This window comes from Ixodes scapularis, unplaced genomic scaffold (assembly GCF_016920785.2).
Source record: "Ixodes scapularis isolate PalLabHiFi unplaced genomic scaffold, ASM1692078v2 PGA_scaffold9__187_contigs__length_104089568, whole genome shotgun sequence".
In the NCBI taxonomy this organism is placed as follows: domain Eukaryota; kingdom Metazoa; phylum Arthropoda; class Arachnida; order Ixodida; family Ixodidae; genus Ixodes; species Ixodes scapularis.
The window spans coordinates 40,475,624-40,547,712 of record NW_024609884.1 but is presented as its reverse complement, the minus strand read 5'-3'; the positions used below and the strand labels follow the sequence as shown (position 1 = coordinate 40,547,712).

Below are 72,089 nucleotides of genomic sequence, written 5' to 3'. Positions count from 1 at the left end.
TCCACGGAGCTCGTCTTCCTTGTGCAGTGACCGGTTACACCAATTATGCACACAGAGGAGAAGAGCAGGATCATTCACTGTGCCTGATTGGTTGAATTAACCCTTAATAGCAAAAGCAAAGACAAGAGCGCTGTGACAAGGCTAGCAGTCGTACTGGCGAGACACGCCCATTGAAACTGGTTAGCTCACGCTGTCTAAACACACAATTACTTAAAATAAAAAAAGACGAATTAAAGAGTCAGTTCTCCTTTCCACTTTTCTCTTGCGCGTCTTCTCCTAGAGCACGCACGGAAATTTTTATTTTATTTTTTATTTATGCATAGTTGTATTAACGCGGTACGCGAGAACGGCCATACCTCTCCTGTTCTCCTTCACGTCAACGGGAGCAGGTACCAAGGAGGAGAACTGACGTAACCGTTCGAACTCCGAAGTAACTGTTACGTTATAGCTCCCAGATAGGAACCAATTTTGAGCCAGAGCGTTCGAGAGGACAATTTCGCGCAAAATAAATATTTCCTTCTTTTCTTTAGTATTGAGGGGAAGATTTTTTTAGAGGGTGCCCTCAGGCAAACAAAGGGGGGTTTACGGAAATCACTGTTCGCAAAAGTGGTCGAGCTCCTCCTCGCTTACCCCCCCCCCCCCCCCCCCCTGGTCACACGACCTCCCCCCGTTAACCAGTCAGCGTCGAGCACCTCACTCCTCGTCTTCCTCCCGTCAACCAACCAGTGTCGGGCCTCGCGGTCACGGTTTTATCTGGGCTTCATGAAATGCCAAACACCTAGCCAAAGAACGTTTCACGTTAAAATTCTTCTTCGAGTCATCACGTGGTGAATTTGGGTGCGAAAGTAAGACAAAAACGTCAAAAAGCACCAAACGCCCGAAGAACACCGCCCCCGAAGGCGGAGCAGTGTGGCACACTGCATGGTCGGTCTTCGGGGGGTCTCTTCGGGTGTTTTGCGCTCTTTGCTCTCGCACTGAAACTCGAAGAATTTTTTTTCTACTGAAATCGAAGACAAATCTCCAATTGAAATATGCCAACTAAAAAGAATCTATAAAAAGTTAGCGAATGTAAGTAACATAATCCTTGGACGGTCATCGCCGCACATCTACGGCGGCGATTACACATTTGAAATGTCTCGCCTAAACGCCAAGCCGCGCACCCCGAGAGGTGATGCTTTTTGTTCTTTGGGAAACTATAGACGTCATATTCGCTGCGTTTCGCATTACTGTGGCGTGGCATGGGACAATGAAGGCAATTTCGGATATTTTTGGGGCGATTGAACTAGATTCCAGGCACGTCTCAGGCAACGTTGCCCAAATTTCAGTCGAAACCGGCGCTTGTGTGCCGCGCAAATCAATAGACCGATCTCACTAAGCGTTCGGCGCAGGGCCGTAACCAGGGGGGGGTTAGGGGGTTCTGATTCCCCCCCCCCCCCCCCCGAAATTTTTTTCTGGGTACGGCCCTGGTCGGTGCACTGGCAGCCAGCCGATTTTAATCTCCACCTCTGCGCACGCGCAGTGGCGCCGGTCGGCTACCGGGTACCAAACCGGGACCGCTTCTCCGTTTTGCTGTAACTCTCCATTATATGCCACCGATGCACATGATTCATAGGCGAAAATAAGACAATAGACACTTTCAAAATGGCCGCCGTTGTCCCCGAACCCCCCCCCCCCCCCCCCCGAAATTTTTTTCTGGGTACGGCCCTGATTCGGCGCATGCGTGACGCCGCCATAACTTTAGTTCTCAGGAGGCAGACGGCCGTGCACGCGAGGGCTCGTGCCTTCTCGTGCTTTACACGCGCAGTGCTCCAGCGAGGTTATCGCACGTGCAAAAAGACTAAAGCTCCCTCGATGCATTGCGGCACCGGTGGTGTAAGTCAAACTGGCTGGTGAGATCGTTCTATTAAACAGTCGCGGTGATAATCGTACCGGGATCGACTGGGGCGATGCCCCGAGAGTTGCGAGAGAAGTCCGCAGAATTGGAGCTCACGTGACCGTGACAAGAGACGCGTCAGCGATTGGTCGAAACGAGAGACGTGCCCTCGGTCACGTTTTGGTTCGCGATTTTTAGAAATACTGTTCCAATTTCCGCTTGAATGACCATGAAAAGTATAAATCGGACCGCAAATGATTACTAAACCGTAGATAAAACAGCATAATTGTTTTTCTCTTTGCTACGCTGGGACAATGAAGGCATGGCCATGCAACGATCTTTTGACCGGTTTTTAATTTGCACCGTACCTGAGCGCACTGAACGCAGTAACTTAGTGAAACTTTTATTTTCTCGAATTCCGCTTTATTTTAGAAGTTATAGACAAATTAAAATTACAAAAACAAACAAAAAATAACCTCCTTCATGACGTCCGTGGTCGCTTGAGTGGCCGTAAACCAGAGGAGGTGTAGTGAGCTCAGCGAGCGCTCACGGCTAACGCACCCCGTGTCGACGGCTCGAGAGATTTGTGTTCGTCCTTTGTCCCACTTGTTCCCCTTCTCTAGGGATTATTATCGTCATTCTTGTCCAGCTTGCTTGCACATTTGCATTAACTGAATTATCCCCATAACCTCCAAAATGCAGGCCGTTCACCCTTGTTGCTGTTTGACTGGTGGCAGCAAAACCGGTTTGCTCTACTGACGTCTAACTCCTGGTTAGCTTAGTTGCTAGAGCGCTCCTCTAAATGGATGGAGAGGTTCCTGGTTCGTTACCAGGACCAGGCGAATTTTTTCAGTCACGCACCTGTCACCTAGTTGTGTTTGGGGATTTGTGTTTGTCCTTTGCCCAGCTTGTTCCCCTTCTTCAGCGATTATTATCGGGGCGGCGGAGAAAAGTTCACCGGAGAAAAGCTCACCGCAAAACAGGCAGATGTGGAGACAAGCTCACCGATATTTTTTTTATGTTTTATTAGCTTAGCGGATTCTGCGTCACACGCGGCAATTTAACAGAATTCAAATTCATAACTTCATTAAAAATGTGTCCTCTTTTTTGTAATATTCTTGTAGTTAATTGGGCATATTTATTAATTTCTCAGAAATTAGTGATCACACATTACGTATGTATATTAATGAAGCCGCAAGTATAAATTCAGAACATCGGACACCGGTAAAAAGAGACGATTGGCAGCTGACAGTGCGCCGTCGGTAGCTCTGTCAGATAAAGAGGTTTGTTCTTTGCGAGCTAATATGAATAGTGGTATGTGAACCGCTTCATTTGCAGATTGTGTAGTGCCTGATAGATAAGAAGGTGTCTGTTAACGTAATCAGTGTCTTCTACGCTGTTTTCTTTCTCTTAATTTCACTAAAAAAATTTTAGTTGCGAGAACAGCGTTGCCCTGTCGTGTTCGTTGTCTTCACTGTCGTCGTCGTTTGAGCGGTTTTCATCATGTACAACGTTTACCGACTCGCTCTTGCAGAAGGCTATAGTTCTTATATAGGTCACGAGTAACAACGGCGACAGTGTGCAGCTCTAAAGGTCATGGGCGGCTCACCGTAGAAGGGCACTATGCACAAAGGCAACGTGTAGAAACACCAGCACGAACGGCTAGAAAATGTGCATGTCCGTGGAAGAAAGAAACCTCGATATCCTATTGACTCTTTTATCCTGTTTTCAAAAGGTTAACAAAAGCTTCAAAGAGAATTTCCGGCACCGCGTTGTTGCACATGCACTTTCGGATTTTCGGCATTTACAGTTTTGATTTTTAGGTTCTAGGCAGATATTATTAAGTTTTCGAACTTTTTCCTGTTCCTCAAGTTCATAAAGTTTTCAGTTAGGCTTTCGTTGCCTAGAGAGTAAACCACAGAAAACACTTGCCCGCAATCACTAATTTGGAAGCAATATACCCAATAAGCTTAACAAAAAATTTTTTTACATATTTTTTTTTTTACGATGCTGACGAATTTGAATGATAATAAATGCATATATGTTACGCATGATCCAACAGCCTCCATATAAAAACAAGAAAAAAAAAACTTTCCGCCTTTCCACTCTGGTGAAGAAAGAAGGCCAGCGAAGCTCTACTACGGTGGGAATGAAGCAATGGCCGGCCGCAAGTCGGCAAGCCAGAGTGGAAAGGCTGGAAAGGTTACCGCCCTCTATGAGCGACGGCGGCAACCAGCGGTAAGCCGGTTGTCTGGTTGCCGCCGTCGCTCATAGATGGAGGTAGCTGTCCAGAGTTTTGTGTCATCATTTGTTTGCTGGCGGACACGACACTGGGGAAACTTAAAGGGATTGTCCGGTTGAAACCGGAAGTACTTAAGTTTTTGCGCTCGTTACGTCGAGGGAGCCTTCATATAGACAAACGTCATTTTTATTTTGATATATGATCTCCCGTTATTAATTAAACATTTCATGATCCTATGTACGAAACTGCACCCCGAATTTCGCCAGTGTCAATGGCTGACATCCGTAGGTGCTGCGTGACGTCACAAAACGCAAAGGTTTGTCGGATGGTCGGGATAACAAGCGTTGGTCGATGGATGTCTTGTATTTTGTTTCAAATTATATAGTCTCCTAGGCAGTACCCTACTGAAATACGGTTCTTTTAATGCAGTTCCCAAGCAGGTGCAAAAAAATGCACGCCTTTTAGCAGGATATTACTCGCAGACAGCCATAAGCTTCGAGCAAACGTATGCCGTTTCGCGCAAACACAACTGCGACGGACGCTGATCGAACTAGGGGCGCCTGCAAAGCAAAGGATGCAGATTTTGCCTCTGAAGCGGCACTTAGGTACACGAAGCGGCATCTGGGTACACATTTCGGCGGATCCACTGGATCGGTGATGAGGCTGTGGGTCATTCCCTCAGAGGCGACGTCCGCGGGTCGAAGGCAAACGGCGAACCGTTCAAATGCATGTCGTCACTTGACTTCTACGAGTTTGGTGAATCGTAGCTACGCTCCATTTTCACACGCGAGTCAAACAGATATCGGGCTGCACGCGTGCTGAATACAACTTCTGGTATCATTTCGAGATGGCCAAGCTGTTGGTTTCGGTTTGCTGCATAATCAAGGTCTGTTCGATTCGGCCAGGAAGTTCTGAACTATAGTCGGTTAGAAGTCAAGAAGGTAGCGGCAAATGCCCCTCAAAGGGAATCCTTGCATTTCGAAGATAGGTTCGCGGCATCAGGATCATTTTGCGTCGGGGGAGTCACTGGCGGCAGCGCGCGGTCGGTATACCGGTCACCTTGAAGACGAAGGCATGACGATAGCGTCTTGGCCAAGACAATTATCGACCGTAACTTTGGCGTCAAATTGAAGCGAGAATCGGCAAAAAAAAAATGCCGATTCTCGGTGTTTTTCTCAGGCCCGTTAGTGGGCGCCCACAGATACCAGCGGACAAGGCATGCAGTATTATGCTCAGCTACGGCGACATGCAAGTGCCAACGCACTAAATCCCAGACCTCTGCAATGTATCGGAGTCGTCAATATGCATCCAAGAGCAACTGAAGGCGGAGACCATCAAGAAGGCAATACCTTTCCCCTGTCTGTAAGTAAGAATATCAACACTGTGGATCCCCGCATAGCATCAAAATGAAACAATTTACGTGAGCGAATATTTCAACACTCACCACAGGGAGCCAAATCTACGCGAGCAGGTGCCTAAAACGCTTTTAGAATGTCATAATCAAGCAAATTCCTACTCTCGGTTATGATCCCAATTCCGCGTCCACCGCGGGTACGTTATTATCATAAATGAAAGGAAATGCAACCTCCGTATCGGCGTTATTGTTAAACATCGCAGACATTTGAGCAATCGCTGCGAAAAATGGCACCGCGAGCAGAGACGGAAGAGGAGTTCTGCTATCGCCGTCTGCTCTTGTCGTCTGCTTCTGCACGGACGCCGAACCGAGTCCGGAGCCGGTGCAAGATTTTAAGGAACTGGGTCTGAACTCTTTCGGAACTGGGATGAATCGAACGCGCCAGTGCAGCGGTCGTGCAACTTCCGGTTGAATCGAATGCACCAGTTCCTGCACTGCCGAACTAGTTCAGCCAGTTCAGGCGAATCGAACAGACCTAAATTGACTGATCCGATTTGGGCGAGGAGTGGGTGGACGTAGTTTAATAGGGAGTTTTAGAATAGCGCACGCTAAAGCTTTGCGTACGCAAAGAATAGCGTCGTCGCCACTGCGCATGCTCCGAACGCAAACCAGGTTTTGCGCTTTGCGTGCGCAATTTTAGCGTGCGCTATTTCTTGGAAATAGCGTGCGTACGCAAATAGTCTTTGCGCTTCTCCAAGGAGGATTCGTGATGAGAAGTTGGCTGAAGCCAAGACGAGCAGAGTTAAAAAAATGGAGGCTTCCAGGATTATGTCAGCGGTTGTTTTGACGGCGTCGTGAGTGCGACGTCGACGGCACTCACGACGTCGCACTCGCGACTGCGATTTTCAATAGGGACGACATTGTACTCGGTTTGGCAACGATCACCGACAGCTTGATGCTTGTGACGCGCGAACATTTCTCGACGAAGGTGCGATGTGCGAAGGTCAGTACGCGAGACCTCTCTTGCCGAGGCGACACAAGCGGACACGACCGGTCAACCGCTCGCGTCGTATTCTCACGTTTAAACAAATCTAAAATAATACTCTGGACCAAAAAACTTGTTTTTTTCTCAAGTTACAGCATTTCATGTGTGAAATAAAAATTGTTACTCTATCTTGGTGGCGTTGCAAGCGCGAGATGCTTGGGCTTTTGCGTCGCGACGTAGAAACGCTATTCTAAAACTCTCTTGCGTCGCGTGCGCTAATACAAGCGCTAAATTTAGCGCTAGCGTGCGCTAAAATTGCGTACGTTATTCTAAAACTCCCTAATATCGTTGGCACAGCATCACACCTCAGCTTACAAGCCTTCTGTCCGCTGAGAGCTCAGCTCGTAGCTTTCTTCTGTGAGATGATAGCTGCATAAGCAGGATCTCGATCTGGATGGGAACCCAGTCCCTACGCACGACGGCGATCCACTTTGCTCGTCACTGCACGTCTCGCGGAAAAGTGTGGAACGTCAGGGGTGCTATGTTGCGCTTTTTGCACTCCCAGGAGACTTGGAAGAGGGAAGTGACGTCAACGACACAGCAGATGCAGATTGGATGTTGACAGAAGAAAACGAAATCAACACAATCTGCGTTTGCTGTGTCGTTGACGTCACTTCCCTTTCCCTAGTCTTCTGGGAGTGCAAAAAGCGCAACATAGCCCCCAGGTCTTAGCTCGCATGTGCTGCCCGGTGGTTGTGGCACCCAATTGCGCAACAAAAATCTCACCCAACCACGAAACAAGTCGCGCACAGCAACAAAAACGAAGCACGCTCTGGCGTTCACTCGCAGGCAAACAACGAGACAAAAATGCTCGCTTTGTGTTTTGTGACGTCAGAGCTTCAATGTTGCCTACGAAAGCAGCGTTTACGCTAGAATGCGATTGGAGCAGTATAAATTCAATTACTCACGAAGAGGGGAATATAAAATTCGGATATTGCACGTACGATGCTTCTCGAGGCAATAACAATGATATTCAATTGTTTTCTCGAATACAAAATTTGACCGGACAATCCCTTTAACAGCTCCGCTGTAAAAATCGACGAGCTTTCCTCCGCATACGCCGGTTTTGTGGTGAGCTTTTCTCCGGGATTTTATTATCACCATTAATAAGTAACTTTTAGAGCCCATAGGAAACTCCTGAAAGAGCGCAGGCACCACCGCGACTCTAGTAGGCACTTTTCCGCGGGCTCCAGCGGGCGCCAACTACAAAGTCGTTTCGCACCGTAAATATAGTTCCAATTTCTTTTTTTCTTTGGAAATTTTTTTAAGACAACCATTTTCCATCTACATTGTTAAAAAAAAAAAAAAATTCTTTTTGTTTGACTTTTAACAAAAGTTATTGTCTAGGTTGGTTTTGCTTGTCCCCAATGTTGTAAAAAGCGTGTTACCTTAGGTACAGTCAAACCGGCACTGCAACATTTGTTTCCCGATAGCAAAATATATTTTGTAATATCTTGCTTCAAACATGATCACAAACGGAAACCAAAACCGGCCCCAGCGGGCAACGTTGGACATGATCAGACACTGAAATCAATACTCCAGCTGCAGCGGGGAACAGTAAACGAAAAAATAGTCATGGTGCAGGCGAGCTGCTGTGGTTGAACATGGTTGTAAACTTGAGACTGGGGTAGGAAATAGCTAACGCAAAAGAAGACAAAAAGAAAAAAAAAAGAAAAGAAGAAAAGCTCCTCACACTTCGTTCATCCCGCTTAGTTCAGAGTTGAATGGAAAGTTGTCGTTTTAGAGAAGTTTCCTCATACCCCGCGCCCTCCAACCTTCCCCATCGCCTTTCTAACGCTTGACTCATGAAATGCGCACAAGGCCTTTTCAACGTATTACCATTCAATGATTTCGCAACTCCCACTTTAACAATCTGAGTGACAACTTTGTTTAGGAAGCCCCGATTTCGCCATTTTCTTACCACTTTCCTAACACAAACCATTTTTCACCTCAATACGCAAGTCCAAAACTGCAACATGTTCTCCTCTGGTTCTTCTACTGTGAATTGCAACTCCGGGGTCGTTGAGACTATCAATTACTCAAGATAGTCCGACTTCCCATCTTAAAACGTGCAGACAAAATTACCATCGACATATTTTCTGATGAAGTCCACGACCGGCGTCAACTCAATCATCTTGTCAAACAACACATCTAAAGTGTTGATGTATATCTCGGCTAACAACGGTGCGACTGACGAGCCTACGCAGACACCTTCTTTTTGGATGTATTTTCGATTGTCGTATTCAAGGACTGTTGAGTTTAAATAGAGATCGAACACGCAAAGGAAGCTTTCTACTGACACGCCCAATTCTGATTGAAACTTTACCAAATTCAACTTTAGCATCTCGTTCACTGCGCTCAGCAACCTTTTCTTTTCCAGAGAATAATATAAATCTTTTATATCCATGGAAAACACCGAACTCTAACTCCCATGGTTGCTTTCCAAGATTCGAATAAGCTCTTCTGTATTTTTCAACGATCAAGACAGACCAGACCTAACCCATGCTGTAGAAACTTATACACAACTTTTTGTCACATTCCATTTTCGTTCACAACCACTCTAAGGGGCATCTCTGCTTTATGGTCCTTTAGAAAAAATTTGAAAACAAAGGTGCATCTTGGACCGACTCATTATGCTTTTGTCAACTGGCTCCTTGTCTTCTTCATTTAACACTGTGCATATGTCTCTTCTCAACTTTGCCGAATTTCCGTTCCTGTCCTTGAACAGCACACTCATAGCATGTTTTGTTTTGTTCTGGAATTCCTGCATGGGAGGATACAAAACCTCCCCGATTTATCTGTGACGAAAATAATCCCTGGAAAAGGGAAACAAGGGACAAAGGACAAACAAATCTCCAAACACAGCTAGGTGACTGTTTGGAGTGTTTGTGTTTGGAGATTTGTTTGTCCTTTGTCCCCCTTGTTCGTCTTCTCCAGGGATTATTTTCATCATTTTTGTCCAGCTCGCTTGCACCTTTGCATTTAATTCCATTATCATCATAGCAGATTTATCTGTTTGAAGTAATTTCAACGATTGTGATTCTAGGTCTTTCTTAACCATGTTTACATCCTTGAAATTCCTCATTCCTTTCGGGTATGTGTCTCCCATTATTTTATCTAATCTTTCCGCTTTCTGATCCACAAAAGCGCTTTTCATCATGACCAACCGAACGCGCAACGTTCTGAACAGCGGAAAACACATGAAGTCTAGATGGCCTCACATTAAGGCAAAACTTAGGTCATTTGAATAAAAAAAAAAAACTTCCCGTTCTTTCAGAAATCAAAATTTTACATGGGTTCACTACACCTAAACGGGATTCCAGGAATTCCAGCACAAAACAAAAAATGCTAAGAGCGTGTTGTTCAAGGACTGAAACGGAAATTTGGCAAAGTTGAGAAGAGACATATGCACAGTTAAAGGAAGAAGACAAGGAGCAAGTTGCCAAAAGCATAATGAGTCAGTCCAAGATGCATCTTTGTTTAAACATTTTTCTAAAGGACAATAAAGTGGAGATCCCCTTAACACTCACACTGGAAGCGAATCCCCGTTCGCAAAGCGGTTGCGAACGCAGTTGTATCTCGATGACATCAAGTGCGCGTGCAATGGTACTGGATCTTTATAAAACGGCATTCGCAACCGCTTTGCGAACGCGGATCCGCTTCCAATGTGGATGAGCGGTTACCGCTCATTCACCCTGGAAGCGGATCCGCGTTCGCAAAGCGGATGCGAACGCGGTTGTATAAAGATCCAGTACAATTGCACTGAATCTTTATACAGCCGCGTTCGCAACCGCTTTGCGAACGCGGATCCGCTTCCAGTGTGAATGAGCGGTTAGAGTGGTTGTAAATGGAAAACAGCATCTCCACGTGGTGAATGATGTTGATTGGGGCGAAGCTCTGGTGGTGCTTGTCTGCGTAGACGCTGAGCCGCAACATGCCGAGCCTTTCGTTAGTTCTCATCCATGTCACGCTGCGGTCAAATGCTCAAACGCGTATATAACCACGTTCCATGCCACACGTTCTCTTTCTGACATGGATGAAAACGAACGAAAGGCCCGGCATGCTGCGGCTCATCGTCTACGCAGACAAGCCCCACCAGAGCTTCGCCCCAATCAACATCACTCACCACGTAAAGATGCGGTTTTTTTTGTTTTTGTTTTTTCCTACACGAGCTCGGGAGCACGTGCTCACGTGCTCGTGAGCTCACGAGCAGGAGCACCCCACGGCTAAAGTCACTGCATCCTGGGAAAGTAACGCCAAGCTCCCCGTGTGGTCGCCATCTTGGTCCGTGAAATGAGCAATTTCTAGATCCGCTGGTGACGGGTAGCTTTATGTAGTGGATTTTTGTATACCGAGATTATGCTAACCAATCACCGGTGAAACAAGCGTGACCGTCGTACCACCTCCAGATGCTGTGTCGGTGCTTGGAGGCACTGAAAAATAAGTTTAATGTTTTAAAATACGCAAGAACAATATAATTGTAAGAGATCTATGGAGATGGGCATGAATAATAAGTTGACCGCATAGAGTGCCAAAGACTCTTATATTGGCGAGGAACGCCTCCAGTACGGTGATGCTTCATGGTAATCTTGGCGCGACTGGTTTAGAACGACCCCCTGGAAGCTTCGAAGATTTAAATGGACCAAGATGGCGATTTCCATGGCAACGTATACCGATTAGCCAATCGCCTTGCTAGGTTTGGGTCGTCTGTATGTTAGTACCCGTTTGTGTCCGGCTAGCTGGTAGGGAAGGCAATGGCGCTACTTTCCCAGGATCCAGTGACTTTACCCACGGCGGACAGACATACGGACATGACTAGCCCCTAAGGAGCTTCGCCCCTAAAACGGAACAAGGCAAAAAGCTGTGTCTTTTCTACAGCATGGGTTAGGTCTGGTCTGTCTTGATAACTCTTTAACGTTGAAAACTACATTAGAGTTTATTCGGATCTTGAAAAGCAACTATGGGAGAAAGGGTTCGGTGTTCATTATGGATATAAAAGATTTATATTGTTCTCTAGAAAAGATTGATGAGCGCAGTGAAGCAGGTGCTAGAGTTGAATTTGGTAAAGTTTCAATCAGAATCGGGCGTGTCAGTGGAATGCTTCCGCTTCGTGTTGGATCTCTTTTTCAAATCAACAGTCCCCGAATACAATAATCGAAAATACACACAAAAGAAGGTATCTGCAGGCTCATGGGTTGCACTGTTGTTAGCCGAGATATACCTGAACAGCCTAGATAGAGTGTTGTTTGACAAGATGATTGAGTTGACGCGGGATGTGGGCTTCATCAGATTTGTCGATAAGCTTGTCTGCACGTTTGAGCATGGGAAGTTGGGAAGTCAGACTATCCTGAAAAGCTGATAAGGTCAATGGCCCTAGAGTTGCAATTCACAGTAGAAGAAGCCGCCTCGGTGGCTCCGAGGCGAGAGCACTAGCCTACGGATCCCCATGTGGCGGGTTCGAATCCCGGCCGAGGTGCCCGCAATCTGACGGAGGCTGATTGCGGAGGAGGTGCCGTGTAACAGAGCTTTCGGTTGCACGTCAAAAGATCCCCGGGTGGTCCAAATTAATCCTCAGTCCTCCGCTGGGGCGTGCCAGATGCCCGTCGTTGGTTTGGCACGTAAAACTCCAATTTGACTTCTCACAATAAAAAAAACAGAGAACATGTTGCAGTTTTTGGGCTTAAGCATTCAGGTGAAAAATGGTTGATGTTGGTAACATGGTAAGAAAATGGCTAAACCGGTGCTTCCGAAACAAAGTTGTCACTCTAAGGATGCTAAAGCGGGAGTTGCAAGATCATTGATTGGTAATGCAATGAAAAGGTCTTATAAGCATTTCATCAGTCAAGCACTAGAAAGGCACTGGGGAAGGTTAGAGGGTGCGGGGTTTGAGGAAACTTTTCTAAAACGACAACTTTCCATTCAACTCAGGATGAACAAAGTGCGAGGAGCCGATGAGCTGCTATCCCACAATATTTCTTATAACATAAAAGCATCTGCAATGAAGTTTGGAGTGGAGAGTGTTCACATCCGATTTCAAGTTATGCAAACTTACGCTTTCTGAATTAGGACAGAAAGAATGACAGAAGGGACATCGCGAAAGGTCTGTTACGTGTGAGAAATCTGTGGTTTACGAGATCCATTAGGAGTGCGGGTTTAAATATGTATGTCAGACTTCGAGGTGTATAAACGAGACTGATTGAACACAAACAAAATGTGAGAAACAACGCTTCCAACTCCGAGTTAGCCAGGTACCTTCAGGAATGGCATGCATGTAAAGCGAACTGGTCCGAAACGAAAGTAATTCACGAAGAACGTAATATGAAGCGTGTAGTTCAAGAAACAGTTCGCATAAAGACATCTGATAACTGTATAAGTCAGGCGTCATTGCAGTTTGGGAACGAGTGTAAACAATTTCTGCGTTTGTAAAGTTTTTTTTTTTTTTTTTAGGAAGGTAGTAGGTTGTTACAAGTTCGCGGATTCGAGTAGGCAGTTCTGAAGTGTTAGCAGTGTCTATGTGTGTATCTTTAACTGTGTGGTTTGTTAGAGAAAGCAGTTTTAGTCACTTTTGGTTCGTTCTTGGAGGGCAAGATGTTGGTTGTGCTGAACTGTAACCCTTTGTGTAAACGTTTTGTAGCCAAAATTAAGAACTATGCATTTTTTTTACTTGTTCTAATGTGTTTTGTTGTTGCAGGGTTTTGCTGCTTCTGGTGATTGTAGTGACGGCGTTGGAGACGTGGTATAAAAGCGTGTACGAAACAAACTTTGTGGCCGAGTTTGAGACGTTGCCTGTTCTTTTTTTGTCTTCCTTTGTGTTTTCTTTTTCCTACCCCAGTCTCAGGTTTACAACCATGTTCAGGAAAACCATAGCCTCGCACCCCAATTAGGGTGACCAGATGTCCCATTTCGGCGGGAACAGTCCTGTTTTAGGGGGTCACTTCTGCCGTCCCATCATTTTGTCTCAATGAAGCCTCATGTCCCGTTTTTGTGGGAACGCATATAATTAAAAGGAAGGAAACAGAAGAAAATAAAAAATTGTTTACTTGTTACTGACACTATTTTATTAAAAAGTATTATAAATATGATACCTTCAAAAGGATATACAATTTTGAGCTCCCTGCGATTACGTCTGAAAACCTATTTTGTTCGCATAGAGCTAGCCGAAACATTTTTTTATGACTGAACTTGGCATGCTGTAGTTGACATTACTACCTCATTGTTTAAAACGGGGGAAGAAAGGCAGTTGCGTTTTTACACTGAGCTGAATTGTACGCAGCAAAGCTCCTCCCTCCCTCCCTCCCTCCCCTCCCCTCCCCCCCCCCCCTTCTTTGTGTATCATTTTCTACCCCGAAGTTTATGGCCAGCCTACCCTTGATGAATCTAAACAGACTATATTCAGAGATCCAGCGAGCTTAGATACGCCCAATGTCAACACTGCCGAAAGTCTGGCAAAATATAGGTATATAAAAAATGCAATGTACGTGACATAGTTAGCATCATTGATAGTTGCGCCTCTTATTTCGCGCTAAGGTAACAGCTTCGGCTGGCTCGCAGTTTGAGACTTTGAGACCCAATCTAAGAAACAGCGTAGATGCACTTGAACAATCATTTTTTTTAGCTGTGGTTTTAGATGACCCTGAACCACAGAATTTGTTTTTGTCACCAACAAAAATTAAGTACAGTTGCCCTTTAAAATACCATCTTGAAGCTTTTAAACTGTTTATCACATACAAACTTAATTTGTTAGCTGATTTTCAGGGGTATCATCAGTGTACAGACACCCCAATTTTCACAGCACTTTTTGATGCTTGCACAGTGATGCCGGAAGTATATTTTGAATAGGGGGAGTGGGATGGGGGAGGGGGGGCCAAAACCAAGTGTTCCTTCTTGTTTTTTATTGTTTATGAACTAAATTTTATCTTTCGCAGATATTACGATCAGTTTTGTTTACTATCCTCGCGTGAGCACCTAGCGTCTCCCTTCCAAGCATTCTTATGAGGGGACTGATCTCCCCCGCCATAAGAATATGCACTTGGGGGTGCTCTGGCCCCCCCCTCCTGCACACCCGATTCCGGCGTCCCTGGGCTTGCATCATGACCATTGCACATGGCAGAGCCAGAACATTTTCCCCCAACCACTTTATTCACAGAGGCAATATTTTCGGATGATTGCCATAACATTGAGTGATTTGTAACACAGGCGTTCGAACTTCGTTCAAGAGAAGCCCTTCTTTTAAAATGGAGTTATGTACAAAACAATACATGGCCATGTTGGACGACGGTCCACAAAAAAGATTCTGTTTGACAATGCGGCACAGACACAAAACTAGACTCATGTCTTCATACGAGATGTTCCACATGCGCAGCAAGCCCGAAAGCGAACCAGCCAACCAGGTTGTCCACACGAAGCAGTTCGAAACTGCAACACTTGTCCTGCACACCATTCACACTGCACACTTATGTAATCTCCAAGAAGGAATGGTGTCTTTCTTCAAAATCGGTGGTGCCCCGTTCTATGCGGCATAGCACATATTTGAAGCTTGTTTGCAACAGCTACCGAAATACAGCCCTTCTCCCGAAAAAATAAATAAATAAGAAAAACAATATACCAAAGCAAATTTTAAAGCAACTGCAAGACTTTAAACTACTGAGAAATGTCTTGAACACTACAGTCTCCAGCAGCAATCAAGAAAACCGATAAGAAATACCATATTTACTCGAGTAATAGCCGCACTATTTATGAACAAGGCCCTTGCGTCTGCTTTACCGCAGAGCACATATACAGCCAATCATCGCCTTGCACATAAATAACATAGCGAATAACTAGATCGAGAATACGATTCTCCAAACAAATGCAATCTTCATAAGGGGTATCTTCGCGCAAAGACGTTATCTCTGTCCTGTAAACCGTTGGAATCATGCTGCCGATCACGGTGATTGGCAAGCCACATGCTCCGCAGGAAAGCGAACCCTCAGGTTTTCTTCATATACAGCACGGCTATTACTCGAGTAAATAAGGTATGTCAGAGAAAGGGCTACGAGCAGTATTCCCCGAAAATTTACATTTACTTCTCATTTTTTAACTCTGCAGTTAAACTTTAACCCAACAAAGTGTCCTTGGCAGGTATTGAAAGCAAGCTCTAACTATCACATGTGAAGCAGGTGCGAAACACAGACACTCAGGAGTGGGAAATGCTGTGGGCCTGCACGCCGTGTCACTCAGAAGCACAGGAAGAACCATTGATGTCCAGACTGCACCCAGAGCTCTCCACTATTGGTCTGAACTGCACCACTTGGCTCGCTCCAAGACACAGGGCTTCCAGCATATGATGACCCTCAGTTTCCATGTTTGTCGCCAACAAAGTGCACCTGCATTGGAATGTAGGGGTGATTAAAGGACAACTTCAACATAAGCAAATCAAGCAAAATAATGCGATGGAAATTGATTAGTTTAGAGCACCTAAAAGACAGTTGTAATGCTGTAAAAAAAGGCAACTAAATTAAAATAGAGAATGTGAATATATAATAATACAAAAAACATAAAAAACCATACAAATCAGTGGATCCTTTCACCCATGCTTTTTACACCCAAAATTCCGAAATTACGGCAGCTGGAGTGACTTGTTACAGTATGCTGTTGAATACAAAGCCTACTTTTAGCAATTTAAACTGGCTACAATTGTTTCTTTTTTTCTACATGCACGAAAGCAGTAACCTCTAAATTTGGTATCTTTTTTTTTTTTTCTGAAATCATGACAAAATATACTTTGCAAGGAAATTCTTCCATCGTATCTTTAAAGTATAGTGGCCAATAAGACTTTATAATTCCCTAAATGGACCATCTCTCCACTACCTTCATGTATTTTCTTTCCATCTCCCTGAATGATGTAGGCAAACATTGCATGATTTAAATTGTGCTTTCATTGTTTAAAGGAGTTTTGTCCTATCCTTATTCTGACTGGTAGTCCTCACTAATAAAAGATTTGCGACAGTTTTGAAATGGAGGAAATACATCATTTAACTCTGAAAGTAAACGCTAAGGCAATGTAAACAGTAGTTTGAATCAAATAGCAATGCATCATTCGTAGCCTCCAGAGTGCAAGAGAAAGCAAAAACAGGCCAGTCTCCTTTGCAGTGTTGAAGCGAGAGATGGCATTGTGCTATTCAATTCAAAGGATTGTTCGCACACCCCTAGTAAATATAGGGTGGCCCCAGTGGATGCTAGCACCGTAAGACTAACTGTAAAAGTCGGCGCCTGTACATAGAAGGCTCAAACTTCCACTGAATGTGCCTTTAGGTGGTGGATCTTACCTTGCGAAATTTCAAGGCGTATAGCTCCCTTCCCATCAGAAATTATAGCAACAAACTTGCCAGGGTCAACGGTGGACATGTTCACAGGTTAGCGAGTAAGTGACACTTGTGATAGTTGGCTCAATCTCCCGATACACACAGCGAGCAGATGACACACTCTCGCCTTTCCTCGCTGTAACTCTAGGGAGATAGTGCCACAAGTTACAAGTGTCGCTAACTCGGTTGTCTGCGAACATGTCCGCCGCTGACCCTATAAAGTCTGCTGCTCTCCTTTTCGCAGGAAGGGAGTTATGCCCTCAAATTTCACAAGGTAAAATCCACTACTTTGATGCAGATTCGGTGAAAGTTTGAGCTTTTTAAGTGCAAGCGCAGATTTTTTTCGGTTTGTTTCAGTCCTAGGATTTACTGTGGCCACCCTTTACTTTGACGAGCATTCACCTGATTAGGAGTGTAAATAATACAAGGAGACTAAGAAACTCGAGCCAAACTGCTTTTACCAAAGGAAACCAAAAACCTTCCAACTTTGTGGAGCTGACTCGGCTCATTATCACAGGCAACTGCTTTATTCAAGAAGATTCACTCACTTAACCCACTGCATACTAATTTGTTTTCATAAAACATACCACAACACTTTATTTAAAATCAGCGATATACACAAAAAAAAGGAAACATTCAATTGGACTCCAGGTGTTGTTTGTTGCTCTCACTATTATTTATTGGCCATCTAATGTCTCCATTTAGTAGCTCTTCACTGTGCAGTACTGTTAGAAATATTGAGGAGGGTAGAGAGCAGTAAACAACATCCGGAGGTCAAGTGAATGTTTCCTTTAATTTTTGAGAAAATTGCCGATTTTAAATAAAGCTTTGGAGTCGTAAGAGAGGTGGTGGAAATGGTAGGGCAATTATCACTTTCGAATATAAGTTATCGTTTTCCCTCATCAGCTAAAGTAGACATCTCTGTTGAGGCCATCTCGCCTTTCTCTCCTGGTGAAAATTTGAAACAAACAACAAGACAAGCTGAAGGGGGCAGAGCAATAGTGGTGGTGTAGCTGTCTGCCATCAAGTGCATAAAACAAGCTTCGAAACATGAGCCAGATTCGCGGCCAGGCTTTCTGAACCGTTGGACAGCACGGGCGACAGTCGTGATTAATAGCCAAGGCGATGACCCTTTGACGGCCGCCCCTGTCAATGTACGGCGGTGATTACACATTTGAAAGTGCCTGCCTAAACGCAAAACTGCGCACACCGCGGAAAGTGTTGCCATTTGTTATGTCTTTGGCAAGCTATAAACATTATATTTGCATAGTTTTTTTGCTTTGCTGACTAGTTATAGCTTTCATATTAGATCTTCTGCACACGTGATGCTCACCTCTCACAACGGCTGCTCTGACGGTAGTGCCCGATGGGAGCACCGGCTCTTCCAATTCAGACTTCCAATGCTTTCCGGAATTAGATTAAGAGGATGAGAGCTCATAACCGATGAAGAAGCACTGTAAAGCACCTCTAGTTAGGAATCTCAAGCTGCCGGAATGTTGCGGAAGCGGACGCATCAAAATGAAACTGAATGGAAGGTGAATACTTTTCGTCTTAAAAACTATCATTTGATGCTTCTAATCATGAACAGCTTGAAAGCACTGAATGTATTCCTGCTAGCTAATTAAGAAAAAAAACATGCACATTGACTCTTTCCTTATGCTATGTATTCCTTTGGAAACAAAACCCAGAGACTGAAAAACATCTTTTAGGAAAAAAAAAAAAAAAACACGACCGTCAAAGGGTTAAGTATGTTTTCCCAAAGCTCCCTAAACGACTATTGTAGTTCAGAGACGGAGCTGCTTGGTTTCTAAAATAGAGACGGAGCACCGCAGGTGTTTATACCGCTTGGCAAGTTGATAATCTACTCTAACCCATTTCATCCGAGGGCCCTAGGACATCATTTTGTGAACATGGATGTAACACTTGGGAGATACAGAATGCTAAATGTGGCATTCAGAAACAGCCTTCCAGGCACTTCACTGCCACAAAGTCCTCAAGTATCTACAAAAAAACCCGAGTGCATTTAAGTTACTGCGTAACGTGTGCCACAGCAACGGCAGTTCGGCGCTTGCATAATTTCTATCGTTGTGGCACCGTTGTTGTTTCTTCAGCACCTCCTGAGCACGATCCTCAAGATTTTTGTGCCATTTTCGCTTCCGCTTTCAAATCTGTTCCAGTGCCTCATTCATACTTTGTCTACGACAAGCATCCTCAGCGTGCCATTGAAATTCCCGCTTTTTGGACCCGCTACAGACTTGCCGAGGTTTAGCCGTACGGAGTGCAAGTCCGTCTGCTTGGATGGTCGTGCGCATGCACCGGCACAACAGGGTGTCAACTACAGCCTGTGGGGTTGCGGTGTGCCTTCTAGCAGAGTCATTTTGCATGCATATCCGCCGACAGACAGCAAGCATTGCGTCAGTCGTTTCTAACCAATGCATGTTTACCTGAGCATCATGCTACAGAAACATTCGCCGCCACAATCGGTGCTAACTTCTCTTACACCAGAGATAGAAATTGAAAACACAAATTCCTTTCATTCATCGAAGGAAACAGCCGCAATCATCTCATTCCCAGTAGGCTGTCCTCGATTCGCCAGCGAGCCCAGAGCAATCCGATATAATGAGGAGAGAAGACGACTCCTCACATACATTTTATCAATCACTGAGACTGGTATATGTTGTTCCGTAGTAGTTGCCCAACGGTCAACCAAGATGCAAGCATCGTAGAGGTGCAGAAGCACGAAAAACATGGCGCCCAGTTATCGTCGTTGATGGTAACACTGCAAGGACACGACTGAACCTGAGCTTCAAGCCTGTCCTGCAGGTCGTATCACACGAATTTAGAATATGAAGATACAAAACCTTCACTCCGGCATCGGATTAAGGAATGCAGTTGTGGCAATACACGGACACGGCAGTCGCATTGGGATGTGGAGAAGCAGACGCCGTGTCTGCACGCAAAGTAATACTACAGTGGCTTAAAGGGGTTAGTCTAGTTACCACATAGCCTCCATTACGCATCAAGAACGGCTGCTCCTTGGAATACTGTGTAGGTGGCGGTTCGATCTGCAGCTCCGTTAGGGTGCCTCCATCGGCCGGCAGACAGAGGCACCCAAACACGCTTCATAACGAATATAAATACCTCAAAACAATTATTTGCTTCCAGTGAACTTCCAACGACATGGTTTGTGTTCGTAGGTGAATAAAAATCTGAAACTAGCAGACGACAGTGGCTGCAAATCGGCCGGAGCTGGCCAAAGCCAAGCTGGCCAAGCGGCCAAGCCGGAGCCATAGCCGAACGACGGGGCTGCAAGCGCCAGCACCACCTGCGGCCGTCTTCCAACACTGTGCCGCTTCTCCGGTTTTGTTCATTACACTACCCCTTCAAGCCACTGTAGTAATACTCACACGAGCCGTCGGTGACGCTGCGAATATGCTTCCAGGGCACAGCGGCGCTCCCTCTTTAGGCGTCGCATGTCTGCTCCCCCCCCCCCCCTTCCTCCAATAGTCACTGACAAGGTGGGAAGGGCAAGGCACCTCTTTCGAATGCTTCGCCTTTAGCACAAGCTAGTTACCTTTTGCCATGCTCTGGCGTCGCGTGTATGCTCGTGGCACATGAGACACCGAAGACTTATCGAAGGAAGAAAGAAACGGAATGTATACCGCCTTTAAATCACTGAATTTTGTCCCATCCATAGCTTGGTTGGTAGAGCAAAAGAGTGTAGAGAAAACGATTGCTGTCATCCATAGTTCATTGTCCATAGGTTCGAATCCTGCTCAATGGACGGAACTTTTTGTTTCCTCATGAAGTCAGCAGCGGCGGCTGGGAACAATCATATGATTGACACTGTCACCAAAAGTTTTCGTGAAGGACGACCTTGCAATTTCCCGGGGAGGCTCCCACTAACAGCTGTCGCTGCAAGAAGTGTTTTGCTTGTCCAGCCAGATAACGTCGAGACTTGTCTTCTGCATCAAGGTAGTGTGTGTGCCCCGACATAATGATTTGTTTAACAAGACAAGTTTTTGACAGACAAGGAAGAACATAATGGTGCTTCTGCAGCCCTATATTTTCCAAATCATTCTTTCTGTGACTTTTTTCTCAACCCATATACCAAGCGCTGCCTACAACGACTTTTTGAGACAACCAGCAGCCTCCAGAAAGAGCTGTAACCAACACACTAAAGACTTTACAGAAGAATACTTCCAGCTATTCTTTTAAGGTTAGAAGGATGGCCTCCAGCCACAAATTGTTTCTGAAGAAAATAACTTTGAAGAAATTCATGCTGAAGCATCAAATTGTGACAGACCTTACATGCCTAGCTTTCAGCACACAATCTAAGGCTATACTCACATAAGAGAGAACCAAATATTGTCAACATGAAAATTGATTTCATAAAATCGTGAAAAAATACAAGCCTAGAGAAAAAGATAAATAATGAAAAATATTCAGTGATTACTAATCTTTTAATGTCTGGTCATGTAAACTTACAAAAAAAAAAATAACAGCAATTAGCACACAGATACCTAATACTAATAAGCACATTAAACGAGCAACTATTCCATACAACAGATATCGCATATAACACACTTGTGTTTTCTGGTGTCACTTTTCACACCTCAGGCAGTAAACAGTCCCCGAGTTAATTCATGCACAAGACAGTTGCTGTGAGTGAAATAATGTGCAGTTTAATATTTTCTTTCTAAAACGGTAAACCATTAAAGTTTGTTGTTTTCAGTCCCTGCTTTAATTTCATCACATTCAAAATCATGATATTCCGTTTTTCAGCCCCCCCTCCTGAATTTCAACATCAAAGTGAGCCTTTGCATCCTCAGTGTTATCATTTATATTAATTTTGGCGGTAATGTGATAACTACGGTGTGAGCACCTAACATAGCAACAATTTACAGAGATGCACAATGTTTTATTACTTACCTTGCACAAGATACTTGGCTAAAATAAAGAGATAATGACCTTTCTAGGGCTCACTATTTAATAAAATTTTATGGCAGTGCAAAAGTGAAAGAGTAATTTGCTGCCACTGATCCAATCACACCATGTGATCGCATCTGCTCACCAGGTGGCTTGTGTCGCTAGACTGCGTAGAGGTAGCCTGGAACAGGAACGCTGTCCCCAGTCGAGGTGAAGGGTGAGAACCACGAAAGAGAGAAGCGGCCGAAGACTGAGCGCATGCTACGCCAGGGCGAGCGCTTCTGCCACCGAGCCACTTCCTTCTTGAGCTGCTCTATGCCCTAAAACAAAGCACACACAAATGAAGGTGATTAAAATAAAGAATGCTATCTCTTTATTCAAACGACAGCCGGTGGCACGGTGACCAGTTTTCACTGTTGCTGTGGGCAGTAACGCGAAGTCTCTTGTAAACTTGCAGCTTTTGTGCAGCCGTTATACCGTATCGATCGCAGGTGTGCATAACAAAGACTGCAACAGCCTTTCTAGGCCTATGAGTTACATGTACAGTGTTCAACGAAACAAAAAAGACCTCGCTAGAGTACCCCCCCCCCCCCCCCCCCCCCCGCTAGAGTAACTGCATATGCTCTGCATAAAAGCGTATACAGTTGCCCTTGAGCATACAGCTAGCATACACACTTACTCTAGCATAAAGTAATATAGCTCCGCCTTTTAATTACTCTAGGCATTGCTAGTGTCTGAATACGCACAAGCACACGCGCTCCACTGGTCCGTTTCATTGAGCACTGAAAATATTCTTGGATATCTCTTTCATATACAACATTGTGCCATGGGGAACACACAGTCAAATGTAAAGTGGCCTGTAATGAGCACTATACACTCCTTGCAACGCGACTGGCGCGATGCCGCACGGCCGTTACCGAAGGTAAGCAGTGAGGACCCGAGCAAAACGAAACCATGCTGCATACAATAAACTCTCACTTGAGCGAATGTCGATTTAACGAATATTTCAGAACAACGAACTTTAAAAAATCCCCGGCGGTTTTCCTGTGCATTCTATGCAAAAATGGTTCAGTTAAACGAATTAATGAATTTCGGAATAGTGAATATTTCAGTTCAACAGACTTGATCGGTGGACCCAGGATAATTTTTACAATCAGTTCAACGAAGCTTCCTGATCTGCAGTGCTGGCGTAGCCGATGCCCGCCGCCGACGCCTCTGCAGCGGCGGCGTATCATAGCTTGCGTTCATCGCCGCCGAGGCAAAGCGGCGGTGCAGTAGACGGAAAACCACATGGTGTTTCTGCTTTTCTTTGTCATTGGTTCGGTTCGGCCATTTTAGTTTTGGGTAACAACAGCAGGACGGCAGTTTGTCTGCCCATTTTCGTAATGAGTGCGACGAAACGGAAGCGATTGTCTCTATCAGACATGCTCAAAATCTTTCAGCGTCTGGACAACGGTCAAAGGCAAGTGGACGTTGCGAAGGACTATGAAATTCCACCGTTGATGTCGTTAACGACAGTGAAGCAAAAGTCGAAGCTTGAAGGAGAAACTGCGTTTGATCGCAACAGGAAACGACTCTGCACGGGATAATGCAAGCCAGTGGACGATGCCGTTGCAGCATGGCATCGTCACAGCAACAAGTTGTACCAGAAGAAGTGCAAAAAAACATACTTTCTGGACAGCATTGTTAGTTCAAGTGCTTTAAGAGCACCAGTGCAAATGAAAATTAGATTTTTATTCAAAATGAGAAAGGCAGCAATGCAACTGTTATGAACTTTGTATATATCGATATGAATGACTCAATAAATTGCATTTCACACTTTTAACTCAATGTATACTGTGCCCTATGCTGTTCCATATTCCAGTGAATATATTCAGTTTAGTGAACTTTCAGTTAAGTAAACTATTTTCTTGGGTAGGACCAACCTTACATGTACAATTAGATCTCTACGTGCCCGCCTCTCTCAGTCACACCCTTTATTGTAAGGCCATCTATGAATGGCTCTTTAAAACAGAAATTCATGCAGACCGGTGAATCGCTGGCTTTGGCAATATGGCCCCTGACGGCACGCCCAGCGATTCGCCGGCGTTGGTAGCGAATGGGTAAAGGGGGGACAGTACCAGAAAAAAGAAATTTCCGCAAAAAAAAGTCTATCTTGAAAAATGACACATTTACATCCACCAACATCTAGAGAGTATTTCCAGAAAGTTTATTTGTTTACACTGCAAAGTTATTTTTTACAAATTATTTTCAGTCCAACAATGCAAAAGAAAAGGTAGAGGTATGAGCATATTGAACGCGTTTTTCTCTGTTCCACTTTTTGGCATAAATTTCACTTTAAAGGGACACTGACAGGGTATTTATGCTCGCCGAGGTTTTTAGTTGTACGTGACATATGAGAGCTCAACTACCCAGAACAGAATTTGCGGCTCGAAATTCGGTTTCTTTCCGCCCGAAAACCGCCGATCAAGAACCGGCCGGTTTGAGTCTCGCTCACTCTCTTTTTCGCGGTCACGGGCCATTTTCTAAGGTATCGATGCGACCACCAAAATTAATCAAAGTCGTGGGTCACTGAAGGCACACACTCAATATTAAAATGGAAAAAAAAAATATGAAACCCGTTTTTTGTGGCTTTTAAAAAGCTGCAAATACGTTGATTGAAAAAAAAGTTCCACAGACAACCGGAAGCATTCTGTGCGTGCGTCGTTTCGCGTATCGTGGAACTCGCAGGGACGGCGATGGCAGCGGACGACGGGCGTGGGACCTGTATTTCAGAACTGTCGTTCACGGTACCGGCGAATTTTGTCTGCCTTAAAAAAAGAAATTTGTGACTGGTCAAAAGAATTGGTAGCCTATTCATCCCGTACGACACGCCCGACCACCAAGCCGATTTGCACGAAGACGTCGCCGAGCCGTCGCTCCCTTCTCGTGGCTGAAGACATCGCTCGCGCAAACGTCAAGCACGACGTGTCTACTTCGAGTTGAATATGCACGCGCACGATTTCTTTGCTAGGTGAGAATGTTGCCAATGCGTGGCGCATCCCGACTTCGACCCGGGAGTGCTTTTGCTAGAGGAAAATCGGCAGCAAACTTTCCAACTTACAGTTTATCAGCTGAATTATTACTAAGGAAAGAGATCCCCCAATTTCGATTGCCCCAGTAGCTCAGTGGGAAAGACGTCGGCTTCACACGCGGTAGGACCGGGTTCAATCCCCCGTGAAACCTTTTTTTTTTTTTTTTTTCCAAATATTTTCCGATGTCTACATTTCGTTTTTTTTTTACAATTATTACTGAAGAAAGAAACAAAAAAAAATAATAAGAAACAAATGTTGCGGACGACACGTCGCTGAATTAAATGGTATGGGATTTCCTTTTTGATACCTGTGAACTCAATGTAATCACTTTCCACTAAATGCAAGGAGCATATAAATCGGGTAGCGTCCAATTTTCGAGGTGCCCGTATATGTTCTACAGGAATTGCAGCCAGCCATTGGTCCCGATCCCGTTGACCTTTCGGAAACTCTGTCGCACAATGCCACTTCTGTTTCGGACGCAGGACATGTGAGCCAGCTCTTCACGCAACATCTTGGGTGTATTCTTTTCGGAGCCGATCAAAATTCACCACGGGCACTCAATACTCATCTCCAACTCAATGTACAAGACCACTCATCTTGGAGTACAGAACAACGAGCGGAACATACATAGCTGCAAAAGAATTCCACGGCGAACAGTTCCCGTACGCCGCATGTCGTCTGCTACCGGGAAGGAGAAAAAAACAACAACAAAAAAAACACACGGTCGGGTGTAGCCACGTGACTTCCGCCACTCACTCTCTTCTCTCCACTTCTCCGACCTCCGTCGGGTTTCGGTTTCGGTTTCGAGCAGTTGCGTCTTTTGGCTTTATTAATAAAATACGCTACTCTGTTGTAAAATATTAATTGGGTAGTCCTCCGACACCATAATAAAGCGCCTGGCAAAAAATTAAAAAAAAATTTTGGGGGGTGTCAGTGTCCCTTTAAAGGGACCATGAAATGACCTTTTTACTTTTGCCAAATAACTTTTACATTAAACCATCAATGTTCACTTAATGCAGAACAGGCATCCGTTTTCGTTTCGGTTTATTAACTTCTACACAAAAAATTAATGAAAGATTGACTTTTCCTTCCTCTCAAACTCATTGCAAAACAAGCTGCGGCGTAGTTTTGACAGTCGTGACGTCTGCAGGCATCGGAACTGGAAGTTTTCTCGGCAGTAGGAGAATGGAAGCGCAAACGGCAGCGAGTTGGCGGTGTGCCGGTAGGTTTTACTGCGCTGATGGCGCTGATGCCACCGACATATTTTCTGAATCGGCGCCTCTCATCGCCGCGATAGCCATGGACACATCGCAGCTCAGCGAAATTCAATTAGGTATGTTGCGCTACAGCGACAGCATGGGACTTGCCCCGTACGCCGGTATGACTGTTGGGAAGCGCGGCAAAGACTCCAGTTCTTCACTGGAATCGGCAGAGGGCTTTTGGAACCTGCCAGCATTCGCGGAGAACACTGTGAATGTGGCTGTAATCACGCTTGGTGTCAAAATCTTCCGAGCATACGCGAATGACTTTGAACCCGGGGTCCCTCAAACCGATGAGCCTGCAGCAAGTGCTCAACGTGGTTCATCGAGTGGCAAGCGGTGAAACTGCAACGGTTTCTTTTTAACCACCGGACTGCAGAAACTGTACTTCGGACACTTCAATACACTGCAGTTTTTCGGCATAGTGATCGAGCGATCGATCACAAACAATGTAAACACTACTCGAGCAGCCAGGAAACGAAAGTCTGCTCTGCGAAGTAAACGCGACCAGGAGAAAACCTGTTCAGCAGACGACGCTCGGGGATTGACTGCCTAGGCGCAGTTGGGTCTTTCTCTTGCTTCGTTTACCACACGATAGATGGCGCTTGGCTCTGAGCATTATTAAATTTGTCAATTTTCGTCACACCTCTAATATGCTACAAAATGTGGATCGGAATATTATTTAACAAAACTTTTAGGAAACATTCGCCGGCTATTTATTGTTTATGATTGCGGTGCTGGTGAGGTAGACTGCTGCCCAATAGGCGACGTAGATTTGGCTGACGTGCTGCGGTTCCGCGGATGCATTGCAGTGAAAAGGCAGATAGCTTTCGAAGGAAAGAAGGTGTAAAAGAGTCCGGTTTTATTTTAAAAGTTCTATGGCGAAGAATATTTTCTGGCTCTCTATTTTTGTGTCTTTGGGTTTCTTTTCACACCCTTTACGATGTGCGTCGGATCAACTTAGATTTTAAAATCGTTTCATGGTCCCTTTAACAAAGCTATCATTTCAGAATGAAGCTACTGAGAGACTTAATATTTGCGGTTTATATGCCGAAATTGTATGAAACCGTTTACTATGAGCTCAGATTTTGCATTTTCATGTTCCTTTATTATGAAAAGCAGTAATATGTAAAACTTAGTAAAAGTAAAAAAACAATTTTGTTTTTATAAATTTTTTTAACTGAAAAATGCATATTATCTCAATTTTTTCCCATAGTAACCGGCAACAGGTATTCCAGTATGCATTCCACCAGAAGATTATGTGGTTATCAACACCATTTCTCAACGATAGATTTATTGAGCAGATTCCATGCAAAGCTATGCTTTACTTCATTCTGGGGTTATGGTACTTAATCAAATTGATTCACAGGGCTGAAACTTTGCATGCCCTCCTTCTATATGGCTACAAATACCACCTGCAAATATCACGCCGGTTGAGTGAGTGGTTAAAAAGTTGACATTCCCAGGTAGTGTCCCCCCTTAAAAACCGGCGACCAGTTCGCACTTTCCACTTTTCCCTCCCTTCCTTCTCTCCCTCTTCTACCCTGTCCACCGTTGCTTGTTTCTTCCTCCCCCATGGTGAGGAGGATCTTCTGCCTTGCAGAATCTCGAGTCTGGTCGTCTGCCTTTAAAGAGATTGTCTGGTCAATTTTGTCTTCAAAAAAACAATTAAATCTTGTTTTAACTGTGTTTACGAACACCCTCCATGCAATTTCCGAATTTTTCATCCTCCTCCATGCGAGAAATTGGATTTTAAACTCTTCCCAAAACGCGTCCTTGAAGAATGGCATTTTAGTTGGCAACATTGGCAACCGCGGAAGCTCTTGACGTGACATCAGGTAAAAAGCCGCGTTGGGGTGCCTCCCGACTGCTGTACTGTAACTTTTTGTTTTTTTATTCGTTTACCCTTGTTGCTCAGTCAGACTAGATCTATCTGGATTTAAGGGAACTTTTGTTATGCGGTTGGTTGAAACAACCTTCGGACTGCAGACAAACAATGTCCTGTCACCGTGTGAAATAGAATCAAGCTGTCCGCGTGCAAATGTGGCCGTGACCTGTTAGGTTCCAGATTGGTTTTGGTTTCGTCGCATAAATATATTTTGAAAATAGAACTGCTCCTCTAGCATCAATTATTCATGACCTCACAAGACATTTAAATAGTCTAAACATCTAAATTCACGATAGAGCTCACCTTTAATGCTATTCGAATGCAAAATGGTTTCGGTTTCAGTTGTGCCACATACACATTTTTCTTGTGTGTGTCACTGCTGCTCTACGCTCAATTCCTCATGATCTTGCAAGAGATTGCCTTCAAATGTCTACGTTGACGGTAGAGCATCTTTTTTAATCCCTGTCTCCCACAGTAATGACTCTAATCGATGCGGTTGATCTCGTGGACTCCAGCTGTGTCCTCAATACTAATTTATATGGCGTGCAAGTACACCTGCTAGTAAGCAAGCAGCGAAGGAAGTATTTTTCGCGCATCTCGTGCATTTATTTACCCCCAATGCGCTCGAAGAATCATGGCCTCTGCCTGGCTAATATGGTTTTCTGCAATTTATATTGTCCATTGATTGGTATGTCCCTTCTTTATATTTCTTACTTTTTTGAAAGCGTGCCGATGTTCCAATAACAGCCAGGTGTTTATAGTTACCCCATATTTCAGACGTCTTGGGAACCATCCAGCAGGGAGCCCCATATTTGTCAAGTTTCAAGACTTTTGTTTGTGATACAACTCATCAGGGCTGGAACATTGCACATTTGAGCTAAAACATTTTATGATCACCACCCTGTCTAGCTTTATAACTAAAAATTGAAGTCTTCCAACCACATAAACATGTACAGACAAAGTTTATTTCAGAACTGTTTCGTGGAACGATTAAGCAAACAACAAGTTTCAAAGAAAACTATTTTTCATCTTCCAAAGGACAGTAAGGGAAGTGCTCTCCGGAGGCCTGGAGAGTACTTCCCGTTCTAACGTTTTGAAGGTTTCAGTTCCTCATAAAAGTAAGAGAGTTAATCGGTAAACACTCCCTAAAACCTACAAGCCAAGAAATCACCCTCCCCAATCCAGAGTCGATCAGCGAGATCACAGTGTAAACGGTGCAGTGGGTTGATGTGACGGTGGACATCACACAAGTGCCGCGTGAATAACGTATACTTTGCACAAAAATGAGGTTCCCCTGGAGGTTACTGGTTCCCAAACTTTGTTTCAGAAACAAAGAATAATAAAAGGGGGATACGCGCACGTCCGGATACCACACGTCCCATGGCATGGGTCACAGAATTTCCCTAGAACACTTGCCGCAGCGTTGAGACTGCCAGACATATAATGGTTCAGAATTACGGATTATCTTTACTATTCATGGCAATGCTCGGTTACAGATACCGTCAGAAACATAGACAGCCTCAGGAATCCTCTTCGCAAAGGTGTGGTAACTCTTTGCAAAGAGCGATATGTCAATCCGAGAAATGCACCGATAGCTGCCCCAAGCTCACAGCCGTCTTGGAATAATATCTTGATAAAAGTTGCTTTTTTTTTTTTTAATGTTGCTATGACAAGAAAATCAATTTAACTGAGAACAACCTAAGATAGAGTATAAGAAGAAACAAAATACAAAATACTCATTGAGAACATATTCCAACCCCCGCGTACACGAAGTGCCAGCATAGCCGACGATCCCATGCCTGATGTTACGTCACGCGTCACGGCGGGATGTCAGCCACTGACACTGGCGAAATTCGGGGTGCAGTTTTGTACATATGCTTAATTAGTATCCGGATATTATATATCAAAATAAAAATGTTGTTTGTCTATGTGAAGGCTCCCAGACCTAACGAGCACAAAAACTTAATTACTTCCGGTTTAGACCGGACAATCCCTTTAAAGGGCAACTCCGCTTAATTTCAAAAATTCTGAGATAGTGGCCGATTTTGCTTTTTGAAGCACTCAAAAACAGTCCCCAATCCTTTGTTTCGCGAAAAATAAAATATTTTTCGTGTAATTTTACTCTAGCCATGATCACAAACCGAAACCGAAACGGTGGCAAAGCCGGACAACATTGTATATTCGGCATCACTAAGCATGTACACCCACGTGATATACAAGGGGAAGAAGAAGCTCCCCTCTTATCAGGATCCTCCTTTGTGCCTCCTGGATTAGCACAGGCGTCGCTATTCTCCTCCCAGAAGATTATAGAAGATTAACCTGTCACTCAAAATTCTTACAAAAGCAGCTTCCCTCTCCTCCTTTTACTTGGTGTTCAAAAGTATGCGATGTAACACAAGCCGCGCTCAATGAGGCGATCGGCTTATCAGTAGTATCAATAGTCTAGCGCCGGGCCGGCCGAGCGCGTCACTCACGTCTTTCACGGCGCTGGCGCCACCCGTGCTCTCCCCGAAAAAAAAAACAAAATTGAAAAAAAAAAAAAAAGAAGCTGTACATGTTTGATGACGTCGCGGACGTGCAGGGAGAAGGAATTTGGAGGAAGCGGAAATGCAGCCGGGCAGTGTTGTCTGGCCCGCACGTCTCAACCAAAACCAGCGGATTCGTGCTTGTCAAACTTTGACAGCAATTTTAATGAACTTCTAGGCGGAATTTCGTCGTAATATTTGCCATGGGGGTTTGGTAGATGATAACAAAGAGAACTGTATAGTTTTGCACTACTGGAAAAGAAGCGGAGTTGCCCTTTAAGGCTCACGGCTGGGTCTACGGTCATGGGGAAGTTGTATCTAGATTTAAAGTTGTTAAACGGTAACGGTTTTGTTGGTCGCAATGAAAAGAGGAACCCAAGAGGGTCTTATCTAGACACAGTGCCCATTCAAAACTCGTAAAGGTTGATGTCGTAAAGTCTCTTATAGGCAATGCTGTAAAAAAGTTGTGTATGTATTCGTTGTGTCAGCAGCGTGCTTCTGAGACAGTTGGAGCAGTTGAGGCTGAGTATAGTTTGGATTTATTTAGATCAATTTTGTGTAGACAAACTGTAGAAAGGCCTAAAGCTCTGAGGGGACTCCGAAGAAAAATGTTGTAATTCCATACTTTCATGGGTTTTCACATACAGTCGCCAACCGATTTTTCGGACTCGGAGGAGACTCCGAACTTGTCCGAATAATCAAGTGGTCCGAAAAATTGATTTCAGCCAAATTACCGAATTTCCGCGCATATTCCGCTGCGTATTGGCCACTTTCCACTTGCTTGATGTCAAGTTTAAGTTCTCATGCAACTTCCGCTTTATATTGTTCACTTTTCACTTGTTTGTTTAACTGTTTGATCACGGTGCGGCACTTCGTTAGCGCCTTTGTTGGCACTAACGGCGAAGGTGAAGTTGGCGCCATTTGGCGCTATTTGGCTTTGCACCAGGCTCACTTCAATACTAAGCCTATCGGCAAAAAACCTTCGAGCTCAAAGACCACAAGTACGGCAAACGGCAACTCTTCTCGCGGTCGCACCCAAAAAACACGGACCACGAGAACAACTGGAAGAACCATAAGAATTGTCAGACGGCGGCCATGTTGGCTACAGCAGAACCAGAAAACCCGACTATAGCCTCAACCCAGCTTGCTTATTGCGTAGGACGTAGTATCGAGGCTACAGGGAAAAATCAAAACGACCAAAATGGCAGCGAGTAAGCTCGCGGCGCTATCGTGGTGGCTGTTTTGTGGCTGTAAACTGAGGATATCGCACAAATTATGTCCGAAATATCGAGCAATAAGCTTTACGACGTCCGAAATTTCGGTCAATGTTATACATTAGCTCTATGGGGTGAGTGACGGTTCGGTGAAAACGCCCGAATAATCGAACGTGTCCGAAAAATCGGTCGGCGACTGTATTCTCAAAGCTTTGGCTCAGAAGTTTGAAGTAAATGTTGTTTTTAAGACACATTTCCGCTTAGGTAGTCATACACCGTTTGCGTCTGAGCGAGAACAGAGCTCTGTGAAAAAACATAGGGATCCTCCAATTGGTTGCGTCAAGGAAGTTGTGTACAAAATCCTGTTTGATTGTGGGCTGTGCTATGTGGGCCAGGTGGGTCGGTGTGTAAACGACCGCCTCTTGGAACACAAAAGGAGAGTGAAAAATGTTTCTCCATCATCTGAACTAGCCAAACATATTGCTGAATGTAATGCATGCTCACCATTATAAGAAGAGACTTCAATTTTGTGCAAAGAAAGCGACTCTTTCAAAAAAAATCTAAAAGGAAACCTTGAGTATAGGGGACCACGGAAATTGCGCGAGCCAGCCGTCTATAGTTTTGAACGAGTGCGTGAGACAATTCCTTCCGTTGCGAGTTTTTGTTGCTGTTGTCGAGGGGTGGGTGGTTAAAGAGGGGGGGGGGGGGGGGGGGGGTTTGCTCAGTTCACACAGCCTTAACTGGGATTGGAGATTATCTTGTCCGGTAGTTTGGCGGCGGCCGGGTGTCTGCTGGTGGTGTGATGTCGGGGTGAAGCTCAGTCAGTCTGGCTCAGTTACGCCAACTTTGCAGCGGCATGTCATTTCTATCTTCCCTCTTTCCTGTCTGTGGGGACAGCTATAAAATGTTCCCTTGTGAATAAACTCACATTTCCATCTTTTTCTTCAGTTTGTCCACTTCGCTATGCTTGGTGGCTCAGTTCCCTTACTTCCACTAGTTCCGTTTCGCAGAGTTCAGGGCTGTAATTATGCACCACTCATGGCAAGCATGTATTAAGCTTCACTGCTTTTCACCAGAATATGCGTCGCGCTTCACTGCTTCACACACAGGCATGCTGAGAGCAGTGGCTGACAAGGGGTAGCATCTGGGTTAGCTCGATGGGCTCACAACTTTCGCTCACTCTTCTAGGTCCACATCCTTTGTTTACGATCATAGACCAAACCCAACTTTGAAAGAACAGACTAATGGCGAATTCCACTGGTCATTTTGGAGCGCGCCGGGATCAGTAGACCAGATCCGAGATTGAGCATGCAATCTGAACGGTCGCTTCACATCTGGATCCCCGGTGGAACATGACCACTCCTTCGGGATCAGCGGATGCCTTCTTGTCATTCATCTTCCCGATAATCCCCTTCCCGCAGTCCCAGATCCCGAAGCACATTTTTACAGCTGCGACGCTAACAACACGTGTCCAACGCACGAGCCAATTTAAACATGATGTGAAAGAAGCGTGTCGATAAGCAAAATGCATCAGTGCAGCCCACTTGCCTCTTCATCGGAACACTCGTCAACGGTGTCCAAGTAAGTCTCAATTTTTGGCCTCTTTTGCGGAGGCCCGGAAAGGCAGTCGAATTCATGCGGGACATACAAGCAATTTTCATCGTCGCTACTACTTGAGCAACTTGACGACTAACTGTCATCAAGCAGCGGCAGCAGTAAAGCGGGCGCCACTTCGCGAGCGGATATTACGAATTCCTTTGAGGCAAGATCAGCGAGATGCCTGGCAAGAAAGGAAGTCACATGTGCGCGCCGAGGACTGGCCAGGCTGGTTTCCGATCGAATCCGCCAAAATCGGCAGAGCGACTTTTCTCGGATCCAGATCGAGATCTGGAGTGGGAGCTCATTCAAAACGACAAAAAGAACACGTCCGTTTAGATCCCGATCGCCCAGTGAAATGGCATGCTCCAGAAAAGTTGATCCCGGCGTGCTCCAAAACGACCGGTGGAATTCGCCTTTAGAAAAAAGATGCTGATCTATGGTACGTCTAAAAAGACTATGGTAGCTTTTCACAGGAAAGAAAGTTCATGTGAAATAACTTGCTTTGTGAGAGCTAATTTCCATCATCTATAGGCCCCCGAAAGCATGATCGGATACATTCTTCCAGATCATACATTTGTTTTACCGCAATCCATTGAAAAACTTATGAACGAGGTTATACTGTTGTAAAGAGCTTTGCGCCTAATGCGCACAACGACTGCACAAGGCTCACCCAACCGATGCCTATTCCTGAAACATGTTATTAAAAGCAGTCAAACATTATACAACATTACTACCTTGTGCGTGAAACAAGTACAATAAATGTGAGTCCTATACACCGACAGCCGTTCCCATTTGCGATTATAAAATCAAACATACGCAATTATGTATACAAGGCATATGTAATGCAACCTATTTTACTATTTAAGAGATCATGCAATTTCAATTTGGGTATGTGCGTCCATAAATGATAGTAGCAGCAGGCGTTGAAAAATGAATTTGACAGCAAAATGTTACGATTGGGCCCTTGAAAGTATCCTTTGATTTAAAACCCGTGTACATTGCAAAATTCAGACGTTATCCTCTTGTTTCAATGACAAATTCGAGTTATTGACACAAAGGCTAGCCACGAGAACAATGCACGAACACCGAATCTAACCGAGTACTCCCTGTCTGCCGATGTAGTTCGGCGGCTTCGCGAATGCCTGTCAGTACAACAACCAACCAATATTTTTATGTTTTTCTTCTGCCTGCTGTGTACAACGTTTGGTACGAAGTATATGTTTATTTAAGGAAGGCAGGCTCATAATTTACTTGTTTTTTACCCATCACAGTGCAGCTAAGCCTACGCAACACAGGCCACGACTCATGGCCTTCACCATAGCAATGGTGGTTGAAAGGCAATTTCTCTTCTCGTGATGAGTCACTTCAAGCTGAGTGCATACCTCCTATTAAAGGCTGCATAGCTGCTCAAGAATACTTGCAAAGCAGCCTGAAGACGAGTGAACAGTAGACTGGCAAAAGTGTTGCAGGATTGTGGCAATAGATTAGATGCCACCTGGCATTAGTTGGGCTATAACTTGAGTATGCGTCAACCTACCGTCTCGTCATTCCAGATGGCCTGCACCTGGGAGGCAAACATGACCAGGGTAAAGATGGCAAAGAGGAGTGCCTCGAAGATAAGCAGGATGAGCAGGATCACTGTGACTGCAGGAGATCCGCCTGAGCACTCTGTTTTTGAAAGAGACGGCACGAAAGTCAGGTCTATGATTACAGTGTGACACTGTCACTGTGTCCGCCATGACAAATAAGCAAACCAAATTCATCATTACTTACAGAGTGTATTTCTTTTTATGTAAGGTACACCGTTACTGGACTCGCAGAATAAAATAGCACTAAAAAATAGTTCATCAGAAAAATGCAGAAAATCAATTCTTTTTATCCTAATTGCAAATACCCTTCTCGTACACAGGACCAGTACAGATCACTGCATCCCCAGATGCAAACTCAGTTAGTAGTAACCCACTTGGCAGGAAAAAAAAAAAAAGCTTCATAAAAAAAATGACCGCATCTCCACGTGGTGAATGATGTTGATTGGGGCGAAGCTCTGGTGGTGCTGATGATACTGATTTTACTGTTCAAAGGTAGTGCTGATGATGCTGATTTTTTTTTATTGCTCATAGGTAGTGCCGAGTTCCGGGTTGCGTTTCGACTTCATTATTACTGCTCTATGGTCGGTGAAATGCAGAGCCAGTGGTTCTTCTAGAGGATCAGCTTGGATCCGCTAGAAGCCGTGGGAATGCATCTCCAATGCTTAAGTCAACGGTCCATGTCAGAAAGAGAATGTGTGGTATGGAACGTGGTTACATACGCATTTGAGCATTTGACCGCAGCGCCCTCTTGTCTATAAATGTTGAGCCAATGCATGCAAAGTTTAACGCGATTATATACGCATTTGACTGCAGCGCCCTCTCCTGTATAGACGTTGAGCGGCTACATGCAACGTTTCATTCATGAGAGAAACCCCAGCTCTTGAGTTACTACCACATCTCAAAGCCCCCTACTCGTCCCGCAGTCGTGGCCGAGTGGTTAAGGTGATGGACTAGAAATCCATTGGGGTCTCTCCGCACAGGTTCGAATCCTGTCGACTGCACAAACATTTTTTCTTTTTATGTGAGCAAGAACGCTGGCCGGACGGACGGACGGACAAGGCTAGACCCTAAGGAGCTTCGCCCCTAAAATTTAGTAGATTGGAAAAGATACCTGAAGGAATACAATAACTTAAAGTTTAAAACCTTAAGCTAAAAAAAATGGTTACCTATTAAAAAAAAAATAATGGCTTAAGCAAACAATTACTAAAGGACACACCCAATAAGCAAAGCGTACACATCACTAGACAAAAAACATCTTACACACTTTATCTGACATAATTTTATCACTTTACAAAGTACCATAACAAAAATTTGTTGGCTAATGCAATCCTGCACCTTTCAAATATTTGTAATGATCAACAGATAGAGCATACTTTTTTAAATACTTATAGGTGGCACCTCAGACCGTACATGCTGCATCACACTGCAGAAAGCTTTCTGTTATTTCCTTCATATTTCTTTGTCACGAACCTCTGACCTTATGGTTCAAAGTCGCACCATTTGAGAAGAATGAAATGACATAGCAAAAGTCACAGGATGGCTCTTGCAGTCTCATTATTCCTGCTCGGCATGAGGCGTGCCCTTTCTTTTGTTTCCTTTTGAAGTCTGTATGAAACTCTTGATTGTTAGATAAAGAATTCAAGGACTGCTTCTGAGGATGTTGACTTGTTAGTACCTCGTCTGTAGAAAGATGATACATATATGATGCCAGACGACATCTTCAGAAGTGTGCGCTGCTAGAAAAGCAGGCTGAAGAAATAATCATCTAAAACCACAAGACCCCTTTTGCATGAAGGGCACCACCAGCAAGAAATGAAAGCTCTTTAAGCAAAAGTTGGAGATGCACTTTATTGTGGCCCGTGACAAGCCGTTGAGTGGCACTGCATAGAATTTGTTGCTTCGGGGAGTGGTTAGAGAAGATGCTACCGAGGTAATTAACAATTTCCCGTTCATTAAAGGTGTAAGTGGTGCACATTATGGAAATGCTGTAACAAAGTTTGACAGTTACTGGGACGCTCACTCGAATTAAGTCTACAAGCGGTAAATATTCTGAAAAATAAATCCAGGTGGCAGGAGAAACCTTCTAAATGTTTCTTCAGGGCATGAAGACTAGTACTTGCAACTTCGAGGGACAGACAGAGTCCATGATTCACGGCCAAATTGTAATTGGCATCAACCACGACAGCTTGCGGGTAAAGCTTACGAGACAAACAATGCACCCTGGCCAAGGCTGAACAAATGTGTGAGGCTTCTGAAGCGGCAGCTCTTTAAACGTTCATGCTTTTGAAGAGAAGCCTGCTTTAGGAGTTTTGGTGAAGAAAAAGGAAAGGAGATGAAGCCAGTGACAACAAAATAACAACAACAAATGGTGAAAGTGTGACAGGGAACACAAGATATGCAACTTCCCCGCCTCAACAGGAGCTGTAGGGCATGCTAGGCAAAAAAGACATCGCTAGTGAGTGAGCTGAAAGAACATGAAGATGACTTCGAGATTCCGGACCGTGGCACTGACAGCATGACAAGCCGTTGGGAGTGGGACGTCAAGGCGAACATTGCCCGTGAAGAAGTTCTCGTTAAAGGGACACTGACAGGGTATTTATGCTCACCGAGGTTTTTAGTTGTATGTGACATATGAGAGCCCAACTACACAGAATAGAATTTGCGGCTCGAAATTCAATTTCTTTTCGCCGGAAAACCATCGATCAAGAACTGGCCGGTTTGAGTCGCTCTCACTCTCTTTTCCGTGGTCACAGGCAGTTTTCTAAGGTTTAGACACGACCACCAAATTTAATCAAAGTCGTGGGCCATTGAAGGCACACAGTCAATACTAAAAATAGAAAAACAATGAAACTAATTTTTTGTGGCTTCTGAAAAGCTGCAAATACGTTGATTGAAACAAAAAGGTTGCACAGACAACCGGAAGCATTCTGTGCGTTCGCTGCATAATTCTCAACATGGCGTCGTTTCGAGTTTTGTGGGACTCGCGGGTGGCAGCGGACGACAGGCGTGGGACCTCTACTTCAGGACTGTCGTTCACGGTACCGGCGAACTCTGTCTTCCTTCGAAAGAGAAATTTGGGACCAATCAAAACAATTGATATTCATCCTGTACAACACGCCCGACCAGCAAGCCGATTGCACGAAGACGTCGCCAAGCCGTCGTCCCTTCTCGTGGCTTAAGACATCGCTTGCTCAAACGTGAAGCACGAAGTGTGTACTTCGAGTTGAATGCACACGTGTACGATTTCTTTACTAGGTGCGAATGTGGCCAATGCACGGTGCTGCCCGACTTCAAGCTGGGAGTGCACGTACTGGAAGAAAATGGGCAGCAAATTTTCCGACATACAGTCGACTGGCTGCATTACTACGAATGAAAGAGTTCCTTTAGTAGCTCAGTGGAAAGATGTCCGCTTCACACGTGGCAGGCACGAGTTCAATCCCTAGTGTGGGTGCACCATTTTTTTTTTTTTTTAAACATTTTGCGATGTTTACATTTCTTTTTTTTACAATTATCACTGAAAAAAACAATTGTTGTGGACGATACGTCGCTGAACTAAATGGCATGGGATTCCATTTTTGACACATCTGCCGCACAATGCCACTTTCAGATGCAGGACGTGTGAGGCAGCTCTTCACGCAACATCTTGGGAGTATTCTTTTCGGAGCTGATCATGGGAATTCACCACGGGCACTCACTACTAATTGCCAACACTTAAATGTACAAAACAACTCATCTTGATGTACAGAACAGCGAGCGGAACAAACATAACTGCAAAGGAATCGAACGGCGAACAGATCCCGCAACACATTTCGTGTGCTGCGTGCAGAAAAAAAAGAAAACAATTGCACGGTCGGGTGTAGCCACGTGACTTCCGCCACTCACTCTCTCCTCTCCACATCTCCGTGCAGTGCGGGTGTTTCGGTTTTGAGCAGTTGCGTTTTTTGGCTTTATTAAAAAAAATACATGACTCAGCAGCAAAATATTAATTGGGTAGTATTCCCACACCATAATAAATCGCCTGGCAAAGAATGAGAAAAACTTTTTGGGGGTGTCAGTGTCCCTTTAAACTTGACACCAGATCAATGCCAAGCGAACATTCTTCACAGAAAAATTCAAATCAAGGTGCCCCACGAGTAGAGCAGTTCCACCCAGCAATTTTACACCGGGGGTACGATAGAGCACATAGGTGCCATTAACAAGCAAGTGGCCTTTAAAAATAGACGCTGTTGCTTGAATTTATTTGTTGTCAAGAAAGAATGTCAGGTGTTACTTGATCTACAGACAATCTTGAACTGGATTTGGTTTCAGATACCATAAACTCTGTGAAACAAACAGTCCTGAACGACTAGTGCAAGGGTCCAGCAAGCTTACTGAAGGCACCAGACGCGTATGGAGCCAATATAGAATAGTGCTACGCAAAGACGTCATTCTAGTTGCCTAAGCAGCTCAACATGTACCTCTGACCTTGTAGGAACTGCTGTGTGATGAGCTAAAATGAATGCGGCAGGCTCGAATCATAGCCAATGTCAAAATCAGCCAATAGACTGGATGAGTCCTTGAGCTAATGTCAAAAAGAACAGAAAGTTAAGAGTGCATGCAACCGAGAAAAATCAATGTGTGCATAAATCAGGCGCACCATGAGATGCCAAGGTGTGAAGGCATAGAAGCAGAACTGTCAAGCATGAAGGAGTGAAGCAGCCTTGACGAAAAGGCCGGTTTTCGTCTGATCCCTTTTCACAAATAGGCGTCAAGGATTTGTACCTTAGCAACACCCTTCAGACGATAGAGGTCCCTAAATTTCTGTTTGGAATCTTGTAAGCATCAGTGGTCTTTTAGAAGACTTCAAGCAAGTGGTTCGATTGATTGTTTGAAGTTCACATGTATCTGGGTAACCCTTTGGTGCAGCGAACATCCTGAGAGCAGCAAATATGTGCCTAAGATCTATGCTTGAAGCCACCAAGCAAGATGGATTAATATTTCATTCTAAAAATCAAACATTGCAGATTGAAAAAAAATTATTTTTGGGCGATATAATTTTTTAAGAATACATAATACCCAACCGTGAGCTCATCAAATGCATGAAACAGATTCCGACTCCATCTGACAAGTTTTGTATGCAACGACTGCTTGGTGTCATTACTAATTTCCTTTCGGAGCACCTTCCTTTTCTGGCAGACACACACAGCTTGATCAAACATATGTTCCTCAAGTTTAAATCCAACCACACAAAGAACTGCAAATACCAATGCCATGAACCTCCCGAGGTTCGAGTTCAAAAGGTTTCAAACCTCTTTAAAGGCAAGCTTGGGCGCTTTATCAAGCTACCCAAAACAAGCACGTTTCCAAAATACCCAGGCTTTAGTCTTCTCGGCATGCTATTTATTATCTCTAAATTCAAAACAGCTACTGAGTCAAACGAAGGTCATGCAAAAAACAACATTCAAATTTTCCCGCACTTTCCAGTGGAGTGACGTCACATGTCAACTTGTGTCTGCCTGCTCAACTTGCAAGTTGAGCAGGCAGTCGAAATAACACAGTGTTTTGTGCATGTTTGCATGTTTTTTCCTTTTGCTGATGTGAACTTAAGCAGCATTCAGTTCACACCATCAAACTTCTCCTAACCTGTTAAGATCCTGTCAAAAAATAAGGACTCCCCCGCGAGATCCTTGAACATTTATATCAATGTGCATCACCCACGAAAACATCAAGGGTGAAGGCAACCCACCAACAGTTTGACCATGTGTTGCTGACTAATGCCAGGCATCAAACAACATGATCTCATGATCTACACAACCATACTGGGCATGTCTGACAATAAAAGAGGATTTTTAAATTACCCTCGAATAGACTACACCTGTAGACAGTCTGCACTGCATAGAATATCAACTAAGCAGGCATACTTCAGCAAATACGGCACAAAAAAGAAAATGTCTGCTATAATCACTGTTCACTTTCCGCTTCAACCGCCAAATGTCTGAAGACGTGCAGAAGAAAAGAAAAGCACTCACTCTTCCACTCGCTGTTGATGCAGCCCACAAAATGATTTACTGCCAGAAAGAAGGAGTGACTTGAGATGATGGCAATATACAGCTGCAAGGAAAGATACAGTAAAATGAGCACAAGCAAAAATGTTATACTACTACCAAAATGCATGTCTCCACTTGGGCAGTTAAAAAGTGACTGCAACACATCAGAGTCTGGTATTCTACCTTATCTGGACAAAAACCCAAAATAAAAAATGACCGCATCTCCACGTGGTGAATGATGATGATTGGGGCGAAGCTCTGGTGGTGCTGATGATACTGATTTTGTTTATAGGTAGTGCTGATGGTGCTGATCTTTTTTTTTATTGCTCATAGGTAGTGCTGAGTTCCGGGTTGCGTTTCGAGTTCATTATTACTGCTTTATGGTCGGTGAAATGCAGAGCCAGTGGTTCTTCTAGCGGATCAGCTTGGATCCGCTAGAAGCCGTGGAAACGCACCTCCACCGCTTAAGTCAATGGTTCATGTCAGAAAGAGAATGTGTGGTATGGAAAGTAGTTATATACGCATTTGAGTATTTGACCGCAGCGCCCTCTCGTCTATAAACGTTGAGCCAATGCCATGCAAGTTTTAACGCAATTATATATGCATTTGACCACAGTGCCCTCTCCTGTATTCGCGACTCCAACTAACTATAGGTGGCGCCACTCATTTTCCAAGATGGCGGGTTTAGTGAGGGTCAGAGATGCGTACCGCTGTTGAGCCTGCCTAGTGTGCTGGCGTCACTGAGCGACATAAATTATTTCTGGTAATACGAGGAAGCTAATGTTTTATGAGCGCAGGTCACCTCTTTGACCCGAAAACAAGAACGGTGTTTAGCGTATTAATTACGGAAGGATGCGCGTTTTAATTTTGGAGCGAAACCGAAACTTACCTCTATTTTGGATTTAATTTCTCGATAGATGTCTTAATTTCGGATTCTTTCATGACTCAAGATGTGTCTCACATCGTAATTATTTACTTAGAAAAGCTGTTCGCGGAAACTTTATTTTGTGACATGCTGTTCGATCCAGGCTGATATTCGTTGTTGTTGAAAAAATCAGTGCTGATATCTGTGCGTTCTCGCTGCCTTTTTCTCGCTCAGATAATTGCCATGGGAAATAATGACAATTATCCCAGCACAAGAATAAGAGAATAATTCCAATTTTTACAATATGTCCACGAAACGCATAAACTAATAAACGCTACTCTCACTGCAATAACCCAAGACGAAATCCGAGTCAGACAGCTGAAGTGTGTGTGTGTGTGTTTTTATAGCACCGCGTGACGCGTAGGACTTCATATTACATCCAGCGTTTAACTGTTTGTCTATCTTGATAACTATGTTAGAGTTTTACATATGCTAAAAAGAAAACAGAATTATACCTTTCTCGAAAGACTATTATGGTTAAATAGAGTATTCTCGTGATCTTGGCGTTAATTAGATGGGCAGTCGAACTCTAGTTAAATAGAAACGTCCAAAGTCGCCGCCAATATACTTCCAGACCAAATGCCCAAAAGTTAAAAAAAAAGCCTTTTTTAATTACTAGTTTTTTCATAACATTTATTTACTTTTGTATTTGCTCACCGTCGTTTTGCCAATCTCATCCTTTCCAGTTCGAACGAACGCCTACCTGCTTGCACGTCTGCTCACTGCAGCACGTTTCGTTGGCGTTACAGCCGGTGAAACAGTAGTGAGTTTTAATATTGCGTATACGAGCGAACTCAAGCCCTGTGTTTGCGTTAGCTTTGCGCGTTCCACACTGCGCGTGCGCGGAGCCCGAAATTGCGGTCTTGGATGGCTCATGGCGATGAGGCGCACGCACAACGTGGGACGCGCAACTCTAACGCAAACGCACACCGCTTGCGTTTGCTTCTATGCGCAATACTAAAACTCTCCAGCAAGGTACAATCCCATACCGGCTGCAGCACTACGTTGGGACAGTTAAGAGTGTTGTTTGCATTCGGAAACGACATTTCGCGAGCCATGATCGCGAGCAGTTCCGCCATGCCCGCTGAGCAGGAGAATCGGGGGACCCTCACTAGCGCGCTTCCCGTTTCCGCCGCGGGAGGGCGAGCGTCGAGCTGGAGGCGCGAATAGACGTTGAGTGGCTACATGCAACATTTCATCCATGACAGAAACCCCAGCTCTTGAGTTACTACCACATCTCAGAGCCCCCTACTCGTCCCGCAGTCATGGCCGAGTGGTTAAGACGATGGGCTAGAAATCCATTAGGGTCTCCCCGCACAGGTTCGAATCCTGTCGACTGCGCAAACATTTTTTTCTTTTTTTAAGAAGACAGATGGGATGGCGATCGATGTGAGCACAAACGCCGGACGGACAAGGCTAGACCCTAAGGAGCTTCGCCCCTAAAATTAACAAAGGATCACTGTCAAGGAGGAATGGTACTACCTCATTCAATGGAAACATGCTTATGTAATCTAAAGTTGCATCTCTTAAAAGTTCAATCAGAAGCACAGAACTGACACACTGTTCTGGAAAGAGTTCGAGGCCCAGTCCCCTAGTTTGCCATACAGCTTACTCCTCAGTATTATCCTGCGAGTATATAACAGATTTTCACTATTAGCATATCGACCTGAATTAATCCCCTGGATCAACGAAGACCCTCATCTGATATATCCACGATTAACCCCATGTCCCACTGTGTCATTCACTTTCCAGTATTCTTCCAATGTTTCTGCTCTGTTAGTTGACTCAAATGCATTGTGTAATTCCCTGTAGTTTTCTAACATAATGCTTAAAGGGACACTGACAGGGTATTTATGCTCGCCAAGGTTTCTATTCGTACACGACATAAGAGAGCCCAGCTACCCAAAACACAGCTTGCGGCTCGAAATTTGTTGTTTTTCTCCCGAAAATTGCCTATCGAGAACTGGCCGGTTTGAGTCGCGCTCACACTCTTCTCTGTGGTCACATGCTGTTTAGACACGCATACCAAATATAATCAAAGTCATGGGTCATCGAAGGCACACACTCAATATTAAAAATAGAAAGAAAAAAAAAAACATCAAACCCATTTTTTTGTGGCTTTTAAAGCTGCAAATATGTTGATTGCAAAAAAAAAGTTCTGCAAGGTACCGGAAGTACATTTATAGTGTAATTATCAGTAATTATCAACATGGCATTGTATCGCTGAAGTCGCGGGCTGGACAAAGCGGACTAAGCGATGGCAAAGGACGACACGCGTGGAAGCTCTACTTCAGAACTGTCCTTCACAGTACTGGCAAATCTGTCTAGCTTCGAAAGATAACTTTTTTACCGATTAAAACAATTAGTCAGTGTCCCTTTAAACATGTATAACATTTAGCCCTACACACTGACATAACATCCAATGTTAGAGAATAATATAAAAATGGCCAATCATCAAAGTGCCAATATTTATGAAGCTTAAGGCCCGTTGATACACTTGCGACTTCTTAGGACCGTGTGCCTTGAAACCTCTTAAAATCTTTTATGACGAGAGAACACACACTGGCGCCACCTATTGGGCAGCCGTGGAACCCTTGGCAGTCCCGTATATTTCATCTCTTTGCGCACATCCTTCTCTTTCTTTCTTGACTTGGAAAACTTCTGTCAACGTTATAAACAACCAATCCTCATAAGTAATAAGTAAAACCTCGTTATAACAGAATGGGATATAACAAACTAATGGATATAACAAAGCAATCATAATTCCCCTTGCTTGCTAATAGTGGGAAGAAATGGACAATGGCTATAACAAACTAATGGTTATAACAAAATAGTTACGACCGCTCCTTCAACCTTGTTATAACGAGGTTTTACTGTACATACATTTGACCTCTCAAATACCACCAAACCCTTGCTCTAGTGAAATGCAGTTCCAGGGTCACCGCATAAATCGTGCCAGTGTATTTTCTACTCATAAGAGATTTTAAGGCGCTCGGTCCCAAGAAATCGCAGGTGTGTGAACAGAGCTTTACACAAGAAGTTAACTGTAAAAGAGAGGCAAGCTGATTAACTTTCAACAATGCAAAAACTAAATGTCAGTGAAGAAGAAAATGGACAAAGCATACAAAGATCTAGTTTTACTAGATTTCAGGTTGGAGGATTGGGCACGGCGATGCCGGACGTCGCAGGTGTGAGAGAAAAAAAAGTATAAGTCAACCAACTGCCAGAACCTTCATTCCCGCCTCTCTCCCCCCCACCGTTAAATATCGGGCAAGCGCCCACTCAAAATTTAGAGATAATCGCGAAAAAATGGGGGATGGGCGCTTGTCCGGTCATCAATTTTACATATAAATGTACTGTGCATATTTTTTTCATATCTTAGAAATTTGGATATGGGCACTTAATGTGGAGTGGGCGGATGCGCGGTATTCTACAGTATGTCGACCAATTCCTACAAACTAGGATTGCCACCTTTCCCTGAAAAAAAAACCAACCCTTCGATGGGGCGTGGGGGGGTAGGTATACATTTTTTTGTTTTTGTTTTAGGAGATTGAATTTGTGTTCAAAAGAAGACGCCATGTGAAGCACAAATACACAACACTAAGCTAACCAACTAGTCTGCTTGTTGGCATAAGAATTTCAGTGAATGGAATAACATTTGTGCTGCACTGAAAAGTAATCACACATGAAATGCTCTTCTTTGCAACTAAATCCACCAAACCAGTGACATTATATACACAAACAAATGTTAAAAGCATACGATGCTGATGCCAGAATGTGCCGGATATTCATACATACATACACACACGATAATATGCAATACGCAAAACAACGCAGAAAAGTCAAAGGTAAAATTTTATATGCTCGCTTTTTTCTATATTCGGAACTTGAATGTATATTTCGAATTCGACCTAGCTGCTCAGATGAGCTGCTTGTTTTCTCTCGCCTTCTTTATAAAGTCGTCACGGCTATACATACACCAAATTATACCGCATACAGAGCTCCGCTTTAACCATTGGGACGCTTAGCCAATTTCTTTCATCCGTCCACAAGTTCCCCATCCACTAAAGACGCGTTCCACAAACGCATTGCTGAAGGGTATGGAGAAAACATGCTCCATTAGGTTCTGCAAATGGGGGCACTTGACCTCTTTCAAGAATTTCAGCCAAATCGAGCTCGATTTTTCGTCATGTCCTAGAAGTCCAAGAGAGTATCCCTCAGAAGACAAAGCTCCGGAAACAGTTTATCGCCTTCCTCTTCAAAATTTATGCCAAAAAGCTCTCCTGCATTCATTACAACTGATATGCTGGGTGTACCTTTGCACAGATCCAATTTGGCAAGCCTCTTAAACAGGGAGTTCTCGAAATCAAACCACTTTTCAAGGTATGCAAGGGCCCTGTCATAGACCTTCACGAAGTCCAGCGTTGGAACTTGTCCGTCCGAAAGGATTTCCAGTCCCTGATTAACCTTGACACCGAAGAACATATCATCCTTTTGGTTTATCAGCTACTTCCTGAGCTTAGCCATTACAGTGTAAAGTTCTGTCGGCTCAAGGTGACTCTTATCAAGGGTTAGGATCACTGAACGAAACATTGCAAGGAATGAGTGTATGAAGTGCACTCATTCCTTGCACTTCGGAAGCGTGACACACTCCAAAAGTCCATCAGCTTGGTTGCCAATAAAACTGCACATTATTTTTTCGCATTCCTCCTCGCCCTGACTTAGAAAGTAGGATTTGATGGGCGCCCAGTTCTTAACCAGTCTGTCTAAGGCCACAAAAACAAGCTTAACCAACAGACAGAAATATGACCCAGCACTTTACTATATTCCTGATCACAGGAGTCGAACAACGTCTTCAATTCCTCTACACCAGGGGTCTCAAAAACGCGGCCCGCGAATCGCTGGGATGCGGCCCACAGGCAACCAACCGGCTACAAGTCCCGGTCTCCATGCCTCGAGCACTAGAAATGGCATGCACCCTCGTGATCTCAACTTGCCAATTCATTTTCGCTCGAAAAGTAGCTCCGCTCTTCTAACGTATTCATATAGTTTTTACTTATCTGTGTTCATTTGCCCCTTTGTTTCGCTTTATGCTTTGCTTCCCAGTTTTTTGTAATGTACAACAATTCAGCTACTAGATCAATGTGGCGAAGCAGACGAGTTGGTTCATGATTACAACTGGTAGCAGTGCGCAAATAACACAAAGTCATTAAATGTTCAGTTGAAGTTCAGCGCTCGTATTGTGCATTTCTCCCTTTGTTTTTGTGCAATGTGTGCGCTGCTACCAGTTGTAGTTCGCTACTAGGCTGAAAGCACAAACTCTTTGTTGAAGGATGCATCTCAACTGCGCAAACTCTCGATCAGCGGGAACAAAGGCCGAAGATAAAGCTACGAGCTCGGGATTCTCGCCTTAAAAAAAATATATCACCATTAAAAGACAAGCATGTGTGTCGTAAAGGAAATCGTCAATAAAGCAAGAACTGCCAAATGAACTGATTGTTTTTTTAGAGACATGTTAAGCTTGGTTGATTTCTGAGTGAATTGAGCAACAAAAACGACAGTGTACTTGCTCTCTTGTTCTATTAAAAATGTGAGCACATTGGCGGGGTGGTGTCATTTTAATTATTGTTATCATATAAGGTCAGGCCCCAAAGTGGCCATATAAATAAACCAAATCTAAAGATGTCACTGGCAAAACTGAGTTTCAAAAAGCATAGAGCACGAAGAAAAAAACAACTATGGAGGTCCGGAGGGAAAGGAAGGTCTAGGAGGAAGCGCATATGCTGAGTGTCATTGGACACGCGATAGCGCCGTGCGCCTTTGTCAAGATACAAAAACTGTAAAACCAATGCCTCCCAAAAGGCATATTAATAGCCTCACAGCTATCAGCAAGGCACGTGATTATTTTATGGCAAGTATCTGGAAACAGTTGGAAAGAAAGTCTGAAAAAATGTTTGGAAAGAATACAAAAGAAACGAGAATGTCGGTGTGTTCTTTTTGATTGTGTATGATGGCTCCTCTCCAGCAGTGCATGCTAGCAGGAACAATGAGCCGGCACTCAACGTGCAGCTCCTATTCGGCCTATTCTCTGTCACTTTGGGACACAGGCAGCCTACGAAGTGGCAACAGCCGCCAGAGACGCCCAGCTCTCTTCCTAGACATCGTCGGCGCGTTTCTCTGTCCTTGGTGCTTAAACAATTAAATGTAGAACAAACAGGGAGGAAAACAAAAACAACGAAGGTCTGAAGTAACCACAATATTACACCATGTGTAGTGGAAGGGGAAAGTGCATACGCCGTCCGTCTCAGTGGACCGACGAAGTGCCGTGCGTGTCTTTGTCAAGATGCCGACAGTCTTTAAAAAAAACACCTCCCAGAAGGCACAGTTATCGGGTGGGCCTGTCACCAAGTTGTCCGCCAGTGTATTGCTTTTTCTCCCTCATTTTGCTGCTTTGTACAGCGCTCCCGGTGGTCGTTCCGTTTTGTGTTGTCCCTCCTACCCATCTTCCTCCTCTCCCTTTGCCCTCCGTCTCAGGGAGCACGCTTGCCCGCATACTTTCTCTGCTCGCATGTCTTCGCGGTGTTTGTATAATTTTATACTTTTTTTTTTTTTTTTTCGTCGACAAGTATTTATTGTTGTAGTTGTTGAACTGTCGCTTAAAAGCACCAAAAAAATAATCGCGATACGATGGCCAGAAAACCGGCCAATGGCGTCCGGTCTTAGGTACGGACTAGAAAACCGGTTGGGCCGGTCACAAACAGGGCAGGTGGCAACCCTACTAATAATGCCACCATCATGTGTAGGCGATCGAAACGTGACGGACTAACAAAAGCTTGGTTTTTTTCCCGACTCGCTCCGAGAACCATTCCAGACCTACTGTACTACTTCCATTTGGCATGCACCACAAAGTCCAGAGGCGACTCACGGTGAAGAGGACGAAAAACTTCTGGTTGTTTTCCCCGATGCAGTTGTTCACCCACGGACAGTGGTGGTCCATCTTTCGGATGCACCGCTGGCACACGCTACAGTGGTGCGCTCGCTCGGGCTTGAGGCAGCTGCACTTGGGGCACTTGTAGACCAGGCGCCCTTCCCGAAGACCCAGCTGTTCCACCGCCTCCTTGGTCGCCGTTCCCCGCATCACCGCACCCTGGCAGCACACGGGGCGGCACCTTCAGTGCCCAGTCTTGTGCGAGAAAAAAAATCCCAGACTCACGGGGTCGGTCACCATGGTGCGGACGTGGGAGAAGACCGCCAGGAATGCGAGCACCTCGAAGATGACCAGGTTGATGGCGCCGTAATAGGTGTGGGCCACGGGCAGCAGGATAACTCCCACCACAACATACCTATAAGCAAAACATGGTCTTGGGCTCGTGAAGTGGGACGTACCGAAACCTCCAGTTTTAACGCTGTCACATACTGCAGATTCATTCCGTTTATACAACGCTAAAAAACCAACTGGTATGTGGCCGAAGCATTAAAAAAACAGCCGGTTGTTTGGCCGCCCGATTAAAAATGGAGCCTCTGCTAAGCCAAACAGCCTTGGTCGGGAATGAGCACACTCGATGCTTCTTGTGTCTTCTCCGATTACAGTCTAAGCTCATTACAACAGACCTGTTTACAACAGACATTTGGATATAGCATACCGATTTCTGAAGTTCAGTTGGTTTTCCTCTACATACCATTGACTCAACTGCAGATCTGCATACAACATACTCCTTTTACAATAGACCGAAATCTTGGTCAAAATCAAGGTCTGTTATAACGAGCTTAGACTGTATATATATACTTTGGTATTCAAATAGTTTTTGCAGAGGATGGAAGTGTTAGGATAAATAGGACAAAATAAAGTATTCGAATAAATGGGAAAAAAATGTGGCTACATATTTTGCTACAATATAAAATGTAGTAGTCAGAAGGGTAGGAATTATATAGATTTCAGTGGCAAAGTTGCACCACAGTTATTTACACATAATTAAAGCATTTTCCCAACTGTCCAAGTGAAATAATGCTAATGCTTTTTCTGCATGCGATAAAATGCTGAAACAAATGAAAAATTATGAGAAAACAATTTTGCCAAAAACGTTAACGAAATATGCCGTAAAAGCAGGTTTTAAATACTTTTCCCAATGCATGCACCTGCTTTTGCGTGAGTATCATTATATAAAGTAAAATATGCAACAAGATAGACTTTTACACAGTACTTCAAAACGCTGCGCGAGTCAAATGGATTGTTGACCCTTTGAAGAAACTGCGTAAATCACTCTTTAAAGCATCAAGCCAAGATTTTCTACAGAGGTGGCTGAAGATGATGCATTTTGTGCATCAAAATTTTAAAGAATGAGCTTACCTGAGTAATAAGCAAAATATTTAGAGCGTGAATTTGGTGCCTACCGTGTCCGTGTGCCAAAGAAAGGCGTCTGGGTGACACAACAGTCAACAAATGGTGGCAGCGGTTGACATATAGCTGAACAAATAATCTTTCTTGTTGGTTGTGCCTCAATTCAAGGTGATTTACCAGTAAAAAAAAAAATTAAAAAACATGCACTACATTGAAAAATTTTGCGCCACATTTGACTCAAAAACATTGTCTGCTATCCGAGATACGTGTCTGCACCCTTGCTTTTACTGGTCTCAATCTGTAAGGTGTTGTGCCAATCAGATGCTTTTTGTTAGCAGATGGTCACCATAGGTAGCGAAATCAAGTTCATAATGTTTTAATCTCTATTCGGGTAAGTTCATTCTTTGATATTTGGATGCACAAAATGCGGCACCTTTGGTTACCTTTGTAACAAAAAAAAAAAAAAAAAACCTAGCACCGATGCGATAGAAAACCAATTTTTATGCAGTCCCCCTCAAAGGACCAACAATCTATTGGACTTGCATTGTTTACAGGACTTGTCAACTGGGGTATGATATATATTTGGTAGCGATATTAAAATGCAACCAATTTCTTGAAATCTACACACTGCACCGAAAAACCATTGGTGCCAAATCAGACATTGCCAAGAGGCCAATCTAGAGGGATACACTGCATGACACTGTTAGCGCAAAAATGACTGACACTTTTTTTTTTTAATTTTGCTTGGAATTGCAAAAGTGTGGAAGTGCACCAATCTAAAGACCACTGTGGTTGTTTTGGGGCACTTTAAATATAAATTATTATTATTATTATTATTATTATTATTATTATTATTATTATTATTATTATTACTTCAAAAGGATACTGACAGGCATAAAAATTTACCACTTAGTTGAGTACCACAACTGAGCACTTTCTACCACTATAGTAGTTTTTACATCAGTCCTTCAATAACAATGCAAATGGCGGAGCACATGACTTTCGATCCATGCTGTGCCCCCTGGAGGGCCCTGGGAACTTACGAAAGTGTGCAGTGTAGAAGGGGGCAGCAAAGGTGTAGGTTCTACCACTGGATAGGCCACAGCACTAGGTTTTTTACATCACCTACAACTGGCCAGTGAGGGATGCAGATTGGACATGAGTGCTGTGTCTGCATCTGGCTGCGACTTGTGTGCAATTAGTGAGAACACGAACCCCAGCCCAATACTGATACAGCACTCGCGCTACAGCTTTGGTATATAGGACGTGTTGGCGGGACCCACACCTTCGCAGCCCCCTTCTAATTCACATCAATAGAAATTCTCAGGGGTCTCCAGGTGGTGCAGCACGTAACAAAAGCCATGCATTTTAAGGTTCACATTTCATAGCCACCTCATAGCACCTCAATAAATAGGCCCCTTGAGAGGGACAACTACAGTAACAATCTTAGTTCTGTGCAATGCATAGCTTTTACACAAAAATTCTGGCCGATGTTTGGTGAAGCATCTTGTAAATGAAATAATGAACAACTTAATTGCCATTTCAAATCATCAAACACTCATTCTGTGAGACAGATGTGAACTCATACCTGCACTGTTGCCTTCCTGCTATTTCTGCATAAAGTATTCCTTAAATAGCCTAGATATTTCAGTAATTCTGATTATAACATTTTGAGGAACAAATCATAAACCAATGGCCATAAAGTCCTCACCAAGTATCAAATGCTCACTTTCCAAAACAGATTGGGGAAATGAGAGATAGATGTGCATTTTTCATCGTCTACTGCCCAATTATTTGTGGCCTAAAGTAGAGCAATATGCACTTTCTCCACTTGCTCCAAATAAAAGATGTCTGCTAAATTCTGGGAAAAAAATTAGGAATGCCAAAGTGGTTATACTTTCTGCCTAGAAAACACACTTTCAATAGTCGAAGCCAGCAACTCTTGTTATAGAGGAGCTACGGCATCAATTGGAATGTTTTCAACTAAACATTATTTCTGAAAGCGCACAAGAAACTGAGTCTAGAGCAGCAAGTAAATTTACCAAAAACTTTTTAAATAACTTTTAATTGTAGAATTCCGATATAACTGAAACCGAAACTAGCCTGCAACGTTACTGGTTTGCCATCTTCTAGCGACATCAGATGTTGTATAAACATCAGCACGTGGGCAGCCTGAGCCTGTTTCGCCCAGCGTCAGAAGCAGTCAGAAGGCCGTTGCGATTGTCCGTGGAAAATAATGAACTAAGACTCATCAAGCTTATCCGAGTCAAGCAATGACCAGCAAATGTTTTAAAGGGGCCCTCCGGAGCTTTCTGCGATCGTCTGTTTATGTTGTTATATTGCGTAGTAGGTGCAAGTTAATATGTATACAAAGTTTTAGATTACAAAACCTGTTATTAAGCAGATGGCAGAAGAAATCTATCGGGACTATTTTCTCTTGGAAGACAATCCTTCATTCCCTGCCCATCGCTAAAACTTGATCAATGGAAATGCTGCATCTCACGGTGAATGCGAACGTTATTATTGCAACACTTTTTAAGCTTGTTGTAAATTAGAGTGAGAAAAATGTAAACTGATTGTGGTGCGGGAAACATAGTCCGCAATTATCGCTTCTAAACCAGCGAACTATGTTTTCTCCCCGCAAGCTTGTTGCTAGGGGGTGATGCGTTGGCGCGTCGGCTCGTCTGCTTCCCGGGCCGTCTTCAGGCGTGCGTTTGCGGGACACGTGTTCCTTCTTCCCGTGGATCCCGACTCCGAAGCCAGCTTTGCGATCCTTCCACGTCAACGAGTCAAACTTTTCCTTGTCATCTGTGGAATGCGACTGCGCATTGCAGTAGCAGCGCGACGGTGCGATGCGACGAACGACGAGTGCCGAGCACAAAGTCCGGGCCCCTTGACGACGGTCCCCGCGTGTTCGAGAGATCCCTCCGCGAGTCGGCGGTCGGCCGCGTTGGTGACGCGCAGTGACGCCGGAATCCTTCGCTTGCTATTGGTTGACGCGTAAAGAGATGCCCCTCCCGTTTTCCGGGGTCATCTCAGAAAGGGGGGCGTGCCGGAGACTTTGATAGCAATTTTAATAGGGAAATCCGCCGCGCATGACCGTAATTTTATGATTTTTAGGATCCTTAGGGCCTGTAGATTGAGTTACCGCCATAAATAGACCATCGCAGAACGCTCCGGAGGGCCCCTTTAAGATTCTCAGAGATTGCAGACGATTTACCGTTCACATTCGATCAGCCGGCATCGCCTCCGAGGGGAACACCCGTAGCGGCTGCATTCGCGATCCGCCGATATGTGGACCCAGATGCCGCTTGAGAAGCAGATTGGTAAGGAAGGTTTTGTTTGCTACCACAATGCAAACTGTTTTCTAGCACCATGGGAATGCCATAGAGCCAGCGTATGCATTGGACTGCTCGGACCAGGGTGTAAGATAGACAGGGGGGGAAACGGCCCATTGAAGCCTACCGCAGCGCCGTGACCGGATTGTGTACTCGTCTGCTTGCGGGTACCCCCGATTTGCGACAGATGGCGCTGCGGCGAGAGGAAAAAAATCGGAATCGGATTTGCATGGAACTTTATGGGAGAGTGCGGAATATAAACCGAGAGCATGACAGTCCTCCATTTGAAAATCCACGAGAAACCATCTCCGACAGTTTAGCCGGTCGCCACCGGTCGCCCACCTGGAGTGAAAGTTCGCGGTGCTCCACATAGATGGCGCCACAGAAAAAGAGAAAACCGAGGGGGACACAATCCGGTCGCTCATTTGGCTCTGGTTTCCCCACCTGTCTATCTTACACCCTGGCTCGGACTCACTTCCGTTGCAGAGACTTCTTGGTCGGAAACCAATAAGATGTCACTCAGCTGCATTTCTTCGTGGTGTTATTGCACACCACAGCACATTACCAATTCCCCCCCCCCCTTGCTTGCTGCAAATAGCCTCAATCACACGCAATCTGCAAAACCACAGACGCTCACTATCACTACAGTGCACAACGCTGCGGAAGAGGGAGTGTTGTCTGTTCTTAGATACAACATTTAATTGTCCCTGAGCACTTCTGCTCGTTGATGCCAGTAGAGCGGCAGCCAGTGATTCGGAGTTATCTGCGTAAACTTCAAAATTAATATTCTCGAAAAGCAAATTAATATTTTGATTAAATATTTCAGAGATATACTGTTGGGTGGATATTTAGTCCACGGTGAAAATTTTACAACAATCAAAGACCATTATATTTTGCTGGAGCTCACCTTTAACAGAAAACAATAGTAGAGTAGCTATGTCGCCTTGTGACAGCATACTGAACACAATGATCACTAACGTGACTGACTTCTAACTGTCACAATTTTTTTCTTTCTACAGCGTTATATTGTTGCTAATACAGTTTTATTGCCTTTTCCAGAGACTGCATTCATTTGCAGTGTTTAGCATGTGATAGTAGACACGACCGTCCACTTTCAAGACTAGTTTATTTTGCCTAAACAGCAACCTCCTCAGTCTCTATAAAGGTTACTTCATTGTGAAATGCCAGTGATGTGATTGGCGTAAGCCGTTTTGGAGCACCTTTTGGAGCAGCCAAAACGGTGTTTTGGAGCAGGAAAAGTGGCCTTTGGAGCAGGCAAAAGAGTGTTTTGGAGCAGCAGAAGTGGCTTTGGGAGCGGCCAGAACAGGGCTTCGGAGCAGCAAAAGAGGCTTTTAAAGCAGATATTCTTAGGAAAATAAACATATTCGTTTTAGGTGCTGGACGAACGAAGGGCACTTCGGTCGCCGCAATAAACAAATTACGGTCAAGTTAGACCACCTGGGAGTCTCTCAACATGTAACTGAAATGCCAAAGGCATAACACATCTTGCAATGCTTCATTTAAATTCTACATGTACATGTACCCGTTATAGGTAAATAAGAACCAAACTGCACTTAATAAAATTTATTTGAAAATAACCAGCTTAGTATATAGTAAATATCACAGCATTAGCTTGACTACCGTAGTTATATATAATATAATAATTGGAAACAGTCTCCGACTGATGAAACACGTAACTATACTGCAGTACAAGACAAAGGTGCATTCAGGGTAGCGGGTGCTTTTCTTTTTGCTTTTCGAAAATTTCTGCAAGGCTGCTGCAAGCCTCGCTTTGCCTTCGGCTAGTAATGAATGTCCACTTTCAATGTCTCCAAAGAGACATTGAGACATCCCACAAGTGTACAGTGCTGTGGGCGTTGCCGAGCAACTCCGAAAAACCGCTTGCCACCGTTTTACTGGTTCCCGACGTGCCAGATTTTCGTCAAAAGTAACCAAACATAAAACAATGGGTTGCAAGCTTCCCGGCTGGTGCCTCTGTCGTGCAGTCATGTTCGCATGCACATGAGGGCAACTTCGGCAGGCTTGCGATTGCACGTGCTTCGTCGCAAGAGTGGAGATGGCTGTTCGATCGAAACAGACACCATGCCACTCTGCTCCGTCGCCAACTGGTTCCCAAAATTGTATGAAAAGTGTAATTGTCCAGCATACGACAAAAAACAGTCCAGCGGCACGTGCTTGCCAGGCCGGCAGGCGAGGTACAAGCTAAACACACAGAAAAATAAGAACCTGAGCGCATTGATTCAAGACATCGCGAGCCAGAGTCAAAAAGTACTTGGAGCAGTCTGTGCAACGACTGAAGCGTCCACACACGCCCGCGTGTATCGTTGATTTTGTTTTTCTTTGTTTTGATAAGACGCGAGACGAGACACATGAGACACGACGAGAGCGTGAAACGAGAGACGGCGGGAAAAACTATGCAAGACCGGATGGACGATTGATACAGGGTACTTTTTGTCGGGCTGCCGCTTGCGCCACCTAGCTCACGCATGCTCAATTACGGTACTCAGTTTAGTTTCGATTTGAAACACAAACAAAATTGGTCTTTCGGCGCAGGCTTGGAGCAGATTACCCATATTTTGGCAAAATGTAGCAGGATGTAGCAGGGTTTGCCCCTTGGCGCAGTTTGGCGCAATTGGCGCAGCAATCACATCACTGAAATGCCCGTATATAAACAATATCCCGCAAAACAAAAAAACAAAAAAAAAACAACCTTGCCAGTTCCTCTGATATGTCAAGAATGACCAAAGAGAGCAATGTGCTTCGAGATGCAGAATCTAGAAGTAAATAAAAAGAGGGAATAGAGGCAGAGTGCAAAGAACCTCACAAAAGGAGTTAGCAAACATTATGTGACAATTATAATGCAATTAAATGCAAAGGGACAAGCGAGCTGGACAAGAATGACGAAAAAATTTTTCGTCATTCTTGTCCAGCTCGTTTGTCCCTTTGCATTTAATTGCATTATAATTATAACATTAAATTGCAAGCTTCACCCTTGTTGGTGTTAGACTGGTGGCAGCTGATAAAACCCGTTTGCTCTACTGACGTCTAACCCCTGGTTAGCTCAGTTGGTAGAGCGCTCCACTTGTAATGGAGAGGTCCCGGGTTCGATACCCGGACCAGGCGGATTTTTTCGGTCGCTCACCAGTTACCTAGCTGTGTTTGGAGATTTGTGTTTGTCCTGTGTCCCTCTTGTTCCCCTTCTCCAGGGAGTATTTTCGTCATTATGTGACACTTCTTTGTGCAGCATTTTCCTCAGCATCAACATAAAGTGCACGGTGGAAATTTGGCCCCGATATTAAGCTGGAGCGATTCCCGCATAAGTGTTTAGACTGTCTCTGGACAATGTCCTTCCTTGTCTGACAATGAGACGGCAATGCAGGGAACGTACTGGGCATAGGCCACCAACATCCACGTCATCCAGGCACAGATGATGCCACAGATGTCGCGCACAAACCAGAACCGACGGCCACAGCATTGCACCCGATCATCTGTCAGTGCAGGATTCCGGTTTGGAGCCACTGTCACCGGCAGGACAGGGCTCGCGGCAACCCTGCGGCTTCTCCGAAGAGGGCTGACACAAAAAGAGAGGAGAAAGCTTGTCAGACACTAAAAACAAATTCAGTAAAAAAACATTGTGTTGCGTACAAATGACAGCATATAAGAACACATCAGCATTGACATGTATTAAAATGAACCGATTCTTGTCCAACTTCAATCGATTCCAAGTAGACCATAAAAAAGGTGACAATTTCCCACTGTTCCACCAATGGTAAAAGTAGGTCAGCCTAGTTTTAGCTACACCCTTGCTTACATTTTCTTGATTAGATTCTGAGCAATGATGTACGCCCGCAACCTAAATCTGCCAGTATACAGCTAGATACAATTGCTAGATACTTCAAAATAAAGCCGTCAGGTTCATAGCTAAGGATTACTCCCGATATTCAAGTGTGACTAACATAAAACATTCCCTCAACCTTTCGCCACTTCATTGTTTTAGATACATTTCTCGCATGTCCTTCTTCCACAAGCTATACCATGGTTCATCTGCTTTCAGAGATTCATACATCCAGCCTCCTCCTCATGTCTCATCCCGCGTAGCTCACCCCTTCAAAGTACGCCCCATTTTTGCTCGCACCCAACCTATTCAAAAACTCCCTTCTCCTCCTCGCTGTCTCCGATTGGAACAGCCTACCCAGCGATAGTGTGTCGATCACCTCAGCCCAGATGTTTACCAACGCCTTAACCAATGTATAACAATGTATGTAGTTTTTGCTTACCTAGTTTTCTGTTATTGTATGTTGCGCCATCATCTTTTTGTCATTTGTCTATAATTGCCCCCCCCCCCCTCCCCCCTATGTAATGCCCAAAAGGGTTCTTAGGGTAAATAAATAAATAAATAAATAAATCCAGCTAGATACAATTGCGAACAAAATTTAGAGCAGGCAGAGTGCCTTCCAAGTGTGCAATTAACAGTCACATTTTGCTTTCCTGATGCTAAAACACACGCATTTGATTCAGCAGGATGCTGTAGCCACTGGAAGCTTAAATGCAAAGGGTACATCTTGAGTCTGGCGAATACCAAGTATAGGATGCAGGCTTAAGCTAATTGCTTAACTGCACACAAGCTTGAGTAGCACAACTGAAATCTACATGGCTGTAAAGGCACCACTACTGACAGTATACTTGCCTTAGAGAAGTGACGACAAACCACATCTTGTGCCCTTCTCCCAAGTAGCATTAGTGAAACCAAAAACTTCAACATCCAAGATCACATTTTAATTTGAAACTAGTTACAAAATACCTATACTCGAAATTACTTTTATAAAAGATTACAAACTCTCTTGCACAGTCATGGTTATTGTATAAGAAACGTGCCGAAGAGATGTGCAATCAATTCCGTAAGAAGCTGTGAGTAAAGAGAATGGCATATAGGCAAAATATGTCCTGTGAGCCGGATACGCTCCAGCCTCAGGCATAAATAGACTGGCCAACGCCGATGTACAGCACAACCCTCACCTCTAGTTTCGCCTAAATTTGGACAGCATTTAATGGCCTTCAGGGGTCTAAACCAGGGTCTGAAACCATAACTGTAACCCAAACAGAAAACCGTTAAGGATAGAAAACTTTTCGGTAACCGTTATGAAATGAAACCAATATTTTAATACCCGTGCCACACGGGCAACTCAAATGCCATTTACAACGAATGACATTTGAACGATCAGCCAATCAGCGCACAACACTCCGAGCGTAGGGCGTTCCACGTGCGACAGATCGCGAGCCGATTCGTCGATCACACGAATGTCAACCATTGTAAATGGCATTCGAGTTGCCTGTGTGGCACGGGTATAATTTAATGTTAACCGTAACTATGACTGTAATGTCTTGACTGGTAACCGAGATATTATATCGGTTCAAGATTTTTTTCTTTTCAACAATAATACAGCAGAACATTAACGATAATCTTGGAAATGCAATCAGCATTTGCAGACAGCACACTGTCTTCGCTTTGCTTACTTTCTTTCCGAAAGCAGCCGGGGAAAGGAGTGAGGGAGCGAAAACAAAAGCGTCAACGTGCGGAGCTGGCGGCAGGTCCGTGTTCTAGACTGTGGGACGGCTAGGACGGCGCCGTTGTGGACGGAGGCGCCAGTGTCATGCTTCCTTTGCTACGCTCCATTTCAACTTTTTCTGGCAAACACTGGATCCTTCAGGGATGCTGGGCCAACAAGAGAGCTGGAGCGAGGCACGTGACAATGCACCACGGAACCAGAAACTAGTATGGAGCGCTGTCACCTATTTCACTTCAATGCTCTTATTGGCTTTTAGAGAACCATGGATATAGACGTTTGCCGAGCGAAGGCTCACGGTGACAGCTCTGCAGTGGCCAGCAGTCTTTGTGGCCGCCACAATTTCAACCAAACAAGAGAAACTGCTCCCCACATGCGACTCTTGGGAGCCAATAGGCGCCGCTGACACCGTTCTGATGTCAACAACGGAGAGCTAACAAAACGGCTAGCCGGACATCAATGGGGCGCCAGAGTTTGTTTCTGTCGTGAATGCAACTGGCGAGTGAAAGCTTAGTGGCTCTCGGTTGTTCAACTTTTCCATGGTATGTGCCCTTTCTATTCCCGAAATATTTTATTGCGAGTGAATACACAATCATATGGAAAGTTTGGATATTTTGGTCGGGAGGCACTCACTGAGTGAATGATGCTTTAGTGAGCAAGACTTCATCTACAATGTTTAGTCGGCTGATGGTGTTCATTTGAGGAAATGCCATGGTCCTGTTGGCAGGTGATAATAGCTCACTGCAATGAACTCAGTTTAAACAGTTGATTCCCAAATCTTAAAATGTAATTAATTTTTTTTTGTGGTACTATCTCCTGCGAATTACCATTATTGTAAGCATCATTTAAAAAAAAGAATCACAACATTAAACATTTAAAAATATTTATTTTAGGCATGAGACACAAATAGTCGGCCCGCAAATAGAATAGTTTAATTGTGACCCCCGGTGGAAAGACGAGCCTTTATATATATTATGGTAACGGCGCTAAAGAAACAGCTTGACTGAGTTGGAAGTTTAAGGAAGACATGAGTATTCAGAGGATGAACTGGCAGAGCACCAGATCCTACTTTCTTCAAAATACAGCCCCGATTTCCAGTATTAAACACTTCCAAGGTGCGTTCGTGAAGGTGATGTGCGACCAAACTGAAATGACAAAGAGAAGTCGGCTTATTATGTGTGAAAGTTGGTTATCGGTTTTCTTGTCTGCAGGTCATATATTACTCAATGTTTTCTTGTCGGAAGTGAGTTCAAAACAGTAAAAATATGTTAGGAGAGCTGAAAAAAAAAAAGATATGGAGATTTTTTCTTAATATTTACATCCAATTTAGATAATATTTGATAAACAAGTTTTATTTCCTGATTAATGTCTGGAGGAAAACAATAGGCAGAAAAATATTGTTTATAGATTCAGAGACTTCAATTATCGATGCACATATTTTTTTTACACTTCATTAAATTATCCAAGTAACTGTTTATTTAGAAAGAATTTCTGAAAATATCTCCAAAATTTGTTTTGAAGAATGTTTCATAATTTTATTTACATAAACATTTAAAATTTTGGGGCAAATATTCTGTGAAATTTTTGTGCACATCTCATATAACTATGGCGGTGCAAATTAGCATGTGAAATCTCGTCAATTTTTATACCTTGGGCATCTTAACTTTATATATATGCTAAATATTTAGCTTTGGAATTTATATTTACCTTAACATTTATCCCAAAGACATGGCTTGCATAAACAGGGTGTCCCAATTTTCATGCACCAAGTTTTATAAAAAGACAATGAGCTCTACGGAAATAAAAGCCCCTGTATGTTGTTAAGAAACATCTTTCAAAAGCGAGCTTTTTTTTTAATATCATTATTTTGTTATTTTATCCAAATATGCAATTAGTCGTAGGCAGGATGTTTTCATTACCAGCTTGTTAAAAAAGAAGTCAAACCGAAAAAAATAAGAAAAAGGTTTTTAGGGGCGGATAATCAGTAAGTGAAATGGTAAAAACCGAAACGAAACCAATCTGAAGAAAAAAATGGTAACTGTAACCGTAACCGAACCATTATATTTATCAGTTTCAGTCCGTGGTTTAAACCTACCTGGGTTCACTAGCTTCACCATCCACAAGTGAAGTCAGTAAACCAAAATTAGGTGCTGAGCTCAAGCTGACTGGCATCTCATGTGTCGTGTCCGTTTATCTGTGTCGTGTTTGTTCTCCTCGTCCCCACTCTCCAGGGTTAAAATGTCTATCTCATGTAATTAACTTTTTGCTGGGACAGGCCCCACCGCTAGGTCTTTGCGACAACTTTCATGACAAATGATTTTGTGCTTGACAATACTATAAAGAGCATGTTTGCATGGTGAATTGAGTTCAGTGGCCTTTCAAATCACTACTTTAAGACTTTCCCTCACAAAGGATGCAAATTACAAACATCCAACTGATTTAGGATCTTGAACCTACAACAGTTCTCTACCAGCTCTGCATGCTCATCATCCCCTTCGCATTACAACTGACAAGGTGACTTCAATGCGCGACCCCCTTGTCTACAGGCACAACAGTTTCGCTGCATTGCATCGATGGCAAGATTGGCATGGTCAGCTGTACTGTTAGACATTAAAGTCATCGCAGTGAATACTCCAAATGAGAAAGAGCACCTGTGGAGGAACTAAGCGAGAGATCTTTCAAGATCGAGACTGGTTTCTTGCACCTCGAACACATTTCCAACATTTTTTGTTGTCGCTGTTTCGTTCCCGATATTTTTCAGTTAGCTCTATATCGAGGTTTGACGTTAGCATACTTAAAATTCGTAGTGATCTTTATCCACTGACTGATAAGTGCCCGTCAGCGGTGAATAACGACCATTCAACTGCCAAAACACCGATAACGACAGGAGGCAATCAAGCGATCGATTAAAAAACGTAACAAACTACAGCCGTGAGCACAGATGCCAAGTGCCCCACGGCACATCAACGTAATCACGAGGTCATTGGAGGCGCATTTTACCGTAGTTTTGGCGAGTTGTTGAGCACCTTGACTCAAAGTACATTTCCGCGTAAGTGAATAACACTCCTATTCACTTCTAATCAGCAGCCTCGATCACCAAACCAGATTTTATCAGAGGAGGGATAACAACAGCAACTCGTTTGGCAGGTAATCGGAGGTTCAGGCGAGCGTTTTCAGTACAACAGCAACGAAAAACCGTGCACCAGACACCTTTAGGTGGATCTCCAGCGGACGCTGGAGAACCTGGCAGCCCGTTCGCAACATATTTGCATTCAACCTTTTCGTTTTCTCTATCTCATTTTTTCTATAGTTTTGAACGACAGCTGTGTGTCTCGGGTATTGCTTTACATTATACGGAAAGTAATGAACAAGATTTATACGTACCAGTCTAGTCGCATTGCCATATCATCATACAAGAGTCGCAAAACACGGTCTTCGAGGAAAAGTGTCAAGAAACCGGAGGGAAAGTAAAAAAATAACAGGGCGCGAACCTACCGTTGTCGTTTACCCTAGACCCTTTTCCGCCACTTTTGGCGTACTAAATAAGACGGTTAAAAAAAAAAAGTAATACCAAGTTTTATTTTAAATAACACATAAATTAAAATATAAACATTTCGTTTCTACTTTTATTTATGATTTTTATTGAGTAAGCTTATCATTAAAGTTTTATGAGCTGCTCTGAATGTGGCTCACATAACACATTGCAACTTGCAAACAACGTTGGTCACCAGTTGTTACCATAGAGATCAGTGGTCGTTACTGTCGTTACCATGGTTATTCTTGGTTAAAAAACAAATACAGTATTGTAAACTTAAAAAAAAGAAAATATGTGCACACTAATGAATTAACCACTTATAATAAATATGTAGGACAAAGCGAATTGTTATTTGTGCACATGGTAGAATAGTTGTTGCTGCTAAAAGGAGATGGCGCAAGTAATCCATGCATTGCGTGCGGCGCCGGCGCGGGCAGTGGCGGAATGGGTGGTATGGGGTCGTGGTAGTGGTGTGCGCCCTGCGCGTAGACATAAATAAAATTTCGTTAAGTTAAAAAGTATGAGCAGACTGCCTATTTGGTGCCTCAGTCCAGGCTCCCTAATGTGCGCGTATAGGTGTGCGCCGATCCATGGCAGGTCCCTTTTCATTTTGATCGGCGGAGCGGCGTGCGCCCATTTTACATCGCTGGCGTTCAATATTGGCGCGTAATTCAAAAATACGCGCCGGTATGGGTGCCTATGTCGTATTGTCTTCCTTTTTTTTTTTTAGTGTAGTTTTAGCGGTGTTTAAAGGTTATTTTTCACAGCGCAGTTCAATCAAAACATAAAATCAAATGCTCATTTACGACACACCCTCTTTAAAAGTACTTTCGCACAGTTGGTCGAAGGACGTTTTAGCGAACGCCGACTTCAGACCGAAAAACACTTCAGCGAATGGTCGGCCGCCGCGAAGCAGCGTTTTCGGGCGTGCAACGTGGATTAACATTTTTGTAATGCGCCGCCGCGAAGGGGGGGGGGGGGGGGGGGCAAACGCGCGCGCCCCCGTTATTTGCTAAAACGCCCATTCGCTCAAATGGCGCTGTTCGCTAAAACGTCATTCGCTCATGTGATATGGACCCGTTGTTTTATTGCAAAAGACACACACACACACAAAAAAAAGACGTTTACAACTCCATGTAAGACCGGATTAGAACGCAGCTCTTGAGGAGGGTATGCCCTCCTCTTCATCCGTACTCTCTCCTCCTCCCCTCCTCCTCCTCTTCCCGTGCTCCTCCCCTCGTCCTCTGCTCCTCCTCCTCCACTCCTTTCCTCCTCCGCCTGCTTGCGATGCGATATATACCGTGCTAAACAATCTGAGAAAGGTATATATATAAATATATATATCTTCTGGTAATCTCGCTCACCGCTTGCCCGAAGAAAGGACATGTAGTTCTCACATCTGGAAGCTCCACTCTGTCTAAGAGTTGCCGGTGCCAGGAAATAGGACAGCAGGTTGAAGACGGGAGAATGAGACAGCGTTAATGTCAACACTTCGACGAAGCACGTGATACTCTCGATCTCGTCCTACTTGTTGTCGGCTCCGTCGAAGACTGCTCGGCGTTTTTTTTTTATTTCCTCGGCATTAGTCTTGACCGTGCTCCCCCGAGATGGCACAGCAGAACAGCAAGTGCACGTCCCTCACATGGCGACAACAGCAGCGGTTCATGAAAACTTTCTAAAGTTTCTACTCTCTGCACATAATGAAAATGTGTGCATTGTTGACATGCACGTCTTTTATGTGACATTCCACGATTGGTAGAGAACACGCTATGACGTCACTAGCAAGATGTTAATGTTTTTATTCCTGGAAGTAAGAGTCTGCACGAACGTTAAGGTTGATGGAACTATTCAATGACAACAAGCTTTCACACCGTGCTCTTTGCACACTCCATCAAACTTTTCGTTCTCAACCTGAGTCAGCTGAGAATAAGTCACCGGGATACTAAGCGTTTTGACAAAATCTGCATTGTGGCGTAGCAAGCATTAACACATTCCAATGATGTCAATCTGCTTTGGTAAAGGCGCCTTGCTTCATCACCATAAATGTGCGGTAACTCGGAAGAGCTCACTTTTGGTGGCTGTTATTCTCGCACACTGAGCTGAATGTGACTTACAACCATCGTATTCACTATCCGCCATAAGGTGAGCTCATTGCGTACAACGCATGCGCAGAGCTACCTTTATTTATGGACTTCCAAAAATGACTGTCTTCATGGTGTGAAATGCAGTTTTAGGTATCAGTGCCAGGAGCGAATTAACCCAGGGGTAGATTTATGAATCAGGCTGGGGGGGTTTGCTGAGATATGACGTTATCCCCAGCAATTCGGGACATAGACCACCACTTGAGCCATCTCTTGGCAGATGTGAGCAAACAGCTAAATAACAATAAAATCTACCCGATAAAAATCATGTAACTGAAAGTTCTTCCACGTATATAAGTTAGATTTGTTAGTCGAAGAAACACTTTATTATCCTATGAATTTTGTAGGTTCCTGAAGAAAACATTCGACTTCCTTCATTGACTCCCATAGAAATTTTCAATCCTCTTTGGTTCTATCAAATTTATGAAACAATCATTAAGTATTTCACAAAGTTCCCGGAGGGATTTATAGTAGGGACTGCACGCTATCAAATTTCGTATGCATCTAACTTATAACTGAATTCTCTTAGGCTCCCCAAGAGATATTAATTACAGGTGATGGTATGAACTTTATTTGTCAGGAGGTTATAGGGAGGAGCTGGAGATTCCGAAGGCCGCTAACCCTAGGGTGCCTCGCTAACCCATGGGCCGCGGCGACCTCCGCAGCCCAGGCCACCGTCCGTTGTTGGACGGCGGCTTCTAAGCTGCGCAACAGTGCCTCCCACTGGTTCATATTAGTGATCTGTGGGTGTGTAAATGGTAGTTGTGAACACCCCTAGAAGGAGTGCGTTAATGTGGCGGGTTGTGTACAGAATTGGCACGTTGATGTGTACCTGCCTGGGTATATTTTAGAGAGTATTACTGGGGATAAGGGGGGGGGGGGGGGGGGTAGGTGTTGGTCTGGAGCCGTCGCCACGTGTTTTCCTGTGTTTTGGTCAGCGACTTATGCGTGGGTGGATAAATGACCCGCGACAGTCAATATGCCGATGTGATTTCCTGATAAGTTTGTGGGTAATCCCTATAGCCAGAAGCCAACTCTTGTTGTATTGCCCCCGCCCGGTAAGCCGAATTTCGGGTGAAGTTATGGGCGGCAAGGTTGCCTGGGAGTCCTGCCTGTGCTGGGGACTAAATTAGTGAGATTTTCGATTGTGGTGTTGGGATTTCTTCCAATATGCGACGAGCCTGGGGAGATACGGCCGCAAACAAAATGGCGAATTGCCGTCTTGCTGTCGATGATAATTGTGCGGGCATTCGCTGTGGCGATGAACGAGGCGAGGGCCGCTTCCTTTGCCTCTTCTAAGGTTGAGCCTGGTATGGAGCAGCTGTTCTTAACTGTTCCCTCTTTGCTTTTGACGACGGCAGTCGTGGCTGACCTGTGGGCGTGCTCTGCTGCATCCGTGTAGATGGCTTGCGGATCAGAGTGGTAGCGTTGCTGCAAGCTCTTGCACCTCGCTTCCCTCCGTTCTTGATGGTATTCCTAGGTATATGAGGGATGAGCAACTTCTCCCGCATATCTCTGGGAATTGCGATTTTGGGGTCAAGGTCTTGAGAAGTGTCCTTCCAGGTTTTGTGGCTGAGAGACGGAGGGTTTGTGCTAGGTGGCCTTCCACTAGCTGATCGATGGTGTTGTGAACCCCTAAGGCTACTTACTAGCCGAGTTGTGGATGCGTTTGGGGGTAGCCCGAGAGAATTTTTGACAGCCCCTTTGATGAGACGGTCTAGCTTGTTCTATCCGCGGCGTATAGTTTGATATACGGGGCGGCATAGACCGTTCGGCTGAGGACAAAAGCTTGCACTAGCTGGATCAGATCTTGCTTCTTCATTCCACTATGCTTGTTTGATATCCTCTTGATAAGGCGAACGGTTTGATAGCTGGTAGCAGAAAGCTTCTGGAGAGTGATGGTGTTATGACAATTGTTTTGGAAGGTAAGGCCTAATATCCTAATCTGATCCACTTCTGGCGTTAGCTGAGTTCCAATGTGAAAACTGAGAGTGTAGGGATTTTGATCCTCATCATCAGAGCCTTCGGGGGCTTCTCTTCTCCAGCTGTAAGAGGGCTTGACCATGGTGTACTCGGATTTCTCAGGGGAGCAAGGTAGTCCCTTTGTGGAAGCGTATGCACGCACGATGTCTACGCCTCTCTGCAGGATACTAGTAAACTGAGACGTGTTTCTGGCCTCCACCCACATCGTTATATCATCGGCGTACAGGCTGCGGTGAAGGCCAGGGATGGTACTAAGCTTTTCGGGTAGCCGACATAGCGCTACGTTAAAAAGAAATGGGGACAGCACCGCTCCTTGTGGAATTTCTCTTCCCCCTAGTTAGATGGACGAGGATTGGTGTTCCCCGACTCGGATGGTAGCTGTCCTACCCGTGGGAGCAAGGACCTTCCACTACAGTGGAAGGTACTTTCTTCCATGTCGAGATGGTTGAGGTTGTCGAGGGTAGCCTCGTGACTGGCATTGTCAAATGCCTTTTTGAGATCTAGGCCCAGTATGCTTCTGTACATGGGGAAGATTGACCGTCCGTTTTTTTATGTTCCCCATCTCAGGGTCTACAAGATGTTGATTCATCACCAGCTCGCTTGCAGTCTATCACTGCTTACAGAAAACTTGATGTTTAAGCTGAAGGAACACATTTTGCGTGGAGAGATATGGGCTGAAGCCGAACATGGTAGGAGGGAAAAGATTTCTATCCTCCACGTAGGAGCTGTGCAACAATTTCACTGCTTTGCTTAAATAATTTGGGAGTTGGTGCCTCGACCTTTCTGAAGTAAAGAACAAAACACCGCTTTTGCCTGCATGTCCTAGTTTTTATTTTAAAAATGGACAAAGATTGAGGTTTTCGGCACCTCTCAACTCCTTCACCTGCTTGCGAGTCACGTGCGCTGTGACGTCAATGGAGGTCGCGCGGGGTTCCGGTGAAGCTCTGTCTCTTCGCGACTCCAGCAAAACGGACGCCACCAAGCGGTAAACCGGGAACCAGCCGGACCAGGTCGCTCCGCGCCCCTCCGCGTCTCTGGTGGCTTTCGCGGACACGTGTTGTCGGCGCGGTGGCGAACAGTGTAATTTCACGAAGGTCCGAAAATTTCTTAAGTTTGCCTGAGTGTTCATTAGTGTGGTGAATCCTCAGTAGTTTGTTTCCTTCCACCACGTGTTTGAAAGCCCGTTTACTCCACAACGCACGGTTGTGTGCTTTCGGTTTCTTGGATGGGGAGGAATCACGGAAAAACTTTTGACTTCTTGTCTGTCTCTAATCACATTCAAAGTGACGACTGCTTGGTAACTATAATTGGTTTCTTTATAAGGATGTAGAACAGTGGACTGAGGACGACAGACGAGGCATTTCACTGGAGGGAACACCAATGTTGCAGTGCAGTCAAGTAAATGGGAAGGTTCGATAGCTGCTTTTCTTGAGTTTGGTTGTGTTCGGTCAGCTTCAAGTTTGAGCCGCCCACGCCGGTCGGCGCGTTGGCTAATCATCTTGGCTGCTTTTCGCCGAAAAAGCCCCTGGACCACACTGAATGAGTTGGGCTGATTTCGCAATTACTTGATTCAGGAAAACCTGCTCGCTGCAAATGATGAATGAGGGAAATTATCTGTTTTCAAAAGGTGGGGGACGAGTCTCGCAACGTTAGAAGCTGTCACGGCATTTTGACCTATCGCGCCTCCAATATTTATATTATACCCCCGTCGAAGCCAGCAGCGATATACGCCTACATTGCTCAGGTTGACCGGACACAAAAAATAATAAATTTTCTCCGTTCAGGATTCGAAGCAAAGTTCTGCGTGAATCTCCGATGAAGACTCTCTTCAGTTGGTCTCCGTGCTGCCGGCTAGAACCATTTGGCTAAGTTTAAGTAGTATCTCTCTGTCTGTCAAATATACTTTTATTCAGCAGTTCACCTAATAGCTAGTCAACTAAGCTCATATTTGAACCCGAAGAATATATACTAATATCGCTTTAGTGGGGCCATAGTACGTAATATAATACATAACCCGCTCGTCAAAATGACTTCTCGATTGCTACTAAAACCTGAATTGAAATATGAGTATCAGCTGCTTAGTGGGGCGCCGGCGGGTTAACATGGTCCTTGGCTCAAGAAGCGCTTCCTTAATTTTCGTAATTTTTCTGCAGCCTGTGTTGTTGACCAAGCAGACGACTGGAGCTGTTTCTTGAACGCGGATACGCACAAAAGCTCGATTTCGCGGACAGATAAGTCGCATGGTCGAAGCATGCGAGTTAGCTGAAAATTACTCTCGGTGGAACAATTCTGCAGTCATCGCCGCTTTCCTTAGATGATCAAAACTGATCAGTATATTACCGTCTCTCCGGAGCCCATAGTTTCGGTTCTGAAGGAGATCTCCGAAACAAAAGTTTGACATGAAAAGAACAAAAAAACCGGGAAAACAAAACTATGCTTTGCAAGTTTATGTGCACCGGCTGCACATAACCGTCTCAGTTCAAATACCTATAAAATTGGGCATTAAACAAAAGAAAATCTGTTAAATTGAACGCGCCCCCTGTTCAGGCGGCCCGGCCGAGCCGACGCGACCTGGACTCAGCCGCCATGTTTGTTTGGTGGTGGCGCCCCCTATAGGTCACTGGAGTCGCGACTAGAGCTATCAGTGAGCAGCGAGAACTCACCCGCTCGCGACCGCGTGCTGGCGCAGCGCGAACAACATGGTGAAAGGAGGAAAGTCTCATCCGGGTCCGGCCACCCCGTCCGGCTCTGCCCCCTTTCCCCTGCGGCTTCTGGCGGCTGTTCGCAAATGCAGATAGAGCTGACGGTTTTGTGGACCGAGGATTGATGGCGCCACTAAAACTCCGTATAATAAACGTTTTTTTCGATGATACCAGGTTTTTGACGGATTCATATTTATGTTGGAACGACAAGATTTATAAAAAAGTTACCTTTTATGGAGCAGGTATTCGCGCCACTTTCTATCTTTCTACAAGACCCCCATTGACGTCATGCCGCGTGGTTCTCGTGGCCGCCGCTCGCGGCTGCAGGTCGGGAAATATTCTAATTTTTGCCTCGCGATTATGCGGCCGAATCGCAACGTTTCGAAGGAAGGAGGTGTGTTTTCTGTCCTTTGTGACAAGATAAACAATGTCAAAAGTAGAAGATACCAGTTCTTTCAACGTTAAAATCGTTGCACAGCTCCTTTAAGGCGGTCCAGCTCCACATGCTCCACGAGTTTGATTATACAGGAGGTCAATGAAATGGGACAGAGGTTCTGAAGTTTCAGTGGCTTGACTGGTTTAGGTGTGAAAACTGCAGTGACGTCCTTCCATTGCTGCGGAAGCTTGCCTTCTGTCCAACACTCGTTCAATGTTTTGTAAGAGCTTCAATTAAGGGATCACCTAAATTGCGGAGGGTGTTATGGTGGACTCCATCCACTCCTGGGGCCGAGGAGGTGCGCAGCTTTAGAGTGGCTGCGCTTACCTCAGCTTCCAAGAGTAGAACTCTGCCTTGGACGGGGCGTCCAAGGCAGAGTTCTACTCTTGGAAGCTACAATTTTGTCCAAGGCAGAGTTGGGCTTGCCTCGATATTATAGTAAAGTCTTGGGGGCCGACATATCGGTCTTGGAGTTCTCTGACGAGTTTATCCGGATCATCCTTCTGCTGATGAATAAGCCGACAGTCAGTTACAGGTTAAGAAAAGTTTTCGAGGGAAAGAAGGGCAAGGGAGGAGGAAGCAGACGGAATAATGGAGAGGAGAGGAGGAAACCTCTAACTCTCTTCAGCATTCCGTCTGCTTCCTCCTCTCCAGTCAGAAAACTTTTCTTAACCTGTCACTGACTGCTGGCTGACCCAAGGAGCGTCCAGGCTCTTTAAATCGACCGCAAAATTCGGTTTCTTAACTTACCGCGCTGCAATTTTGTGCAGCGTTGCCCACAGATGGTGCATTTTTAGGGGCGAAGCTCCTTAGGGTCTAGCCTTGTCCGTCCATCCGTCCGGCCGGCCGGCCGGCGTCCGTGCTCACATAAAAAGAAAAAAATATTTCCGCAGTCGACAGGATTCGAACCTGTGCGGGGAGACCCCAATGGATTTCTAGTCCATCGCCTTAACCACTCGGCCACGACTGCGGGACAAGTAGGGGGCTCTGAGATGGGGTAGTAACTCAAGAGCTGGGGTTTCCGTCATGGATGAAACGTTGCATGTAGCCGCTCAACGTCTATACAGGAGAGGGCGCTGCGGTCAAATGCGTATATAATCGCGTTAAACTTTGTATGCATTGGCTCAACGTTCATAGACGAGAGGGCACTGCGATCAAATGCTCAAATGCGTATGTAACCACGTTCCGTACCAGACATTCTCTTTGACTTGAGTGGTTGAAATGCGTTCCCACGGCTTCTAACGGGTCCAAGGTGATCCGCTAGAAGAACCACTGGCTCTGCATTTCACCGACCATAAAGCAGTAATAATGAAGTCGAAACGCAACCCGGAACTCAGAACTACCTATGAGCAATAAAAAAAATCGGCACCATCAGCAGTACCTATGAACAATAAAATCAGTATCATCAGCACCACCAGAGCTTCACCCCAATCAACATCACAGCGCAGCCACGGGGAGATGCGGTCATTTTATTTTTTTTTTTTTGTAAAATCTGCAAAGAGCAAACTTACCTGCGGAAAAATTAAAGAAAGAAAAAAGCTTAACTCCTATGGAAACGCAGCGAAGCCGCCGGTCTTCAAAAATACGGCGCCGTTTCGCACAAAAGAAAAGAGATGGCGGAAGCGGTCGCGATGCCAACTGCCGCCAACAAACGAGCATACGGCGCCGAGAGGCGGCGTCTTTAGCAGACGATCTTTTCCACTCAAAAGCGGCGCGCGTTCCGCAGTCGGCGACAGTCGCAGAAACAAAAACAAGCGCGGTAACAACAAGGAACTGCAAAGCAGACGACATCAGTACCCCGAAAAGACAGTCAAAATATCCCGACAAATCATTTTTCAAATCAATTGACCTTCGAAGTCAGCGCGTACCGCACGGCGCCGCACGACACCGTGAAGGGCATCATCCGCGGCATCCCTGTCAACGCGAGTGCCGAAGAACTCGACAGCAACATTGTAAACGACAGAAACCCACTCGCCGTAGGAGCCAAAAGAATCGGCAACACGACCACGATCATTGTAGCCTTCGGAGGACCCAAGGTACCGAACTTTGTCCGATACGGTGTCACGCTCATACCGTGCAACCTGTATAGAAAGCAAATAGACGTCTGCCACCAGTGTGGCCGGGTCGGGCATCGCAAGGACGTGTG

The 72,089-nt window shown here is 44.6% G+C and overlaps 1 protein-coding gene and 1 non-coding gene across 2 annotated transcripts; both read right to left on the bottom strand.

Moving 5' to 3' along the window:
• Positions 1-14,634: 14,634 nt before the first annotated feature.
• On the bottom strand, positions 14,635-62,669 carry LOC8023270 (palmitoyltransferase ZDHHC3). The gene is made up of 8 exons (XM_029978451.3): positions 62,531-62,669; positions 56,971-57,153; positions 49,099-49,228; positions 48,811-49,032; positions 40,943-41,024; positions 34,883-35,013; positions 21,932-22,106; positions 14,635-15,879 (listed from the first exon to the last, which is right to left on the bottom strand). Exons 1-7 carry the CDS (start codon positions 62,548-62,550, stop codon positions 21,948-21,950), a joined length of 927 nt encoding a protein of 308 aa, XP_029834311.1. The 5' UTR covers positions 62,551-62,669; the 3' UTR covers positions 14,635-15,879; positions 21,932-21,947.
• An 8,162-nt stretch (positions 62,670-70,831) lies between these two features.
• On the bottom strand, positions 70,832-70,913 carry Trnas-aga. Its single transcript has one exon. It is a non-coding gene; the product is annotated as a tRNA-Ser (tRNA).
• Positions 70,914-72,089: the final 1,176 nt, after the last annotated feature.

Bases quoted from the DNA above. Each gene is read 5' to 3' on its own strand.
- LOC8023270 (XM_029978451.3), bottom strand. From the start codon at position 62,550: ATGGCAATGCGACTAGACTG. The intron at 49,229-56,970 runs GTACGTTCCCTG...TTTTGCTTATAG, and splicing joins ATGTTGGTGGCCTATGCCCA to GTATGTTGTGGTGGGAGTTA. The intron at 22,107-34,882 runs GTAGGTTGACGC...GCTTTGTTTTAG, and splicing joins CCATCTGGAATGACGAGACG to GGCATAGAGCAGCTCAAGAA.